The sequence below is a fragment of the Apodemus sylvaticus genome, chromosome 15, assembly GCF_947179515.1.
Source record: "Apodemus sylvaticus chromosome 15, mApoSyl1.1, whole genome shotgun sequence".
In the NCBI taxonomy this organism is placed as follows: Eukaryota; Metazoa; Chordata; class Mammalia; order Rodentia; family Muridae; genus Apodemus; species Apodemus sylvaticus.
In genome coordinates, this window is record NC_067486.1 from 16303485 (window position 1) to 16375573 (window position 72089).

The window sequence follows — 72089 nt, forward strand, 5'->3', positions numbered from 1 at the left end:
AACCAGCCTAAGGTGCTGTTTGGTTGCTCAGTCTCTAGGAGTTCCCTGGGGTCTTGGTTAGCTTTCTGATTATGTAATTACCATATTCAAAATTAATTGCCAATGTGGTTTGGTGTACCTGTATCACTCTGGTGTATTTTAAAACTATAAAATCAGATTTTTCTTCCATACCAAATTTTACTCAACACATTACACAAGTTGTTTCTTTGAGTCAAATCATTTGTAAATATATTTTTGTATAACTTTCTCGCTTAATAAATATAATACTTTCTATTTTCAATGCTTTTGTTTTCAGAGTTTAAAATCCATATTGGAATGTGTCACAATATATTGTAATTGTGATTGTTAATTAATATTATTATAACATGAGCACTTTGATTATTATTTATTTCATTCCTGGGATAAATATTTCCATCTGTGTTAATATGTGTTTTATGTCAAACTTGCCTATTTAATTATATTATTTTTGCATAGGAAGAAAGGTGTTTATAGGAAAATATGTTCATTCGTGTTAGCAGATCATAATACCAACAATGAAACAGAAGATACAGAGTTGTACAAAAAGAACATCCCTCAACGAAGTAATGAGAAAGAGAGCGAGCAAAAGAGAGACAGACAGACAGACAGACAGACAGAGGCATACAGACAGGCAGAGAGAGACAGAGACAAAGGGAGACAAGGAGACAGAAAGACCAAACGAACACTACATAGTGCTGAGTCCTGAATAATACATATATTTCAAGCTTCTTCTTGCTCTTAAGGATCAGGGAGCATTGAAATAGCCTGTCCCTTATATCATAAGTGGGAAAGCCTTGGAAGATTATAATGAAAGGTATTTTATGGACACAGAAAGAAAACTATAAACATGCAACACATAGCATGTGTGACTATATGTATAATCCTACACACGATTAAGGCATACAAAAATCCCAGCATGGGAAGCTGAGGGGTTCACGGAGTCTTACAGCTAATTGAGGTGTTATAGACAACTAATGGCTATTGGGGATGAGATCAGTTTCTTTGGGGTAGGAGGCAGGGCTTGAGACCACTGAGAGGCTACTTATGCTGAGCAGATGGTACTACACTTATAAGCAGCTGTAAAGAGACTTAGAGGATTTTCAAAAGAAAGGACATAAATTTTGGAGGGAATCGATGAGGAAAATATAATTATGAATATATTTTATATTTATATAAATATGTAAGTGTATATCATGTGTATTTATATATGAATACATTTATATTTATTTATGAATCCATCCAAAATATTTGAATAGCTGAACACAGGTACAACTTAATACTTTTGTATGTCTTCGCTATGATTTTAAGACACAATGTCATTCAATTAGGGGGCAGTGGCGGCAGCGGCAGCAGCGGCAGCAGCAGCAGCAGCTGGTCCAGCAGAAAGACCATCAGCAGTGGAACCAAGGTGACAGGAACCAGGCAGGCCCTCTGCCTGCTACCACTGACCTTCGCTGGTCAGCCAGGCTGCAAGCAGTGGCAGATTTCCAGTGACTTTCACCCCACAGAAGCTGCATCAGAACTCTGCCTCCCACCAGTTGGTTACGAGAGTCTCTCAGTCATCTTGGATCTCCAGCACCAGAGAAATCAGACAGACTGAGGTATGCAAATATAACGCCAACATCATGGGGGTCTAAGCCCAACGGGCATTGGCTACACACAGGCCCTGGGCTGTTCGGGGGCCATCGGTGTGCCAACACAGCCAGCCAGGAGGTTGTTTGCCCAGCCCAGTACGTGCTCCGCCATTTTGACTACAGGATGCCAGAGAGTTCTAGCAGGCAAAGTCAGCTGAGAGTCATAGCCCTAGGCGAACATAGCAGGGGGTCTAAGACTGACAGGCCTTGCACTGACCCCAGGCCCTGGGTTGCTCGGTGGGCCATCTGTGTGCCAACTTGGCCAGGAGGTTGTTAGCCTAACAGACTCTCCTAGCACTTTCAGGGAGCACACACACACTCTGCCATCCTGGCCACCTGACAGAACCAATTAACAATCATAGCCCGAGGGGAACTTTGCTCGGGGCTTTAGCCTGCCAGGCATTTGCCTAGACTCAGGGCCTCAGCAGCTAGGCTAACCTTGTGTGCACCAACCCAGTTGGGAGATAGGCTGCCCAGCAGAGTGACCAGCACTCGGTAAAGGTCCCGCAGCATACACCATTAGCACTCCCTGAAGGAGCAAACAGGCACTTCCTGGTTCACACCAACAATCTTGGGCAAGGCACACTAGGGCTCCAAGGGCATCCAAGAGGAGGACAGCACATCAACAATCTCTAACAGGGGAAACACAGCCATCCAGATTTGCAGAAATAGCCCTACAGCCTCACAGGAGGCACGAACTCCAGCCAGAGACATGACTAACTAATGCCACATAAAACAAGATGGCAAAGGGCAAACACAGGAACACTACTAACAGAAATCTAGGCAACATGGCAGTGTCTGAACCAAAGTCTCCAACATCAGCAAGTCCTGGTTACACAACCACACAAGAAAAACAAGATTTGGATTTAAAATCACTGTTCATGATGCTGCTAGAAGAACACAAAAAGGACATAAATGAATCTCTTAAAGAAATACAGGGGAACATGAATAAGCTAGAAATCCATATAATGGAAACACAAAAATCACTTAAAGAAATTCAGGAGAATAAGGCTCAAGAGATAGAAGCCAATAAAAAAGAAACACACACACACACACACACACACACACACACACAAAAGTTAAAGAAATGCAGGAGAAAGTGAGTCAAACAGCAGAAGTCATGAAAGGGGAAGCACAAAAATCTCTTAAAGAATTACAGGAAAACACAAACAAGCAAGTGAAGGAGCTAAGCAAAACCATCCAGGATCTAAAATCAGAAGTAGAAACAACCAAGAAATCACAAAGGGAGACAACTTTGGAGATAGAAAACCTTGAGAAGAAATCAGGGGCCACAGATGCAAATATCAACAACAGAATACAAGAGATGGAAGAAAGAATCTCAGATGCCGAAAGATACCATAGAAACCATGGACTCAACAGTCAAAGAAAATGCAAAATGCAAAAAGCTTGTATTCCAGAACATCCAGGAAATCCAGGACACAATTAGAAGACCAAACCTAAGGATTATAGGCATAGATGAGACTGAAGATTTACAGCTGAAAGGGCCAGCAAATATCTTCAACAAAACTATGGAAGAAAACTTTCCCAACTTAAAGAGAGAGATGCCCATGAATATACAAGAAGCGTACAGAACTCCAAACAGACTGGACCAGAACAGAAATACTTCCCGTTACATAATAATCAAAACCTCAAATGTACTAAACAAAGAAAAAATATTAAAGGCAGCGAGAGAAAAAGGCCAAGTAACATATAAATGAAGACCAATCAGACTCACACCAGACTTCTTACCAGAGACCATGAAAGCAAGAAGATCCTGGGCAGATCTCATACAGACTCTAAGACAACACAAATGTCAGCCAAGACTACTATACCCAGCAAAACTCTCAATCATGATAGATGGAGAAACCAAGATATTCCATGACAAAAACAAATTTACACAATATTTTTCTACAAACACAACTCTACAAAGAATAATAAGAGGAAAACTCCAATACAAGGAGGGAAATGACACCCTGGAAAAAGCAAGATAGTTTCCTTCTTTCATCAAACCCAAAAGAAGATAACAACTCAAATATAAAAATAATATCGAAAATGTCAGGAAGTAATAATCACTATTCCTTAATATCTCTTAAGATCAATGGACTCAACTCCCCAATAAAAAGACATAGACTAACAGACTGGATAAGAAAACAGGACCCCACATTTTGCTGCATACAGGAAACACACCTCAATGTCAAAGACAAAACCTACCTTAGAGTAAAAGGATGGAAGACAATTTTATAAGCCAATGGTCTTAGGAAAGGAGCCGGAGTAGTCATTCTAATATCAGATAAAATTGACTTTCAACCTAAAGACATCACAAGAGATACAGAAGGACACTTCTTGCTGGTTAAAGGAAAAATCCATCAAGAAGAACTTTAAATTCTGAACATCTATGCGCCAAATGCAAAAGTACCCTCATTCGAAAAAGAAACTTTACTAAAGCTCAAAGCACACATTGCACCTAACACAATAATTGTGGGTGACTTCAACACTCCACTCTCCTCAATGGACCGATCAGGAAAACAGAAACTAAACAGGGACACAATAAAACTATTGAAACTTTGGACCAATTGGACTTGACTGATATTTATAGAACATTTCACCCTAAAACAAAAGAATATGCGTTTTTCTCAGCACCTCATGATACTTTCTCCAAAATTGACCATATAATTGGTCACAAGACAGATCTCAACAAATATAAAAAGATCGAACTAATCCCATGCCTCCTATCAAATCACTATGGAGTAAGAGTGGTCTTCAATAACAAGAAAAACAACAGAAAGCCCACATACACATGGAGGCTGAACAATACTCTACTCAATGACACCTTGGCCAAAGAAGAAATAAAGAAAGAAATCAGAGACTTTTTAGAATTTAATGAAAATGAAGGCACAACATACCTAAATCTTTGGGACACAACGAAAGCAGTGCTAAGAGGAAAACTCATAGCCCTGAGTGCCTCCAAAAAGAAAATGGAGAGTGCATACACTAGCATCTTAATGACATACCTGAAAGCTCTGGAACAAAAAGAAGCCAATTCACCCAGGAGGAGTAGAAGACAGGAAATCATCAAACTCAGGGCTAGAATCATTCAAGAGGAAACAAAGAGAACCATACGAAGGATCAATGAATCCAGGAGCTGGTTCTTTGAGAAATCAATAAGATAGATAAACCCTTAGCCAGACTGACCAAAGGGCACAGAGAAAGAATCCAAATTAACAAACTTAGAAATGAAAAGGGGGATATAACAACAGAAACTGAGGAAATTCAAAAAACCATCAGATCCTACTACAAAAGCCTATACCCAACACAACTGGAGAATCTGGAAGAAATGGGCAATTTCCTAGACAGATACCAAATACCAAAATTAAATCAGGACCAATTAGAACATCTAAACAGTCCCATAACGCCTAAAGAAATAGAAGGGGTCATAGAAAGCCTTCCAACCAAAAAAAGCACAGGACCAGATGGCTTCAGTGCAGAATTCTATCAGACCTTCAAAGAAGACCTAACACCAATACTCTTCAAACTATTCCACAAAATAGAAACAGGGGGAACACTCCCCAATTCTTTTTACGAAGCCACAATTACACTGATACAAAAACCACACAAAGATCCAACAAAGAAAGAGAACTTCAGACCAATTTCCCTTATGAACAGCGCTGCAAAAATACGCTATAAAATTCTTGCCATCTGAATCCAAGAACACATAAAAATGATCATCCACCATGATCAAGTAGGCTTTATTCCAAGGATGCAGGGTTGTTCAATATATGGAAATCCATCAATGTAAACCACTACATAAACAAACTCAAAGAAAAAAAAAAAACACATGCCAGGCAGGGGAGGAGCATGCCTTTAATCCCAGCACTTGGGAGGCAGAGGCAGAGGCAGGCGGATTTCTGAGTTCAAGGCCATCCTGGTCTACAGAGTGAGTTCCAGGACAGACAGGGCTACACAGAGAAACCCTGTCTCGACAAATCAGAAAGAAAAAAATCACATGGTCATTTAATTGGATGTTGGAAAGCATTTGACAAAATTCAGCATCCTTTCATGCTTAAAGTCTTGGAAAGAACAGGAATTCAAGGCTCATACCTAAACATAGTAAAAGCAATATACAGCAAACTGGTAGCCAGCATCAAACTAAATGGAGAGAAACTTGAAGCAATCCCACGAAAATCAGGGACTAGACAGGGCTGCCCACTTTCTCCTTATCTTTTCAATATTGTACTTGAGGTACTACCTCGGCCAATTAGACAACATAAGGAGGTCAAAGGGATACAAATTGGAAAGGGAGAAGTCAAACTATTATTATTTGCAGATGATATGATAGTCTACCTAAGTGACTCAAAAAACTCCACTAGAGAACTCCTACAGCTGATAAACAACTTCAGCAAAGTGGCAGGTTATAAAATCAACTCCAGCAAATCAGTAGCCTTCCTCTACTCAAAGGATAAGCAGGCTGAGAAAGAAATTAGGGAAATGACACCCTTCACAGTAGCCACAAACAGTATAAAGTACATTGGAGTGACTCTTACCAAACATGTGAAAGATCTGTACGACAAGAACTTCAAGACTCTGAAGAAAGAAATAGAAGAACACCTCAAAAAATGGAAAAACCTCCCATGCTCATGGATCGGCAGGATTAATATAGTTAAAATGGCCATTTTGCCAAAAGGAATCTACAGATTCAAGGCAATCCCCATCAAAATCCCAACTCAATTCTTCATAGAGTTAGAAAGAGCAATTCTCAAATTCATCTGGAATAACAAAAAACCCAGCAGAGCGAAAACTATTCTCAACAACAAAAGAAATTCCAGGGGAATCAGTATCCCTGACCTCAAGCAATACTACCGAGCAATAGTGTTAAAAACTGCATGGTATTGGTACAGTGACAGGCAGGCAGATCAATGGAACAGGATTGAAGATCCAGAAATGAACCCACACACCTATGGCCACTTGATCCTCGACAAAGGGGCTGAAAACATCCAATGGAAAAAAGATGGCTTTTCAACAAATGGTGCTGGTTCAACTGGAGGTCAGCATGCAGAAGAATGTGAATTGATCCATCCTTGTCCCCTTGTACTAAGCTCAACTCCAAATGGATTAAGGACCTCCACATAAAGCCAGACACTCTGAAGCTAATAGAAAAGAAACTGGGGAAGACCCTTGAGGACATCAGTACATGGGGAAAGTTCCTGAACAGAACACCAATAGCTTATGCTCTAAGATCAAGAATTGACAAATGGGACCTCATAAAATTACAAAGTTTCTGTAAGGCAAAGGACACCATCAAAAGGACAAATCGGCAGCCAACAAATTGGGAAAAGATCTTCACCAACCCTACATCAGATAGAGGGCTAATATCCAATATATACAAAGAACTCAAGAAGTCAGACCCCAGAAAACCAAATAACCCTATTAAAAAGTGGGTACAGAGTTAAACAAAGAATTCTCACCTGAAGAACTTTGGATGGCGGAGAAACATCTTAAAAAATGCTCAATTTAATTAGTCATCAGGGCAATACAAATCCAAACAACCCTGTGATTTCACCTTACACCAGTCAGAATTGCTAAGATTAAAAACTCAAGAACCAGCAGGTGTTGGCGAGGATGTGGAGAAAGAGGAGCACTCCTCCACTGCTAGTGGGGTTGCAAATTGGTACAACCACTCTGGAAATCAGTTTGGCGGTTCCTCAGAAAACTGGGCAAGTCACTTCCAAAATATCCTGCTATTCCACTCCTGGGCATATACCCAGAGGATTCCCCAGCATGTAATAAGGATATATGTTCTATTATATTCATATCAGCCCTATTTATAATTGCCAGAAGCTGGAAAGAACCCAGGTATCCCTCAACAGAAAAATTGATGCAAAAATGTGGTATATCTACATAATGGAGTACTATTGAGCCATTAGAAACAATGAATTCATGAAATTCTTAGGCAAATGGATGCAGCTGGAGAACATCATACTAAGTGAGGTAACCCAGTCTCAAAAGATCAATCATGGTATGTACTCACTAATAAGTGGATATTAGCCTGGAAAACTGGAATACCCAAAACATAATCCACACATCAAATGAGGTACAAGAAGAACGGAGGAGTGGCCCCTGGCTCTGGAAAGACTCAGTGTAGCAGTATAGGGCAAAATCAGAAGAGGGAAGTGGGAAGGGGTGGGTGGGAAAACAGGGGGACGGAAGGGGGCTAATGTGACTTTTGGGAGTGGGGGGCCAGAAAAGAGGAAATCATTTGAAATGTAAATAAAAAATATATCAAATAAAAAAATAAGAAAAAGAAACAATGAATTCATGAAATTCTTAGACAAATGGATGGAGCTTGAGAACATCATAAAAAAAAAAAAGACACAGTGTCCTTCTGAGTCATGAATGAAACAGGTGGGGATGTAACCAAGTCTAAAATTCCTCAAACATGTATTGGATTGACAAACTCAATGGAAAACTCTTAAGTCCAATAATGGAAATCTGTAGGCTAGGGGCACAAAACGTTCTGTGGCTGTTCAGTGTAAGAGACTGAGTTGCCCACAGTTCCAGCTCAATGTTCACTGCTAAAAGGTTCCAGGAGGGTCATGGATAGGAATTCACTTTGTCAAACTGACACACATCAGACTCACACAGAAGGAGTTTTACTATGAGTGTTCACACATCTATTAATTTTGTCAGGTGGATGGTGAGTACCATTCTTCACACATGAAGTTGAGATATCATTAAATCCTGTTCGAGTGTAAGTTTAAGACAGAACAGTTAACTTTTAAGTAATGTAGAAATGATCCTTTACATATAATAAATAAAATGCATGTGATATATTTTCATTTTGTTGAAATTCTTTCACAATGTAGCTGTTGAGTAAAGCGCATTTACAAATCTTACTATAATGTGCATATCGACACAGTATAATTTCAGGAAATTTAAATATATCTTGAAAAAATGTAAAGAGAAATACTAAATATAAATATTCATTGAAAACATTTAGAAAAAACATGATTGTGATAAGTTTATAGTCATATTGTCTTATCAAATTGAGCAATCTAATTCAATCTTATTGCAAATGCAATATTTTCCTCTTATGAACAATTGTAAATTTAAAATTGAACTAGACATTTGTAAGTGAAAATGATAACATACGTGCCTTACACCTAATGCTGAGAAAAACAATGAGCGCCAGAACCCAGGAAGTACTGTTTGTTGTATGATGGAGAAGGTTTCACAACTATTTCACCCTACTACAAAGGCTTCATGAGTTGAAGAATAAGACAGTTTTCAAAAGGTTTTTTTTTATTATTGTTACTTTTATTTTTTAGGAATTTGTGAAGTTTTGTCACTTAACTAGTACACTGGCAAAATTATCTAACTTGTGAAGAGTGTGTATATTAGAAAATAAAATGCATTTTGAAACATATACGATTAGAATTTAACAGATTTTAAACCATTTACAGGAATAGATCCGAGAAATGAGCAAGTGTGTTCTGGCTAGCAACTTTTCTTCGTTGCTTCCAATTTCCTCTGTGAATAGTGTTTGACAATTTTCTTTGAAGACCAAATAATGCAGCATAATTTTTTCTAAATACTGTTTAAAGGTGAAAGCTACAGAAAGACCTTATGTTTGTCACTCAAACTAATAAATTCCTGCAAAAGCTCCACCCATGAAGCATTATTTGCTGAGGGAAAAGGACTGAAGCCCCGAGGGCCAGCAGAAAGAATCAAAATTGGCAACTTTTGGAGGTAGGAGGCTGTGGGGGGGAACCCACCAGAATGCATCAGAGACCTGGGAGGTAAGAGACTCTCAGAATGTAAAGGCAGGGACCTTAGATGATATGCCTGGCAGCAGGAAGAGGGAACTTATAGAGCCCACGTCCAATAGAAACACAGTGCATCAAGTGGGGGATGGGGTTATCATCCCACAGTCAAAATTCTGACCCATAATTATTTGTGTCTGAAGAACTACAGGGATGGAAATGGAGAGGAACCTGAGGAAAAGAAGGTCCAGCAGCAGACCCAAAGTGGAATCCAGCTCAAGGAGGAGGTTCCAAGGCCTGACACTATTACTGAGGGTGTGGAACACTCACTAAAAGGGACCTAGCACACTCCAGAAGACCCTACAAGCAGCTGGAAGAATCAGATGCAGATATTTGCACACAACCAAAGGACAGAGCTGCTGACCCCTGTGCTTGAATTAGGGAAAGGCAGAAAGAAGCTGAGGAGGAAGGTGACCCTATAGGAGGACCAGCAGTCTTGATTAATCTAGACCACCAAGATCTGTCAAACACTGGACCACCAAACAGGCAGCACACACCAGCTGATATGAGGCTCCCAACACATATACAGCAGAGAACTATCGAGTCTGTGCTCAATCAGAGTTGATACATTTAACCTTCAAGAGACTGGAGTCTTACCATAAAGACTTTCCAATGATCTCTCTTTATTGGACTCTTTATTGGTTCTGAGAAAGCAAATATTTCCCTATGATGCTCATGCAAAGGGATTGTGAAAAAACAATCTTTTAAATCAATTTCTATCAATGGCAACAAATTTGTTAGTAAAGAAAGCAATGGTATTTCTTCTGTAAAGCGTCTGAAAGGCTGAAAGGTTTCATTAATGGTGCTTGAATTTGTTAACATCCTTTATTTTCCTAATTTTGTTTTTGATGACAAACACAGGGGAATTCCATGGCTTGGTAGATTCTTCAATGTGTTGAGCATTTGGTTGTTCCTGTTCCAGCTGTTTTAGTACCTGTAATTTTTCTTTTATCATAAGCCATTGTTCAACCCATATAGAATTGTCACTTGACCATTTTTAAAGTTAGGACAGTTTGTACCTTTGACAGACCTGTCCTTTCCTGCTTTTGGACAACTTGGAGAGTGTGTGACTGTCCTTGATTATACCCTTTAATATTTTTCGCAGAAGCATTATTTATTATCGTCTATTTCTGAGATTGAAGTAATGTTAACCTCTATTTTTCAGTGCTGCAAATAGTCACCTCCCTATGAATTCATGGCCATTTAGTTACATATGACTTTCATTTTCCTATTTATAGTTTTGGATTTATACACTTGAGTAATCTTGCATGTATTTTTTTTAACCTGAGATAAAGTTCCAGTCCCTAGAAGGTGAATATTTACCTCTTGAAAGGCCAATCTGGATGCCAAGATTGGTGAAATTATTGCCACATCTCCTGTGTCTACTAAACCTTAAATTTAAGTGGTATTTATTTGTATTTTTATCTTTGGTCTCTAGTCATTTATAGCAGTTTTCCAAAATGCTTGTTTTTGGTCTCTCCTGAATTTTTTGTTTTATCTATTGAAGCTGTTCTGTCCTTGATTATATGCAGAGGAGTGCATTAAAAGACATTAAATCTTTTAATTGCTCTGTGGATAAGTTTCTCTGATGCTGACAGGGAATGACTGAATAGAATTTGATAGGGGGGTTGTGGGAGAACCCCTAGGAATTTCTGGGTGGTAAATGGTGACCTTTTCTATGCCTTGTTGATCTGCATTCATTAGTCCAATACCACACCTTCTGCATACTCCAGAAGGCTAGTATAGGAAAGCAGTGCTAATTTAAATCCAAGTCCACTATGGCTAGATAGCCTCTGGCTCAGTAAAATATTGGAGACTGCCATCATTAGTAAGACTTCTTTGCCTGTCACCCTGTCTGAGGAATTCTAAGCCCACATATATGCCTCTCTACCTGAGGAATGTCGTGTCGCCTCAATTAGATTACAGAATCAATTTCCTTTTCCTAATCAAGCTTGTTCAGCCATCACCTGAGATTCCTGAAATGCTTCCACTTGCTAATGAGATATTCCACATACCTCAGCCCCCAGCCAGTGACCTTTGCATATCCAGATGTTCCTACGATCAGTCCCCCAAAGTTATAAGCCTTGAATCACCTTAAGTAAAGTTGATCTGCCTACTGATTGCTGGTCCTATTGTGGTCATTCACTGTATATACTAAGAGGGCTTTGGAGTACACACTTCCACCTCTGATCATAGTCTCTGCTGCATCTGCTCTCATGGATTGAATTCACAAATCCACTAGAATGGGGAGACCTACAAGCTAGTGCCTTTTTGGATTATCTCTAGAAAAAAGATTATTTGTAGTAATGCCTTGCCTATTCTAATGACCTTGCCTACCATAATTAAAACATTTAACATTTTGATTTTTCTTCATACTTTTAGAAATTTCTGCTCCTGTCAGAGTAACATCATAAATGTCAGATCCAATATCAGCCATATTTCTAATCTATTCATTGATTGATTGGTGCTGATCTTGCCTTTAAGGGTCTAATCACCCTTTTGCATTCTGAATTAGCATTTTCAAAAGCCAAAGATTTGATTAATAACTGCCTGAATTCTGAATCTGAAACTATTCTATTTACAGCTGAAATCAATCTTTTTGGCAAAGTAGAAATGAAGGCTTTTTGGGGGCCTTGTATAATTATAGTAAATTATCCAGACTTCTTTCTTGATACATCAACTTTGTTCCAAGCCTTTAAAGCTGCTATCAACATAGTGCCAAGGTGAGATCATGAAACTCAAGGAGGTTTGGTAACTCCTTCACATAGCAACTGACCTTCTCAAATAGTAATACCTCTAGCATGATTAAATTGCTTTATGGTCCCAGCCTCCTCTTTCCACAATGTACATCATTGCAACTGAGGACCAGCTTCCAATATTGCTATTGCCAATTTTTTCCAGCCTTGGGAGACAATTCTGCTCTGAGTTGCCCATGGATTTATTATGTTTCACATACGGTGAATAAATACCATATGATTTTACTTAAATTTCCTCAAACCTAATATCTATAGGACTCCTTTTAATTTTGTCATAAACATGGGAGTGTCTGTCATCTGCTGGTAGTTAATATATAGAAACTGGAGAAAGCAAGACTGGTTTTCTAACAGTGCTAAGATTCACCTCTCCTGTTTCATCATGCAGTTCCATGGGAGTCTCTTGTATAAATCCCTCTGTATCTTAATATTCTTATTTTCATTTATAAGTCTTTCTAAGTAGTGTATCTTATCAATCCACTTTTCATATTTTTCTTTATCCTGTATCCCTAAAGCTTTTCTTTGAGAGGTCACAGAAAGCCACTGTTGTTATTGAAGATATAATATGAAATACTAAAATGATAATAACTATAATCAATATTGAGCCATTTTAAGTCGTTAAATTTTCATTTTCTGCTTTTATTTTCAAGACATCTAAAGTAGCACCATACATGTTCCTAGCACCTAGAACATTGTATTGTGATATTTTCAGTCTTAACTCTCTCTTTGAGAACTTTCAGGCTACGTTACCAATTATGGTGGCTTCTCAGTTTGTCCGCAGCTAGCCCAGTGTTGGAGCACTAAATGTTTTTAACAAAATCACAATTGTTTAGGTTTACCACTGAATATTCAGAAGCAAGATGATGGAATGAAGATTCAGAAGCTAGCTCAAAGAGGAATGGAAATCACCCAAATGATTTTCTTCTGCAGCGACCATCCCAAAAGAAAACTAACTCTTCTCTACAACTTCTCCAAAAGCTTTCCAATAAGAGTCCCTATCTTCAACTTACTGTGCATCTTTCCAGGTATCCTCTAGTCTTCCTCTGACTCTCTGTTCTTTTGCCTGTGTTCACTGCCTGTCAACTGATTGCATGTTCTGCCTATGAGCTAATTTTAGAGGAAATATATAAAGATTACAGTTGCAAGTAGGGTAGGTTTTATTCCAATGGTCATATTGCAGTAAGTCCTTGCTTACCATAGTTGAAACATTTGGCATTTTGATTCTTCTTAATACTTTTAGAAATTTCTGCTCCTGTCAGAGAAACATCATAAATATCAGATGCAATATCAGCCATATTTCTATTAATTGATTGGTTCTGATCTTGCCTTTAACAGTCTAATCACAGTTAAAAGTCTAATCACATTTTTGGTGTTCTGAGTTAGTATTTTCCAAAGCCAAAGATTTGATTCAAATAATCTCTTTCCCCTCAACCACTATTATTGTCCTCAAAGGATCTGAAATGGAGTTTCCCAATTTTTTTAATGCAGGAAAAGTCTGTCTATATAAAATTGTATTTTGGGCATGGGTTATCGTGATTCACTGTCTTAAAGGACCCTGTATCATTCCTTGCTCTAGGCTCCTGTTGCTGCTCTGGAGTCTCTGGGCATGTTCTGGTTGCCCAGCCAAACTCAAAGAATGGAAGCTTCCTCCTTATATAGGATTCCAGGCAATTTTTCCTCTGTGATGTTCTGTCAGATGTCTCCTGTTCTCTACTACATTTCTGTCAGATGTCCTCTGCATTCTACACCAGTAAGTTTTCTTCTCCAATCATGTTGGGCACCTAATATAAATGTATCTTCTATTTGTCAGATAGAATTTTCATTTCTGTTGAATAAGTTTACCCTTTCTACTTATTTCTGAACTCTGCCTGGCTAGTTCAACTCAGCTGTTCTGACACAAACTCTTCTCCAAGCTGACTGATTTAAACTTGCTTCTCTCAGCTTCTCACTAGATTGATCTCCATGTCTGCAAATTAATTCTAGTAATATGATCTAACCTCCTGGCCCTTTCTCATTCTCTATTCCAATGTGTCTATAGCAGCTGGTTCCCTCTCTGAAACCTATCTAGAATACTGTCTCTCTAAAAACTGCCTCTGAACTCTATGAACTGAAAACTGCCACCCACTGAACAGCCAGAAACTCAACTCCCTACATTTCCTCTTGACTGACTCCTGAGTACAGGGATTAAAAGCAAGTACCACCACACCTGGCCCTTAGGTTTTCTGTACCTGAGATTTTTTTTTTTTTAAAAAACCAGGCTGACATTAAACTCAGAGATATGTTTCCCTCCCTTTCCTGGGATTAAAGGTGTGTCTGTATTCTATCCAGAGTATCCAAGATATGGATTAAATTTCTCTGTATCTTTTAATTAATTTTCAGAAGCAATAAATGTAATCAAATGTTGTGCCTACAGAGTTATATATAACTATGAGGGAAAATTCATTTATTTTATTACTGCCTATAGTTATATTGTTACACAATCAAAGTAGAACACATTTTTTATGGCTGAAATGTTTCAGTATTGTTTGCTGGTAAGGTTTTATTGGTTTTTTTGAGTGTACAAAATAGGAAAAAGCCACTTTGTAATTATATCATGAAATCATATATAGCTAGATGAGAAGAAAAATATATATCATATATATATATATATATACATATATATATATATATATATATCATATATAGCTAGATGAGAAGATAAATATATTTTAAAAAGCAATAGATTTATTTTTGTTTCATATATCAATATCATATATCTCTATGTTAAGAAATATACAGTACTATATTTAACTATTCATCATTACATACAAGTAATAAAATTATATAATTCTAACAGGAAAATCTTTACATAAATTAATATTTTACACATATAAACACATACATTATTTGCAATAAAATCTTTAAGATGGGTAATAACTTCATGATACTGACACCAAAACCTTTAAACTGGAAACTCAAAAAAGATATCAATTTTGAAAAAAAGTTCTGAAGCTTTTTGCCTTGTTGCTTTGATACACTTACAATGATATCCACTCCATGACACCCATGAAGCCTTCCAGGTTAATTTATACTTTTCTTTCATTATTTAATTTTTATAAAGCCATACATCATTTATTTTGATATTGAAGAGTTGGATGTTTTTCTATTCTCAATATATGTAAGAAAAATATTAAATAAAATATTAATTTGCTCAACTAAAAAAACTACTTTTTTATTTTTGAGACAGTCAAAACCACATTACAAATATTTTGACAGTTTACATTATCAATATTATTTGAAGTTCAATGATGACAGCTATGCAAGTAATACCTGATTATTCACATTTCTATGTTTAATTAAATTTAAAGATATCATGAATAACTACTCTCTTCCCATCCACCCAGGCTACTGCTTTCATGTCTTTTATATGTAGTAGACATTGTCATGTATACTGATATTTAGACAAGTCACAGAAAAATCTTTCATGCTGGTCTAGTAAGAGGCTCAAATTATTAAGATTTACTTTTATATAGGCTTAATAGAATTGGGGCTAATTATGCATTGGCAGAGTAAATTGATATATATCATTGCCCATCTTACTTTTGATTGATAGTCATAATTATCATGATTGATGTACTTGTCATGTAGTGCTAGTATAGAATAGAATCTTGTGATAATTTTGGATAAATGGAAGAGATGAACAATAGAAATTGAGTGTGATTTGCCTTATAGCATTGCATTGACTAAAATTTAACTTTTCTTTATCTTAAGTGATTTAAATAAATTATAAAAAAATCATGAGAGGGTTTTCAGAATCAAAGTATGAAAGAGTTTATCATTTGAGCCTATTTCTGTAAGTTTCTAAACGACCTATTCTTCCATCCTCAAAGAGTAAGTATCAATGTGTTGAAAAAACCCTGATATCATTCATTAGTGTGGATTATCTCTCTATATTTTCTAAGGCCTAAAAGGACTACACAATTAAGAAGAAATAAAAAATATGAATCAATAATTCCATAAATACAGATGCGGGAAAACACTACTGTATCACTGATCTTATAGTAAATGACTAATGGTATAGGAAAGTATTAGCTGGGAAGGTAGAGAACAGGAAGATGGTAAAGGAGGTGTCTGGAAAGTTTTCACAGTGGACTAAACAAACTTCTCTGACATGTCTTTAGTGTTACATTGAGCTAATTACTTTCTCAGACATTCATGCACATTAAAGATATTTGAGGATTCAGTGTTCCATTAATGTCTTAGTGTCTTAGTTAAGGATTTACTATTGTGAAGAGAGCACCTTTTGCAAAAGACAGCAATTAAATAGAGTTGACTTATGTTTCAGAGCACAAGTCCACTGTCAGTGTGGGAAGTATGGTGGCACATAGGCAGACATGATGTGGGAACTAGCTAAGAGTTCTGCATCTGGATCACGAACTGAGAAGATGACATTTGCCTGGGCACGAGTTTCTGAAACCACAAACCCAGTGACTGCTAGTGACACATGACTTTCAGCAAAGTCAAAGCTATTCCAGCAAGACCATATATCCTAATCCTAAATGCTGCTGTTGCCTAGTAGCCCATGGGGGCATTTAATTCAAACAACCATATCACACTATTCTGTTTTAATTTTATGTTCAGAAATCACTGTTTTCCTGTCTTTTGGTTTCATTAAAATATGCTGCATTTAATGTCTAAGCCCAAATGGTGAAGGAAAAAAATCAGGAAAGTAAACAGAGAACTCATCTTCAGTTTGGTCCACATTTCTCCTACTCCATACTAACCTAAAAGTCTAGATATCACTTGGTGCTGCCTCACCAAACATGAGAGTAAATTTCTGGCATGTACTTACTAGATTTGTATTGCTCCCATGTTGGCCTAAAAGAAGAAACATAACATGATCAACACTTGCTTTCCATACAGATTGACATGCTATTTCTCATCTCTATGGTAAACAATGTACAGAAGCTAATGTAATAGCAAAATAACAATAACTTAATTCAACATTTCTAGAAATCATGACACTCTCCTAGAGACTCAAGTTTTTACTTGTGTCACCACTCCAACACTAAGAGTTTCAAGATTAGCAGCGTTTCTATGATATCAGTGTTACCCATGCAATACTTAAGGATATTTGTGAAATATTGCTCCTTTACCCTCATGTGAAAGTATACATGGGATATTGAGACATCATTCATTTCATACATTGTTTGTGATTTTGTACTTTGTTTTATCCCTTGACTTTCAGTTTTCAATTTGAACTCTATATACTTCATATTTTCATCATATCTAACATAAACTAATCCCCCTCCAACCCCTACAACATAAGCCTTCCCAACTTTGTCATTTTTTAAAACTAATGATTCCAATTATATTGTCTATGTGTGCTTGGGCATATGATCATCTACTGGGATAGGGTTACCTTATCAGGGTCTACACCTCTGAAGAACACTGTGCATGTACATATTCTTGAAAGATTCTATAATACTAGCTTTTCATATGAATTTTTGGGGGTCTTTAGTGCTAATTTTCCCTCTCTATTCCCCCTTTTCTACTTTGTCCTCCCAAACCTTTCCAGAAGATAATTGTGTTTTAATCAAAATATTTAAATTAAAAAAATATCTAGGATATTAGAACCTCCCAAATCTTCAGGAAATCTGAAAACAAATGCTTTCCAGTTTATTTTTTTAATTTTTAAATATATGTTAGTATGAAGGTATAAATAAAATGTGTTTAAGTTAATTCCATTTGAAACTAGGGTAATTTTATTTAAAAAACACATTTAAATACTGATAGAGTTCTAAAAAATTCTACATTAACACCTGAAGAAAAAAAATACCACAAAGAAAAGCTATATTTTTCTCTCACATTTAACCTAGTTATTAAAATGTCATGTGAGTGAAGAGAAGGAAATGTTCACAGAGACAGCGAACAAATGTGAGAGGGGTGAAGGTTAATTCAGCTAGTGAAAGCACTGTGTTATATTAAGAACATATTCTTCCTACATTTCTTTCATCAAAACATGCTATGGTGTCTAGCAAATTAGGAGTTAGAAAGTGTAAGAGCAGAGAATCTACATCTCTCAGCATTGCTTAAATCAGAATGACAATTATCAAGTATGGCAATAAAGAAGGCATTGCTAGCCAAAGGAGAGATGATATCCAGTTGAATACTTAGCAATGAATTAAAGATGCCTTCTTAAGATTGTTCTGCTAAGATTAATGTACTACTTAATGGCCATAGTTCAACATAGGAAAGTATTACATGTTTTATGTTACTGAAGCAAACAAATGTTTTATTGAGCAATATTGGTTATAATTAAGTCAAGAAAAATTTAGTGTTGCTTTTTAGAGAACACTTTCAAATTCATATATCACAACAGCTACCAAAACTTCCTAGTTATAGTTTTCTTAGTACTACTACTCTGACTTTTACAACCCCATATCAAAATTTCTAATTACGTTTGTGCTCAAAATATACCCTTCTGCTTGGCTCTTTCTCATTGAATCAATTTGCACATATGCTATCAAGGACACAAATTTATATTATACACCTGCTCCATTTAATATTTCTTATTTCTTTAATTGTATAATTTCTCAACAGTCATTTCTATTTTCTGCAATGGTCCTGATGTGTTACCCTTTCTCCCTGATCTCTTTTTCCCTTGTGATGTAGTCAGTGACTGAAATTGTCAGTTACATCATCTTGTGTCATATGGTTTCCAGTTCATACTTCATAACCTATTGTATTAATTCAAATTAAGAATCAATTTGTATAAAAGTGTTTTCTTTTGGGTTGTAGTTTCTCTTCTGAATATTTTTCCCATCACTGCTTCCAGGTTATTGTATATCTGAATAAATTAACACTGATTAAAAGTTCTTTTGAAAAATTTCCAATGACAGCAGACATTTTCAATACGTCTCCTCAAATTTTTGTTGACATGTAAAACAGAATTTTGGTTTTTAGCAATAAATTCATCTTGAAATTTATTTTTAGGACACTGTACTTTTTACCTTAGTGTTTTATTGTTTGACATTAATATATTTACATAATTAATTTTAGTTAATATTCTCTCCCCAACTCTTTCCTTCATCCCCTCATCTCAGCTCCAGCTCTTCTCAGCAAATCTATCTGCTACTTTTCAGTTTCTTACCTGAGCATGTGTTAGAGTTTAAATACTGGAGCAAGGGCAAGTTGTCAGTGGCTACACTGTTGAAGAACAGGACACTTTATTCCATAACAAACTTTAATTGCTTGCTCCCTGATAAAGTGTCTCAGGTGTAAAACAAGATTCCAATGAGATCACTGAGACTCTGCCCAGCAGTGTAATTCAACACAGAACAGGATGTCTGTAGAGACAGCATGTCTCCCAGAGGAATCTGTCTCACTTTGAGCATCAGCATCTGGAAGGAATGACTACAGGAAAGAAATGTATTGGTTACTATGGCTGTAACAATTCGAAGCCCCTCACCAGGATCCTATAAAGAGTTACAGCCTGAATTTTTCCTCTTGGAAGACCCCCCAATTTTAAAAGGATGCCCCCTCACTGTGTATGATAGAATAAACAGCCATATCTGTTGATAGATTTTAACTATCACATAAACCTCCTTCTTTCTGTATCACACACACACACACACACACACACACACATATACATATATATATACATATATATATATATAAACATTTAAATTATTACAGGCAAATAAGTCTTAAAGTGGATTCACCTGTTGATTTAAAAAACTATCTCCATATCTCTTTCTGGAAATATAGATTTGTTTATGGAATAATGTGCCATGTACCAACTACTATTCTAATTATCCTATGAGAAACAGGAATTTAATTTTTCAATAAATACTAATTGTGAATTAAATTAGGTAAAAAGGTGCACTCAAAATTTTCAGAAAATTGTTTTTATAATGTTAATAAGTAATATAGTATTTTGTTTCAAATAGTTTTATATCATCAGGTTAAATACTAATTATCGACTTTAATACAGAAGTTATAATTGTGAAGACTTCAATCAAATTTACAGTCTTCAAAAGTGCCCATTGAAGGATTTTGAAAATTTCTTTTTCTGTAGAGAATAAACTATCACTGAGAAAATTTTTTGTCAATATTCATGTATTCTCTATATTAAAATATTTTCATATGTAATGAGATGCATTATTAGACTTAATAATATTTTCTCATTAACTCATATTTCTACACTTTTTAGTTTTTCACTTAAAAATTTGAAATTTCTAGTAACCACAATTGTATATTTTTAAACAGAGTGGCTTTATCTGTGTTTTTCTGTTCATTATTTTACATTCTTTTAGAAAGAATAGTTTTTTAATCAACATCTTCCCAGATAATTAGAGAAATAGAATTATTGAAAATATTCATTTCCTCTTTGATATTGATACTCCTTTTGTCTTTTATTAGATGCCCAATGAATGAGAAATTTGATATTTTTACAGGCTGTGAAACATGGAGGTTTTTTATAAAATTTTTTATTTTATATTTTCAGTTATTATAACAATAAACACTACTGGCACAGAAGTGAAATTATTTTTAGAGGGAACTAAATCAATAGGTAATGCAAGTCTGCCTCAAGGAAAGGGAAAAATTGGTGCTGTTGATTTCTTTCATCTTTATTCAGAATTTGATTATCTGAAGATTATTCCGTTTTTGAAGTTATTGGCATTGTTTTGTTTTATTTACTTAGAATATATTCATCTTAATGTAAATGTATCTATCTTTACTTAACAAAGATCTTTCTAAAAATGTCAAATCCTTCTCTTAGGTGTTTGTCTAGAATCCATCCAAGTTCTAACTAGGTGGGCGATTGCTGGGAGTACTTTCTTAGAGGAGGAGTGGATGAGAGTCACTGGGCCATGCCAGGAAACCAGGTAAATAAAGCTTGTCAAAAACCCTGGCAGTGGCAGCGGCTGCGGCGGCGGCAGCAGCTGCAGCAGTGGCTGCTCCAGCTGAAGGGCCATCAGCAGTGGAACCAAGGCGTCACAGGGACCAGTTAGGCCCTGCGCCCACGACCACTGACCTTCGCTGACCAGCCGGGCAGCAAGCAGCTGCAGTTGTGCTGCGCCTTTCCTGCATGGAGGCCACTTCAGAACTCGGCCTCCCACCAGTCAGGAGAGGTGCATCTATCTTGGTTCCGGACTCCGGGGAACGGACAGACTGAGGTACACAAACATAATCCGAGGCCAACACCGCGGTGGTCTGAGCCCAACGGGCGTTGGCCTGCACCCAGGCCCTGGGCGGGTCGGGGGGCCATCGGGGTGCCAACCCAGCCAGGAGGTTTTTTGCCCAGGCCTGCGAGCGCGCCGCCGCCATTTTGTCTGCAGGACGACAGAGAGCTCAGGCGGGCAGACCTGTAACAGGCATAGCCTAAGGCTAACAAAGCGGGGGTCCAGGCCCCAAAAGGCACAGGACTGACCCCAAGAACTGGGCGGCTTGGTGGGCCATCTGTGAGTCAACCCGCCCAGGTGATTGTTAGCAAAGCAGACTCTCCCAGCGCTTTCAGGGAGCACGGGCGCGCACGCCTGCCCGCCATCCTAGTCACCTGGCAGACCCAATTAACAGTCATAGCCCTAGGGGAACTTTGCTCGGACCTTGGCCTCCCAGGCTTTTGCCTGGACCCAGGGACTGGGCGGCCAGGCTAACCTTGTGTGCGACAGCCCGGTTGGTGGAGCGGCTGCCCAGCGGAGTGAGCGGAACACAGGGGAGGTCACAGTAGCATACACCGTCGGCACTCCCTGGGGGTGCACACAGGCTCCATCTGGTCCACAGACACAATCTGGGGCAAGGCCTCAGGCAGAAGCCCTTAGCTCTACTCTCTCCGCTTCCGGATCCAGATCAGTCTGGGCGGCAGCATTACATCTCCAAGTCCTGCAAGTGGCTAGCTGGGCTTCCGGGCGGCCAGCTGGGAGAAGTCAGTGTGCTCCAGTGAATCCAGCGGGCCCCAGCGGGAGCCTTTGGGTGCCTGCTTTGGGATCGGAACAGCCTGGGCAGCAGCACACTGTCTACAAGCAGTGCAGGAGGTAAGCTGTGCACCAGAGGCCAACTGGGAAGGGGCAGCTTGCACTGGTGAGTCCAGCACTGACAAGATAAACTAACACCAGTGAGAACTAGATGTCAAAAGGCAAACGCAGGAACGTCACTAACAGAAATCAAGGCAATATGGCAACATCTGAACCCAATTCTCCTCTACCAACATGTCCTGGATACCCCATCACACCAGTAAAACAAGATTTGGATTTAAAATCACTGGTCATGATGCTGGTACAGGAACACATGAAGGATATACATAAAGAAATTCAGGAGAAAATGGATCAAAAGTTAGAAGCCCTTGCAAGGGAAACACAAAAATCATTGAAAGAAATCCAGGAGAATACAAAAGCCAACAAGGAGGAAATGCAAAAAACACTTAAAGAAATACAGGAGAACTTTGGTCAACAGGCTGTGGTCATGAAAGACGAAATACAAAAATCTCTTAAAGAAATACAGGAGAACTTTGGTCAACAGGCTGAGGTCATGAAAGACGAAACACAAAAATCTCTTAAAGAATTACAGGAAAACACAAACATGCAAGTGAAGGAGCTAAGCAAAACCATCCAGGATCTAAAATCAGAAGTAGAAACAACTAAGAAAACTCAAAGGGAGACAACTTTGGAGATAGAAAGCCTTGGGAAGAAATCAGGGGACAGAGATGCAAATATCAACAACAGAATACAAGAGATAGAAGAAAGAATCTCAGATGCTGAAGATTCCATAGAAACCATGGACTCAACAGTTAAAGAAAATGCAAAATGCAAAAAGCTTGTAACCCAAAATATCCAGGAAATCCAGGACACAATGAGAAGACCAAACCTAAGGATTATAGGCATAGATGAGAGTGAAGATTTACAACTTAAAGGGCCAGCAAACATCTTCAATAAAATTATGGAAGAAAACTTCCCTAACCTAAAGAGAGAGATGCCCATGAATATACAAGAAGCCTACAGAACTCCAAACAGACTGGACCAGAACAGAAATACTTCCCGTCACATAATAAACAAAACACCAAATGTTCTAAACAAAGAAAGAATACTAAAGGCAGTAAGAGAAAAAGGCCAAGTAACATATAAAGGGAGACCTATCAGAATCACAGCAGACTTTTCACCTGAGACTATGAAGGCTAGAAGGTCCTGGGCAGATCTCATGCAGACTCTAAGAGAACACAAATGCCAACCAAAACTACTATATCCAGCAAAACTCTCAATCACCATAGATGGAGAAACTAAGATATTCCATGACAAAACCAAGTTTACCCAATATCTATCCACAAACCCGGCCCTAAAAAGGATAATAGGAGGACAACACCAATACAAGGAGGGAAACTTCACCCTGGAAAAAACAAGATAGTAACCCTTCATCAAACCCAAAAGAAGTTAAGCATTCAAATTTAAAAAATAACGTCAAAAATGATAGGAAGTAACAATCACTATTCCTTAATATCTCTTAACATCAATGGACTTAATGCCCCAATAAAAAGACACAGACTAACTGAATGGATACGTAAACAGGACCCTACATTTTGCTGCTTACAGGAAACACACCTCAGGGTCAAAGACAAACACTACCTTAGAGTAAAAGGCTGGAAGACAATTTTACAAGCAAATGGTCTCAGGAAACAAGCTGGAGTAGCCATTTTAATATCAGATAAAATTGACTTTCAACCCAAAGTCATCAAAAGAGACCCTGAGGGACACTTCTTGCTGGTCAAAGGAAAAATACAAAAAGAAGAACTGTCAATCCTGAACATCTATGCCCCAAATGCAAAGGCACCCTCTTTCGTAAAAGAAACTTTATTAAAACTAAAAGCACACATTGCACCTAACACAATAATTGTGGGTGACTTCAACACTGCACTTTCCTCAATGGACCGATCAGGAAAACAGAAACTAAACAGGGACACAATGAAACTAATTGAAGCTTTGGACCAATTAGAATTAACAGATATATATAGAACATTCTATCCTAAAACAAAAGAATATACCTTTTTCTCAGCACCTCATGGTACCTTCTCCAAAATCGACCATATAATTGGTCACAAGACAGACCTCAACAAATATAAGAAGATCGAACTAATCCCATGCCTCCTATCTGATCACTATGGAGTAAAAGTGGTCTTCAATAGCAACAGAAACAACAGAAAGCCCACATACACGTGGAAACTGAACAATACTCTACTCAATGATACCTTGGTCAAGGAAGAAATAAAGAAAGAAATTAAAGACTTTTTAGAACACAATGAAAATGAAAACACAACATACCCAAATCTATGGGACACAATGAAAGCAGTGCTAAGAGGAAAACTCATAGCCCTGAGTGCCTCCAAAAAGAAAATGGAGAGAGCATACATTACCAGCTTAATGACACACCTGAAAGCCCTAGAACAAAAAGAAGCTATTTCGCCCAGGAGGAGTAGAAGGCAGGAAATCATCAAACTCAGGGCCGAAATCAATCAAGTAGAAACAAAGAGAACCATACAAAAAATCAACAATACCAGGAGCTGGTTCTTTGAGAAAATCAACAAGATAGATAAACCCTTAGCCAGACTGACCAAAGGGCACAGAGAAAGTATCCAAATTAACAAACTTAGAAATGAAAAGGGAGATATAACAACGGAAACTGAGGAAATCCAAAAAATCCTCAGATCCTACTACAAGAGCCTATACTCAACACAACTGGAGAATCTGGAGGAAATGGACAATTTCCTTGACAGATACCAAATACCAAAATTAACTCAGGACCAACTAGACCATCTAAACAGTCCCATAATGCCTAAAGAAATAGAAGGAGTCATAGAAAGTCTTCCAACCAAAAAAAGCACAGGACCAGATGGCTTCAGTGCAGAATTCTACCAGACCTTCAAAGAAGAGTTAACACCAATACTCTTCAAACTATTCCACAAAATAGAAACAGAAGGAACACTACCCAATTCCTTCTACGAAGCCACAATTACGCTGATACCAAAGCCACACAAAGATCCAACAAAGAAAGAGAACTTCAGACCAATTTCCCTTATGAACATCGATGCAAAAATACTCAATAAAATTCTTGCCAACCGAATCCAAGAACACATCAAAACAATCATCCACCATGATCAAGTAGGCTTTATCCCTGGAATGCAGGGTTGGTTCAATATACGTAAATCCATCAATACAATCCACTACATAAACAGACTCAAAGAACAAAACCACATGGTCATTTCATTGGATGCTGAAAAAGCATTTGACAAAATTCAGCATCCCTTCATGCTTAAAGTCTTGGAGAGAACAGGAATTCAAGGCCCATACCTAAACATAGTAAAAGCAATATACAGCAAACCGGTAGCCAGCATCAAACTAAATGGAGAGAAACTTGAAGCAATCCCACTGAAATCAGGGACCAGACAAGGCTGCCCCCTTTCTCCTTATCTTTTCAATATTGTACTTGAGGTACTAGCTCGGGCAATTCGACAACATAAGGAGGTCAAAGGGATACAAATTGGAAAGGAAGAAGTCAAACTATCATTATTTGCAGACGACATGATCATCTACCTAAGTGACCCAAAGAACTCCACTAGAGAGCTCCTACAGCTGATAAACAACTTCAGCAAAGTGGCAGGTTATAAAGTCAACTCAAGCAAATCAGTGGCCTTCCTATACTCAAAGGATAAGCAGGCTGAGAAAGAAATTAGGGAAATGACCCCCTTCACAATAGCCACAAACAGTATAAAGTATCTTGGGGTGACTCTTACCAAACATGTGAAAGATCTGTATGACAAGAACTTCAGGACTCTGAAGAAGGAAATGGAAGAAGACCTCAAAAAATGGGAAAACCTCCCATGCTCATGGATCGGTAGAATCAATATAGTTAAAATGGCCATTTTGCCTAAAGCACTATACAGATTCAATGCAATACCCATCAAAATCCCAACTCAATTCTTCACAGAGTTAGAAAGAGCAATTATCAAATTCATCTGGAACAACAAAAAACCCAGGATAGCTAAAACTATTCTCAGCAACAAAAGGAAATCTGGGGGAATCAGTATCCCTGACCTCAAGCAATACTACAGAGCAATAGTGTTAAAAACTGCATGGTATTGGTACAGTGACAGGCAGGAGGATCAATGGAACAGGATTGAAGATCCAGAAATGAACCCACACACCTATGGCCACTTGATCCTCGACAAAGAGGCTGAAAACATCCAATGGAAAAAAGATAGCCTTTTCAACAAATGGTGCTGGTTCAACTGGAGGTCAGCATGCAGAAGAATGCGAATTGATCCATCCTTGTCTCCTTGTACTAAGCTCAAATCCAAATGGATCAAGGACCTCCACATAAAGCCAGACACTCTGGAGCTAATAGAAAAAAAACTGGGGAAGACCCTTGAGGACATCGGTACAGGGAGAAAGTTTCTGAACAGAACACCAATAGCGTATGCTCTAAGAGCAAGAATTGACAAATGGGACCTCATAAAATTACAAAGTTTCTGTAAGGCAAAGGACACCGTCAAGAGGACAAATCGGCAACCAACAAATTGGGAAAAGATCTTCACCAATCCTACATCAGATAGAGGGCTAATATCCAATATATATAAAGAACTCAAGAAGTTAGACTCCAGAAAACCAAACAACCCTATTAAAAAATGGGGTACAGAGTTAAACAAAGAATTCTCACCTGAAGAACTTCGGATGGCGGAGAAGCATCTTAAAAAATGCTCAACTTCATTAGTCATTAGGGAAATGCAAATCAAAACAACCCTAAGATTTCATCTTACACCAGTCAGAATGGCTAAGATTAAAAATTCAGGAGACAGCAGGTGTTGGAGAGGGTGTGGAGAAAGAGGAACACTCCTCCACTGCTGGTGGGGTTGCAAATTGGTACAACCACTCTGGAAATCAGTCTGGCGGTTCCTCCGAAAACTGGGCACCTTACTTCCAGAAGATCCTGCTATACCACTCCTGGGCATATACCCAGAAGACTCCCCACCATGTAATAAGGATACATGTTCTACTATGTTCATAGCAGCCCTATTTGTAATTGCCAGATGCTGGAAAGAACCCAGGTATCCCTCAACAGAAGAGTGGATGCAAAAAATGTGGTATATCTACACAATGGAGTACTATTCGGCCATTAGAAACAATGAATTCATGAAATTCTTAGGCAAATGGATGGAGCTAGAGAATATCATACTAAGTGAGGTAACTCAGACTCAAAAGGTGAATCATGGTATGCACTCACTAATAAGTGGATATTAACCTAGAAAACTGGAATACCCAAAACATAATCCACACATCAAATGAGATACAAGAAGAAAGGAGGAGTGGCCCCTGGTTCTGGAAAGACTCAGTGAAACAGTATTCAGCAAAACCAGAACCGGGAAGTGGGAAGGGGTGGGTGGGAGGACAGGGGAAGAGAAGGGGGTTTGCGGGACTTTCGGGGAGTGGGGGGGCTAGAAAAGGGGAAATCATTTGAAATGTAAATAAATTATATCGAATAAAAAAATGTTTTGGAAAGAAAAAAAAAAAAGACCCTGGCATTAGGGTACACACCTGAGATGACAGGTGCCACCCTACTCCCTGCCAGATTTCTGGCCTGGAACACCTGTAGCTCAAAACAGAGTTCTCCATGCAAACGAGATACCTAGAGGTACAGAAGGTTTGACCAATAAAATAAGCTTCCCTTCTCAGACATTCCACCCTGCAAAAAGTATTTATCTCTGGTGCACCCTCAGAAGTTGGAATGCATATATTTTCCACAGTGAACAACCAATAAATACTTTGGAACCAAGGACTGTCTCTTCAATACAAACATCTTCCACAGAAGGCCTTTCTGCACTAACAGACTACCACTGTGACCTTTACGGCTGGGCTAAGCAAGACTTCCCCATTTCCCTGGTCAGAGTACAATGGTGACCTCAGTCCAAGGGACACTGAAAATCCAGTCTTGTTACAGTCCATGGATCCCTGTTCTGGCTCCTCTGTACAGCATTCCAACTGCAACCATCCATGATGCAGGAAACTCTGGCTTCCCATGTCTTAGACTGCATCTTACCATGCCCTGAGTGGTATCTTGCAGCTTCCCTAAAATCCAGCATCAAAGATCCAAGACCTAAAAGTAGTAGAAACAATTAAATACACACACACACACACACACACACACACACACACAAATCGAGGCAAACCTGGAAATCGAAAACCTAGGAAAGAGATCAGGTATTACAGGTATATGTATGACCAACAACAGACTGTAAAAGATAGAAGAGAGAATCTCAGGTGTAGAAGTTATGGTAGAAGAGATTGACACAACTGTCAAGGAAAATTCCAAACATAAAAAAAAAATTCTATCCCAAAGCATCCAGGAAATTCAGGATACAATGAAAAAACAAATCTAAGAATAATTAGAATTTAGGAGAATGAATGTTCCCAGCTCAAAGGACCTGAAAATATCTTAAACAAAATTGTAGAAGAAAACCTTGCCAACCTAAAGACAGAGATGGACATAAAGGTAAAAGAAGCCTATAGAACACCAAATAAATGAGACCAGAAAAGAAAATCCTTTTGTCACATAATAATCAAAATACTAAACACACAGAACAAAGAATATTAAAATTTGCAAGGAAAAGGGCCAAGAAACATACAAAGGTAGAGTAATCAGAATTACACCATTCTTCTCAACAGAGACTATGAAAGCCTGAAGAGCCTTGTCAGAGGTCATGCAGACTCTAAGAGAACACAAATGCCAGCCCGGTCTACTATACGTATCAGAACTCTCAATCAACATAGATGAAGAAACCAAAATATTCCAAAAAAACCAAAAAAACAAAAACAAAATCCAAACAATATCTATTTACCATCCCAACCCTACAGAGGATTCTGGAAGGAAAACTCCAACACAATGGAGGGACCTGCACCAAAGAAAGGACAAGATATTAAGCAAGCCCAAAAGGAGAGAATCACAAGCACATAAAGTACTGACAAAAACAAACATATGAAGAACCAGCACTCATCTCTCTTTAATATCTTTCAATATTAATGGACTCAACTCACATGTAAAAAGACACAAGCTACAAACTGGATATGCAAACAAGATCCATCATTTTGCTGCATGTAAGAAATGCACCTCAACAACAAAGACAGACACTTTCTCAGAGTAAAAGGATGAAAAAAAGGTCTTCAAGAAAATGGTTCCAAGCAGGAGTTGCCATCTTAAAATCTAATAAAATCGACTTTCAATTAAAAGTTATCAAGAGTAATGAGGAAGGACACTTCATATTCATCAAGGGTGAAATACACCAAGAGAAAGTCTCAATTCTGAACATATATGTCCCAAAGGCTAGAACACCCACATTCATAAAAGAAACTTTACCAAAACTCAAAACACAAAATGAACCCCAAACAATAATAGTGGGAGACTTCAATACCAAACTTTCACCAATGGACAGGTTATTGAAACAGAAACTAAACAGAGAAACAGTGAAACTAAGAGAGGTTATGAACCAAATGGACTTATCAGATATTTACAGAACATTTCCCCCTTAAAGAATACACCGTCTTTTCAGCACCTCAAAGTAACTTCTCCAAAATCGACTATATAATTGGTCACAAAATGACTCTCAACCAATACAAGAATATTGAAATAGTCCCAAGTATCCTATCAGATCACCATGGCCTAAGGCTCGTCTTCAATAACAGCAAAAACTACAGAAAACCCACATATACTTGGAAATTGAACAACTCCTTACTCAATGATAACCTGGTCAGGGAAGAAATAAAGAAATTAAAGACTTCCTGGAAGTTAGTAAAAATGTTGACACATCATATCCATACTTATGTGACACAATGAAAGCAGTGCTAAGAGGAAAGTTCACAGCACTAAGTGCCCTGGTAAAGAACCTAGAGGGACCTTACACTAACAACTTAACAGGATACCTGAGAGTTCTAGAACAAAAAGAAGCAAACTCACCCAAGAGGAGTAGAAGGCAGGAAATATTCAAACTCAGGGCAGAAATCAACCAAATAGAAACAAAGAATACAATACAAAAAATCAAGAAAACCAGAAGCTGGTTCTTTGGGAGAAATCAACAAGGTAGATAAACCACTAGCCAAATGAACGAAAGGGCCCAGAGGCAGTATCCAAATTAACAAAATCAGAAATGGAAAGGAAAGCATACCAACAGAAACAGGAAATTTTAAAATCATCAGATTCTACTATTAAAGGCTGTATTCAACAAAACTGGAAAATCTAGATAAAAAGGATGGATTTCTAAATAGATACCACATACCAAAATTAAATCAAGAACAGGAAAACTATCTAAACAGGTCCATATTGCACAAGGTAAATAGAAATCACTAAAATCCTCCCAACCAACAAAGGCCAGATGGATTCAGTACAGAATTCTACCTTCAAAGAAGACCTAATACCAATTTTTCTCAAACCATTCAATAAAATAGAAAGAGAAGGAATACTACCTAATTCTATGAATCCAAATCACTCTGATACCTAAACCACACATGGTCCCAACAAAAATAAAGAACTTCAGACCAATCTCCTTTATGAATATCAATTCAAAAATACTAGATAAAATTCTTGCAAACTGAATCCAAGAACACATCAAAACCATCATTCACAACAATCAAGTAGGTTTCATCCTTTATAATTATTTAACTTTAAAAAAATTTTTTTTGGTATTTAAATGACAAATGATTTTTGCCTTTTTTAAATTCAAATGACATGAACCTATGTAACATGTTGTGACTGCAGGACTCATTTTTGTACTTTTCTTTTGGTAAAAGGAACAATGTTTTTGACATTCATTGTTTATCATGTAAAACAATGTTTTTACATGATAATGTAATTTGAGACATTAATGTTCTTGAAAAGTGTTAATCTAGTCTGAAATCTTGCTTTTATCCATCCTTTCAATTTGATATTCAGTAATTAACTGAAATTCAAGTCCTAGCACTTAGGAAGAAATGAAATGAGGTTTGTATTTTTGCTGATAGAAAATAATGTGTTGTGAAGTGGACTTAAGTTTCAGTTAATCTGGTATTGGGGACAGATTACTATCAACCCTACAATGCTCCCTCAATTTCAGATCCCACTTGACTTCTCCATAAAACTGAATGCATTCCAATTCTGTCTCTGTGTAGAATGGAAGTTAACTAAAGTAGATTAGATTTTCTTCCTTCAGATTTTGTTTTTCAGTTTTAACTGTTTCATATGTATTCATGCAATCAGTCTTCATTAATTATATTGTTTGTGAAAATGTGACTATCTGACCCTCTTAATCACATGTTGTTATTTTAATAATAGCATATTCATTATCTATGTGAACCTAAATTAAAACAAAGTTAGAATTTTTTATTAAAAAAAGTTATTTTAGAAGTCTGTACAAAAAGAACTGTAGTTTTCATATTTAAGAACTGCAAAGTCCCTACAATATTGTGCATTGAAAACATTTTGCCCATTTTTTATTTAATATCCTTGTTTTTCAGTTTCAAACACTTTGCCCAATCATCCTGTTTTATCATTTACTTTGAAATATGTTCTCATGCCTTTTTTCATCACAAAAGCAAACTGACTATCTTGAAAGGAGAAAGTTGTCCATGAAAAAGTCCTGAATAGATATTTCTTCAATGAGAGTGAGTAATACCTTCTGTCAACACCATCGTCAAGACACTTGCTTAAAGCCAGCTTAACTTGAAGGGTAGAGTGATGTTTTCCTCCTGTTTGTTTCCATTTTCTTTTAGGAATAACTTACATTGTGTTTCCTGAATAGTAACTATAGTGTCCCTACAACTAGAAAATTAAGAAAATGTCTTCCAGTGTGTAGAGAAATTGAAATTAAGTACATTGAAAGAATTTAAAACAACAACAAAGTAGGATGATTTATTCAATTTAATGTGAATGTAATATCCAAGGTACTTTACCTGTTGCTACACTCAGCTTCACCAGACTCTGCGTTTGTCTTCTGTCAGTTTGGTGAATATGTTCCTCTTCTGAGCACTGATTCATGAACTAAATTCTTACAGTGATGGAGATTTCCATTCAGTAATCCATAGTTCAATCAGTTTTTACTGTATCAGAACAAGAGCCTGCTTAGAATCTGGTCATTGTCCTTTACAATGTTATAAAAGTATTCTTTTTATCCCTTTTCTGGTCTGACAGAGAATAAAACACAAAGCTAATCTTTATCTGAGAGTTCCACTCTCAGGTTGTTATCTGATCCTGATTTCCTCCTGAGAACCTTTTCCCCAATGTCAGGGCAATGAGTTATTGAGGGCAATAAATTGATTTGGGGTAGAAATAGTCTTCAGTTCATAACAGAACCTAATAATATGTGATATGTATATATAAAATAAAGTGTTTTGTGTATATTTATATAATTCAAGAAAAACAATGAAAATATTATTTAAAAATATTTATTTTCTTAAAACATTAAAATTCTATGAAAGCACAAAGTGACTTTATCAAGCAGCACTGATATTGCTCAGTCTCACCTCGAATATATATATATGAGAATGGCAGGAAAGTTTGGGAACAGTAAAGTCTATGCTAAATAGAAATCTGCAAATGAACTGATTCTATATAAGCTAGAGTAGAACTAAGGACTTCAAGTAGTTTTCAAGGACCTCAATAAAATTTTAAAAATTTATATTTCCTACTGAAAGAGTAAACACTTCACTTCTTATAACCAAGAACATTTGATGATTGTTTTTAAAATGGATGATCAATATAATCATGTGATTATTGTATAGATCTTTTAATGTATCTTAAGAGCTTTGTTCTAGTTTTATGAGCAGGGTATATGGGATTTTTGTCCCATATAATGATGGTATAATACTTCGTGTATTTGTAAAACAAAATTCTCAGGTCACAGTTGTTCAGTTGTTAAAAGTTTGGAAGTTATTTTCGGTTTTACAGAATTTCTTTGCAAAAAAAATTGCTTTCAACCTTCAATGGAACATTGAATCTGTGGTTTTAAGCCAATTTAGAGTTGTGCTAATTGTGAAAATCTTGTAGTTTCACTGAAATATATTGTATCTTAAAATTATATTTTATCATAAAAATGGACTGGACTCTTTCAGAGAGTTGAGACAGAGTACTGCCATGTGGCTCAATAACAGATATTTGGGTCTAAAATTGTGACTCTTCTACTGTAGTCTCCTAGTCATTAGTTTTACCAAGATATTATTTTATTCTGTTTAAATCTCATATCTTATATGGAATTATAGGTATTATTTATACAAAGGTATTACCTTTCCAAATATTTGTTAGTAATAAGAATATATGGCTATAAATATTAAAGAAATTATGTAGATTACCACAAAGTATAATAATTCCTTCCCACTTGTACATATCTTTAAGCTTCAGGCTTTATCTACAAATTCAAAGTGTTTAACATTTGTATCAAAACTATAATTTGTATCACTTATAATGAAAATATATTTCTTTTGGTTAGAGAAAAATAGATTTTTTTTATTCAAGTAGGCTTAGAGTATTAAACTTAGGAAGAATATGAACAAATAATTTTACAGCACACATGCAGATGTATTAGTATTATAACAAGACTCCAGACATTAACAGGTCCTGACATAAAAGAAAAAAACAAGACTTTGATGGAATTATCATTTAGGTTGTAAAACTCAGCACCTAAACAGCACCAAAACTGAACAAAAATATATTCATCAACGTCTATAGTTATGGACTACGAACTTGCTTATTGTCTTCTGTAGTTCTGATTCTGGGCAGTTGAAAATCTTTCTCCCCTATTATTCCAATACTTCACTAGGATAGTCTACATATATTATACATTTCCATTGCACTAGATTGCCAAACCACTCCTCGGATGTCTCTAATTCCTACATTTTTTACCCTCCCATTCCCCACCTGACCTGTCCATTTCTTTCCTACTTCCCCCAGTGAATCCATAAAATACATTCTAATTCCCCCTCTCAGAGAGAACCATGCGCTCTCCCTGGTCTCTTTCTCTATATATAACCTAGGTGGATTTAATGGATAGCAACTCGGTTACCATCTAATTAACAGTTACTTTCTAGATATAAGCAAAGACGTGTATATGTATCTTTTTGTTTCTGAATTATCTCACTCAGGGTGATTATTTTTTAGTTATATCCATTTCTCTTCATATTTCATGTTGTTAGTTTTTAACAGCTGATTAAAATTCCACTGAGTAAATGTTCAACATTTTCTCTATCCATTCTTCTGTTAATAGACAGCTAGGATATTTCCAATTTCTAGCTGTTATGAATAGAGCAAGCATGAGTATGGTTGAGCAAATGTCGTAGTTGTAGGGTGGAGCATCATTTGAGTATATGTCAAATACCAGGGCATTTGGATCTTGAGGTAGATCACTTCCTATAATCCTGAAAAACTGTCAGAATTATTTTCATAATGAACACTCCCCTCTATTCACATTAGTCCTAGCATAAGTTGTTATTTGTGTTATTGATTTAGCCATTCTAAAAGGTGTAACATTAAATCTCAAACTATTTTGATTTGCATTTGCCTGATGACTAAGGATATTGAACATTTCTTTTAGTGCTTCTCAGCTATTTGAATTTTCTCTGTTGAGTATTCTCTTGTTATGTCTGAATCTGGAGGGAAACAGATTTTGGGTGGAACTGAGAAGAATAGAGCGAGAGGAAACTATAACTGGGATATTGGATGAGAAAAGATTCTGTTTTTCAATAAAATGGGGGAAAAGAAGAACAGTTGATATTAGAATCAGGATGCCATAGACATGATAAGATTTACAGAAAGTGTCAAGACACATAAACCAACACAATAATAATTTTAAATGTACAAAACCATGCTCTGTAGCATCATGTTGCACAGGATATAGAGGGAAATACATAATGAACTGCAAAATCAGACTCTGGTGTTGCAAAGGACTGTCACTGGGTTTAAACTTAGTGATAAAAGTAAATATGTACACAAAATTCCCATATATTGCCACATTTCAAATAAACACTAAACTCTTCTTGCTGTGAATTCCCAGGTAAACTGAGTGATGACACTGTCACCATATCCCTGTGTCCATGCTTACACATTATTACCCATACATTATAAACCACCTTGATTTTTTTCTTAATAATTTACTTAGCACTGTTTTAGGATCTAGTCATGAAGCCTAAACATTTAAGTAACTTTAAGTAACCATCCAACTGATAGGATGTGAACTGATATGATGATTAATCTCAAACTAGACATCTCTAGCCTTGGCCAGTCCCTTGCCCTTGAGGGTCTCATATTTAATCACTCATTTCATATTCATAACTGTATGGCTACACCTTCTTTCTACCTCTTTACATGTGAACCAAATCTGAATTGCACAATATCTTGATTACCAAACTCTAATAACGAGATGTAGAAAAGGTCTGTAAGATTCTTGATCTTCAGCTGGGTGGTGGTGGTGCATGCCTATAATCCCAGCACTTGGGAGGCAGAGTCAGGCAGATTTCTGAGTTCAAGGCCAGCCTGGTCTACAGAGTTCATTCCAGGACAGCCAGGGCTATACAGAGAAACCCTGTCTCGAAAAAACTAAATCTAAAAAAAAAAAAAAAAAAAAAAAAAAAAAGATTCTTGATCTACTCCGTCTCGTTAAATTGGTACTACCTCTCAGTGGTTTGCCCAGTTCAGAGTAAGGTATCTTATTGGCCCACATCATCCTAGCCACTTCATCAAAGTCCCCTGACAAGCATTTTCACACAAAGAATTTTATCTTTTGTGTTCCATTCTTTGTGCCTATTTCCATTCCTTTTTAAAAATATATTTATTTTATTAAATATAATCTTCATTACATTTCAAATGGTAAAACCTTTCCCTGTTTCCTTTCTTCCCGAAAACCCCCAACCCTTCCTCCCACTCCCTGCCTCCAAGTATATGCCCTTCTAATCAACCCACTACCACCTCGCCTCCCCCCCCCCATCAATTTCCCTTTGTTGGGGCATCTATTGACCCTTCACCTGTCCAAGTTATCAAGTTACTAGAAAATAAAAGGGAAAAATAAGAGTGGATTAAATAAGCATGAGAGAGGGAGAGAGAGAGAGAGAGAGAGAGAGAGAGAGAGAGAGAGAGAGAGAGAGAGAGAGAGAATCTATTATAGAGAATGCATAATTAAATCAAGAACAATATTATTACATGATAAATAGACTTTAAATACTATCTGAAAACAGACTTACTGATTTTCTTGATTAGACAGAGGGGTTGAGAGAGTTCTACCTGAAGGAGAGTTGCAGTTCTGTTGGTGTCCTGACATTTAATAGAGAACTTCCCCACTGAATTAGTGGAGCAAAACATGACCCTTGTTTGAGAACAGGGTTGTGGTGATACAAAGAAACTAAGAACACTATGTGGTTATCTTTATTAAAGATCATGTCTTAGAACATGGTAACTTCTGATTTTTTTGTTCCTTTGGCTCTAAAATGTAAGAAAAGTATTTTTAATATATTTAAGAATATTGAAGAAAAAATTGTATGTTCAGATATTTTCCAAATTGTCTTGCTTTTCATAATTTCGTATCATACAATAAGTCTTGATTTTATAGATATAGATATAACATTTATTTATGTTCATGGACTATATTGTGTTAATTCTGTACATTTAAACAAATGTGTTGTAATTGAATCAAGACAATAGCATTTCAACTTTTTGAAATATTGATAATTTTTCTACATTAGGGATTTTGTATTTTCTAGTTATTTAAAATGCACCCTGTAATATTTTAAGTGATTGTTACAGCACTAAGAAAGAATCAAAAATAAATCCTCAAACTGTATTTCTGTGCTGTTAATTGAACCATTTGTCTTTTTCCCTGAATCCTTCCCAGTGTCTAGTTGAGCACTAAGGCATCCCGTATTTCTACAGAATTAACTCATTACTTTCCACTAAAAGTGACCTATGTATTTCTGTTTGTGTTCCTAGCTTAAGTCTTTCAATCTAATAACTTCCAGTTCCATCCATGCTACAGAAAATGGCAATTAAATGATTACGCTAGCTATTTCATTCTTAAATAACATCTGATTATGCATATTCTGTGAGGCCAGATATTTTGGGTTTAGACTCCATTTTAGAGAACCTGACCTATGGTTGAACTCAAGTCAAATAACAGGTCAGTGCCTAGCACCAGTTTCCAGGCTACCTTCAAATAACAGGTCAGTGTCTAGCACCAGTTCCCAAGTTATCCCCAAACAAATCTAAATCTAGCACCAATTTCCAGGTTATTTCCCCATACACCTTCACTTTACAAGCCTGTCCCTGACTCTTCACTTCCTAACAACCACAGATCAAGTAGGAAAACAGATGTTAAGTTTATGGTTTGGCTCCCAGCAATAACCAATTTTAAAGACCATAATGGCTCCCCAAGACAGATGTATATCAGGCTCGATACCCCCTTCTTGCCTGTATACATGCTTGCCTTAAACTGTGTTTAGGGTTCCCCTCTCATTCTCCTGCTTCAGAGATGGTGGTATGGCCCAAGCTAATGCTTAAATAAAGATTACCTAATGGTATTGCATTAGAATCTGCTGTTTGGCAGTCTTTTGAAGCTCACTAACGATTCCTAGAACAACAATATTACATTTATTTACTTAATGGAATATATGATCAAATAATATCCTATAAACTTTAAAAAGTACTGCAACAAACATAAGAGTATAAATACCTTCTGGTATAATGATTTCATCTTCTGGTAGAAGTGCTGGATCATGTTACAGTTCTATTATACTTGTTGAAAAATCATGATCCTGCTTTATTGTTTTTATAATTTCTACAGTAATAAATATTCAGTATATATGCTAGATGCATAAAAATAATATTACTACAGATATGATAATGAAATATTTTACATTATTATTAAAATCAGAAAAAATATAAAATATTGTGTGAATTACCAACTTTTTAGATATTATCTAAGTTAAGTCCTTTGTAATGTTTAAAACAACCAAGATCATTAATGTTAAGTCTTTAAAATACATGAAGAAAATGTACTTAGATACTATGACATATGCTTGTGTCTTGAAAAGACTAAAAACAGAAAAAATAATACTTGAAAACAATGAATGTGAATAATAAATGTAATGTGATCTTACAGTAGTATAAACACATTGATTACCACAATGTATCAGAGCAATACCATGTGTCCTAAAATGTGTGGAAACATCAGTTTATTCTTTGCTGTCAGGTTTTTTGATGAATGTGAATGGGGTTCCCATAACTTGTTTATTAAACATATTGGAAGACAATTGACACATTTAAATTAACCAAGCAATAGCCTTCCTATTATGTATTTATTAGCCAGTACTACAAAGCTTTAAATTATTTATTCAGTTCATACATTTGCTGACAACAGCTTCTTTCTATTAGAGCACAAGAAAATAAAGACAGATAGCATTCTAAAGCTTTACTTTTAATAACAATAGCACTTTGTGTTGGTGCAGGGCTTATAAAACACCAATTCCTTTTACATCAATCTCATATATAATTAAAAAAAGAGCATTTAGATAGTCAGCAGTGTTTAAAATTATTAATCCTTTTTTAGGAGGTAGGCATTTGCATTGTATTTATTAACTGTAGTGCTCTTCACAAAATGTTTGTTGTTTTCTGGTTCTCCTCTTCTCTCAGTGAACAAGAATTATTTTCTCCAATAAGAGAACTATTTTTGTATAACAGTTTCTAGGAAAAGGCAGTCCTCAAAGACCCCACAGTAACACACACACACACACACACACACACACACACCACACATGCACATAAGCATATATGCACACATGCACACACATACACACAGCATACAAACACACACATGCACACATACACACTCATACTCCCCATGTACACACACACACACACACACACGCACACGCACACGCACACGCACACACACACACACACACACACACATTCATTTCATTTGAAGGCCTCTCACTGGAGTTATGTTTCCTACTCAGAGGTGCTATAGGGATTAAAAAGTCAGTACTAGAACTCCTTTCCCTCAGACTCTTCTTTTACCCCTGAAGTAATTTTTTTGTTGGCTTTAAAGAAAGTTTTATATACCACATACTTCTTAAGAAGGTACTGTATGTAAATGCAGTGAGATGTAAAAAGCTTTTCAAATATGAAGCTAAAAATTGAACTAACATGTCTAAAACCCAAACTTTTAAACTTTTAAAAACATTTATATTAGTTTGTTCTTAATCCTTAAAAAAAAAGTTCACATTTCAAGTTATAAACTCACTTCAGTAGTGTACGGGAAATGGTTGACAAACGAGAGGCACAGATACTGACCACAGACTGCGGGTTCACTGGTGTCTAACTTGCTGCCACCAACAGCTGTCATTAAGGTAGGGGCCATGTTGTTATTACATATTTTTTTCTTTTATTAATATTATTTTTCAAAATATTTTTCCAGGCACTTGTCAAATACAGTAAGAATAGGGGTGCCAATGTTCATCTGAAGACATCCCTGTCAGTCTGTGACTGGAAGGAAAGAACTTTTTCCTCACAAAACAAGGGATGAAGGCCTCATACCTTTAAAGAGGTCACTCATCCCAACAGGCCCAGGTGGCTACCACCTCCTGGGTGAATCCTCAGAGCCCTACACAGCTGCTTTATGCCACTCAACAAGAATGGAGGAATGCTAAAAGGCCTTAGCAGGCATTGAATAATTTTATAGAATAGATAAATAAATATTTCTTATATATAAAAATCCATCCCATCAAGATAAGGACGGAAAGGTCATTTGAGTATCTTTTAATTTAAAATCAGAAAGCATTTGCTAAGGACCTTGATCCTAATATTAATCCACAAATAAGAGTTAAGCCTATTAGCAAAACCCTGATGGGAAGAAAGATTTGATGAACTCTGTTATGGCATAAAATACAACTGTGTGTCTGTTACATTAATGCACACCTCACATCCTGGACTGAGCCTTTTTAAAAGTAGAAAGTTGATATAATTCATAAAAGAGATGGCAATATTATCATTGTACTGTATTTTACATTCATTCTGCCAAAGAACAGCCTTAAAGTAGGCACAAGACCCTGCATCTGTCTTTTGCCTGCATTTACTCCCCCCCCCCAAAAAAAACCTGGGTCAGAATTTTTTGACTGTGAGATGGCAAACCTATTGCTCCATATGCTCTACGCAATGTTCTGTCTTTCTACTGGAGGTGGACTAAGAGTTTCCTATCCCAAATGTTGTGCATATATGTAGATATAGTTATAGATTATAGATAGATATAGATATAGATATAGATATAGATAGAGATAGAGATAGAGATAGAGATAGAGATAGAGATAGAGATAGAGATAGAGATAGAGATAGAGATAGAAATAGAAATAGAGATAGATAGATATAGATATTAGGTAACCACAGGTTTGTAGCTTTATGTGAATGTCTTCAACTTAATTCCATTGATCACAATGTTTACTTTTTTATTTTCTTTTTCTTTTTTTGTAGTATTATTCTTTTTTTAATATTTTTATTTTCTATATTCTTTGTTTACATTCCAAATGATTTCCCCTTTCCGGGATCCCCCCTCCCCATATGTCCCATAAACCTTCTTCTCTCTATCCATTCTCCAATCACCTCCCTCCTTTTTCTCTGTCCTTATATTCCCCTCCAATGCTAGATCAATCCTTTCCAGGATCAGGACCCTCTCCATACTTCTTCATGGGAGTCATTTGTTATACGATTTGTGCCTTGGGTATTCAGGGTTTCTGGGCTAATTAATATCCACTTATCAGAGATTGCATTCCATGTGTATTCTTTTATGATTGGGTTACCTTACTTAGGATGATATTTTCCAGATCAAACCATTTGTCTAAAAATTTTGTGAATTCACTGTCTCTAATTGCTGAGTAGTATTCCATTGTGTAAATATACCACATTTTCTGTATCCATTCCTCCTTTGAGGGGCATCTGGGTTCTTTCCAGCTTCTGGCTATTATAAATAAGGCTGCTATGAACATAATGGAGCATGTGTCTTTATTGCATGCCAGGGAATCCTTTGGGTATATGCCCAGGAGAGGTATAGCAGGGTCCTCCAGAAGTGTCATGTCCAGTTTTCTGAGGAACCTCCAGACTGAACAAATTCCAAAGTGGTTGTACCATCTTACAGCCCCACCAGCAGTGGAGGAGTGTTCCTCTTTCTCCACATCCTCGCCAACACCTGCTATCTCCTAAGTTTTTGATCTTAGCCATTCTGTCTGGTGTAAGATGAAATCTCAGAGTTGTTTTGATTTGCATTTCCCTAATGACTAATGATGTTGAGCACTTCTTTTTTTTTAATTTTTTTATTCGATATAATTTATTTACATTTCAAATGATTTCCCCTTTTCTAGCACCCCCACTCCCTGAAAGTCCCGTAAGCCCCCTTCTCCTCCCCTGTCCTCCCACCAACCCCTTCCCACTTCCCCGTTCTGGTTTTGCCGAATACTGTTTCACTGAGTCTTTCCAGAACCAGGGCCCACTCCTCCTTTCTTCTTGTACCTCATTTGATGTGTGGATTATGTTTTGGGTATTACAGTTTTCTAGGTTAATATCCACTTTGTATATCTTGGATATTAGCCCTCTCTTGAATGTAGGATTGGTAAAGATCTTTTCCCAATTTGTTGGTTGCCATTTTGTCCTATTGACAGTGTCCTTTGCCATACAGAAACTTTATAATTTTATGAGATCCCATTTATCAAATCTTGATCTTAGAGCATAAGCTATTGATGTTCTCATAGAAAGCCTTCCAACCAAAAACAGCACAGGACCAGATGGCTTCAGTGCAGAATTCTATCAGACCTTCAAAGAAGAGTTAACACCAATACTCTTCAAACTATTCCACAAAATAGAAACAGAAGGAACACTACCCAATTCCTTCTACGAAGCCACAATTACGCTGATACCAAAGCCAAAGATCCAACAAAGAAAGAGAACTTCAGACCAATTTCCCTTATGAACATCGATGCAAAAATACTCAATAAAATTCTTGCCAACCGAATCCAAAAACACATCAAAATGATCATCCACCATGATCAAGTAGGCTTTATCCCAGGAATGCAGGGTTGGTTCAATATACGGAAATCCATCAATGCAATCCACTACATAAACAAACTCAAAGAACAAAACCACTTTTTTTATTTTTTATATTCCTTGTTTACATTCCAAATGCTTTCCCTTTTCCCTGTTCCCCCCTCCCCATATGTCCCATAAGCCCTCTTCTCTCTGCCCATTCTCCAATCACACCCCTCCCTTTTCTCTGTCCTGGTACTGGCCTACAATGCTGGATCAAGCCTTTCCAGGATCAGGGCCCTCTCCTTCCTTCTTCATGGGAATCATTTGATATGCTAATTGTGTCTTGAGTACTCAGAGCTTCTGGGCTAGCTAATATTCACTTATCAGTGATTGCATTCCGTGTGTATTCTTTTGTGTTTGGGTTACCAGACTTAACCCAGTTCCAACCATTTGCCTAAAAATTTCATGAATTCATTGTTTTTAATTGCTGAATAGTATTCTATTGTGTAAATATACCACATTTTCTGTATCCATTCCTCCATTGAGGGACATCTAGGTTCTTTCCAGCTTCTGGCTATTATAAATAAGGCTGCTATGAACATAGTAGAGCATGTGTCCTTATTGCATGCTGGGGAATCCTCTGGGAGGATGCCCAGGAGTGGTATAGCCAGGTCCTCAGGAAGTGTCATGCCAAGTTTTCTGAGTAACCGCCAGACTGATTTCCAGAGTGGCTGTACCATTATAAATTCCCACCAGCAGTAGAGGAGTGTTCATCTTTTTCTGCAACCTCGCCAACAACTGCTGTTTCCTGAGTTGTTAACCTTAGCCATTCTCACTGGTGTGAGGTAAAATCTCAGGGTAGTTTTGATTTGAATTTCCCTAATGACTAATGATGTTGAACATTTCTCAAGGTGCTTCTCGGCCATGCAATTTTCTTCAGATGAAAATACTTTTTTAGCTTTGTACCCCATTTTTTAATAGCATTTTTGGTTCCCTGGGTTCTAACTTCTTGAGTTCTTCGTATATATTAGAAATTAGCCCTCTGTCAGATGTAGGGTTGGTGAAGATCCTTTCCCAGTTTCTTGGTTGCCATTTTGTCCTTTTGATAGTGTCCGTTGCCTTACAGAAGCTTTGAAATTTTATGAGGTCCCATTTGTCAATTCTTGATCTTAGAGTATAAGCTATTAGTGTTCTATTCAGGAACTTTCCCCCTGTGCCCATGTCCTCAAGGGTCTTCCCCAATTTTTTTCTATTCACTTCAGAGTGTCTGGTTTTATGTGGAAGTCCTTGATCCACTTGGAGTTGAGCTTAGTACAAGGAGATAAGAATGGATTAATTCGCATCCTTCTGCATGTTGATCTCCAATTGAAACAGCATCATCTGTTGAAAAGGCTAATTTTTTTTTTTTTTGCACTGGATGTTTTCTGCTCCTTTGTCAAAGATCAAGTGACCACAAGTGTGTGGGTTCACTTCTGGGTCTTCAACCCTATTCCAGTGATCCACATGCCTGTCACTGTAACAATACCATGCAGTATTACAGCACTATTGCTCTGTAGGATTGCTTGAGTCTGGGATAATGATTCCCCCAGGAGTTCTTTTGCTGTTGAGAAAGTTTTAGGTATCCTGGGTTTTTTGTTATTCCAGGTGAATGTGAAAATTGCTTTTTCTTTTTTTTTAATATTTTTATTTTTCTATATTCTTTGTTTACATTCCAAATGATTTCCCTTTTCCCAGATCCGCCTCCCCATATGTCCCATAAACATTCTTCTCTCCATCCCTTCTCTAATCACCTCCCTCCTTTTTCTCTGTCCTTATATTCCCTTCCCATGCTAGATCAATCCTTTCCAGGATCAAGACCCTCTCCATACTTCTTCATGGGAGTCATTTGTTATGCAATTTGTGCTTTGGGTATTCAGAGCTTCTGGGCTAATTAATATCTACTTATCAGAGATTGCATTCCATGTCTGTTCTTTTGTGATTGGGTTACCTCACTTAGGATGATATTTTCCAGATCAAACCGTTTGCCTAAAAAGTTTGTGAATTCATTGTTTCTAATTGCTGAGTAGTATTCCATTGTGTAAATATACCACATTTTCTGTATCCATTCCTCCTTTGAGGGGCATCTGGGTTCTTTTCAGCTTCTGGCTATTTTAAATAAGGCTGCTATGAACATAATGGAGCATGCGTCTTTATTGCATGCCAGGGAATCCTTTGTGCATATGCCCAGGAGAGGTATAGCAGGGTCCTCTGAAAGTCTCATGTCCAGTTTTCTGAGGAACCTCCAGACTGAATTCCACAGTGGTTGTACCATCTTACAGCCCCACCAGCAGTGGAGGAGTGTTCCTCTTTCTCCACATCCTCGCCAACACCTGCTGTCTCCTGAGTTTTTGAACTTAGCCATTCTGACTGGTGTAAGGTGAAATCTCAGGGTTGTTTTGATCTGCATTTCTCTAATGACTAATGATGTTGAGCACTTCTTAAGGTGTCTCTCGGCCATCCGAATTTCTTCAGGTGAAAATTCTTTGTTAAGATCTGTACCCCGTTTTTTCATAGGGTTATTTGGTTCCCTGGGGTCTAACTTCTTGAGTTCTTTGTATATATTGGATATTAGCCCTCTATCAGATGTGGGATTGGTGAATATCCTTTCCCAATTTGATGGTTGCCATTTTGTCCTTTTAACAGTGTCCTGTGCCTTACAGAAACTTTGTAATTTTATGAGGTCCCATTGTCAATTCTTGATCTTAAAGCATAAGCTATTGGTGATCTGTTCAGGAACTTTTCCCCTGTGCCATGTCCTCAATGGTCTTCCCCAGTTTCTTTTCTATTAGTTTCAGTGTGTCTGGTTTTACATGGAGGTCCTTGATCCACTTGGAGTGAAGTTTAGTACATGGAGATAAGAATGGATCAGTTCGAATTCTTCTGCATGCTGAACTCCAATAGATCCAGCACCATATGTTGAAAAGGCTATCTTTTTTCCACTGGATATTTTTGTCTCCTTTGTCGAAGATCAAGTGACTATAGGTGTGTGGATTCATTTCTGGATCTTCAATTCTGTTCCATTGTTCCACTTGTCTGTCACTGTGCCAATACCATGCAGTTTTTAACACTACTGCTCTATAGTATTGCTTGAAGTCAGGGATACTGATTCCCCCAGAATTTCTTTTGTTGTTGAGAATAGTTTTGGCTATCCTGGGTTGCTTGTTATTCCAGATGAATTTGAGAATTGCTTTATCTAACTCTGTGAAGAACTGAGTTGGGATTTTGATGGGGATTGCATTGAATCTGTAGATGGCTTTTGGCAAGATGGCCATTTTAACTATATTAATCCTGCCAAGCCAGGATAATGGCAGATTTTTCCATTTTCTGAGGTCTTCTTCGATTTCCTTCTTCAGAGACCTGAAGTTCTTGTCATATAGGTCTTTCACTTGTTTGGTTAGAGTCACACCAAGATACTTTATATTGTTTGTGGCTATTTTGAAGGGTGTCATTTCCCTAACTTCTTTCTCAGCCTGCTTATCCTTTGAGTATAGGAACCAAATCCTTTGATTTGCTTGAGTTGATTTTATAACCAGCCACTTTGCTGAAGTTGTTTATCAGCTGTAGGAGTTCTCTGGTGGAGGTTTTCGGGTCACTTAAGTAGACTATCATGTCATCTGCAAATAGTGATAATTTGACTTCTTCCTTTCCAATTTGTATCCCCTTGACCTCCTTATGTTGTCTAATTGCTCTAGCTAGAACTTCAAGTACTATATTGAAAAGATATGGAGAGAGAGGACAGCCTTGTCTAGTCCCTGATTTTAGTGGGATTGCTTCAAGTTTCTCTCCATTTAGTTTGATGTTGGCTACCGGTTTGCTGTATATTGCTTTAACTATGTTTAGGTATGGGCCTTGAATTCCTGTTCTTTCCAAGACTTTTAGCATGAAAGGATGCTGGATTTTGTCAAATGCTTTTTCTGCATCTAATGAGATGATCATATGGTTTTTTTCTTTGAGTTTGTTTATTTAGGGGATAGCATTGATGGATTTCCTTATATTGATCCATCCCTGCATCCCTGGGATGAAGCCTACTTTATCATGGTGGATGATCATTTTGATGTGTTCTTGGATTCGGGTGTCAAGAATTTTATTAAGTATTTTTGCATCAATATTCATAAGGGAAATTGGCCTGAAGTTCTCTTTCTTTGTTGGATCTTTGTGTGGCTTTGGTATCAGTGTAATTGTGGCTTCATAGAATGAGTTGGATAGAGTTCCTTCTGTTTTTATTTTGTGGAATAGTTTGAAGAGTATTGGTGTTAGGTCTTCTATGAAGGTCTGATAGAACTCTGCACTGAAGCCATCTGGTCCCGTCCTTTTTTTTGATTGGGAGACTTTCTATGACCCTTTTTATTTCTTCAGGTGTTATGGGACTGTTTAGTTGATCTATTTGATCCTGATTTAGTTTTGGTGTCGGATATCTTTCTAGGAAACTGTCCATTTCCTCCAGATTCTCCAGTTCTGTTGAGTATAGGCTTTTGTAGTAGGATCTAATGATTTTTTGAATTTCCTCAGTTTCTGTTGTTATATCTCCCTTTTCATTTCTAAGTTTGTTAATCTGGATACTGTCTCTGTGTCCTTTGGTCAGTCTGGCTAAGGGTTTATCTATCTTGTTGATTTTCTCAAAGAACCAGCTCCTGGTTTTGTTGATTCTTTGTATGGTTCTCTTTGTTTCTACTTGATTTACTTCGGCCCTGAGTTTGATGATTTCCTGCCTTCTACTCCTCCTGGGTGAAATAGCTTCTTTTTGTTCCAGGGCTTTCAGGTGTGTCACTAAGCTGTTAGTGTATGCTCTCTCCATTTTCTTTTTGGAGGCATTCAGGGCTATGAGTTTGCTTCTTAGCACTGCTTTCATTGTGTCCCAAAGATTTGGGTATGTTGTGTCTTCATTTTCATTGTGTTCTAAAAAGTCTTTAATTTCTTTCTATATTTCTTCCTTGACCAAGGTATCATTGAGTAAAATATTGTTCAGTTTCGACGTGTATGTGGGTTTTCTGTTGTTTCTTTTTTTTTTTTTTTGCTATTGAAGACCACTTTTACTTCATAGTGATCTGATAGGAGGCATGGGATTAGTTCGATCTTCTTATATTTGTTGAGGTCTGTCTTGTGACCAATTATATGGTCGATTTTTGGAGAAGGTACCATGAGGTGCTGAGAAAAAGGTATATTCTGTTGCTTTAGGATAGAATGTTCTCTATATATCTGTTAAATCTAATTAGTCCAAAGCTTCAATTAGTTTGACTGTGTCCCTGTTCAGTTTCTGTTTTCCTGATCTGAGGAAAGTGCAGTGTTGAAGTCACCCACAATTATTGTGTTAGGTGCAATGTGTGCTTTGAGCTTTAATAAAGTTTCTTTTATGAAAAAGGGTGCCCTTGCATTTGGAGCATAGATGTTCAAAATTGAGAGTTCTTCTTGTTGTATTTTTCCTTTGACCAGCAAGAAGTGTCCCTCAGAGTCTCTTTTGATGACTTTGGGTTGAAAGTCAATTTTATCTGATATTAAAATGGCTACTCCAGCTTGTTTCCTGAGACCATTTGCTTGTAAAATTGTCTTCCAGCCTTTTACTCTAAGGTAGTGTTTGTCTTTGACCCTGAGGTGTGTTTCCTGTAAGCAGCAAAATGTAGGGTCCTGTTTACGTATCCAGTTGGTTAGTCTATTTCTTTTTATTGGGGCATTGAGTCCATTGATGTTAAGAGATATTAAGGAATGGTGATTGTTACTTCCTGTCATTTTTGACGTTATTTTTTCATTTGATTGGTTAATTTCTTTTGGGTTTGATGAAAGGTTACTATCTTGCTTTTTCCAGGGTGAAGTTTCCCTCCTTGTATTGGTGTTGTCCTCCTATTATCCTTTGTAGGGCTGGGTTTGTGGATAGATATTGGGTAAACTTGGTTTTGTCATGGAATATCTTGGTTTCTCCATCTATGGTGATTGAGAGTTTTGCTGGATATACTAATTTTGGCTGGCATTTGTGTTCTCTTAGAGTCTGCATGATTCTGCCCAGGATCTTCTAGCTTTCATAGTCTCAAGTGAAAAGTCTGCTTTGGTTCTGATAGGTCTTCCTTTCATGTTACTTGGCCTTTTTCTCTTACTGCCTTTAATATTTTTTCTTTGTTTAGTACATTTGATACTTTATTATGTGACGGGAAGTATTTCTGTTCTGGTCCAGTCTGTTTGGAGTTCTGTAGGCTTCTTGTATATTCATGGGCATCTCTCTCTTTAGGTTAGGGAAGTTTTCTTCCATGATTTTATTGAAGATATTTGCTGGCCCTTTAAGTTGTAAATCTTCACTCTCATCTATGCCTATAATCCTTAAGTTTGGTCCTCTCATTGTGTCCTGGATTTCCTGGATATTTTGGGTTACAAGCTTTTTGCATTTTGCATTTTCCTTAACTGTTGAGTCCATGGTTTCTATGTTATCTTCGGCATCAGAGATTCTTTCTTCTATCTCTTGTATTCTGTTGTTGATATTTGCATCTATGTCTCCTGATTTCTTCCCAAGGCTCTCTATCTCCAAAGTTGTCTCCCTTTGAGTTTTCTTGGTTGTTTGTACTTCTGATTTTAGATCCTGGATGGTTTTGCTTAGCTCCTTCACTTGCTTGTTTGTGCTTTCCTGTAATTCTTTAAGAGATTTTTGTGTTTCCTCTTTCATGACCTCAGCCTGTTGACCAAAGTTCTCCTGTATTTCTTTAAGTGTTTTTTGCGTTTCCGCATTATTGGCTTTTGTATTCTCCTGGATTTCTTTCAAAGATTTTTGTTTCCCTTGCAAGGGCTTCTAACTTTTGATCCATTTTCTCCTGAATTTCTTTAAGTATGTCCTTCATGTGTTCCTGTACCAGCATCATGACCAGTGATTTTAAATCCAAATCTTGTTTTACTGGTATGATGTGGTATCCAGGACATGCTGGTAAAGGAGAATTTGGTTCAGATGTTGCTATATTGCCTTGATTTCTGTTAGTGAGGTTCTTGCGTTTGCCTTTTGCCATCTAGTTCTCACTGGTGTTAGTTGGTCTTGTCAATGCTGGACTCACCAGTGCAAGTTGCCCCTTCCCAGGTGGCCTCTGGTGTACAACTTACCTCCTGCACTGCCTGAAGACAGGGTGCTGTTGCCCAGGCTGTTCAGATCCTGAAGCAGACACCTGAAGGCTCCTGCTGGGGCCTGCTGGATTCACCAGAGCACACTGACTTCTCCCCACTGGCCATCAGAAGCCCCTCTTGCCTCTTGCAGGACCTAGAGATGTGGTGTTGCAGCCCAGGCTGATCTGGATTCGGAAGCGGAGAGATCTGAGGGCTCCTGCCAGAGGCCTCAGGACTGGAACCTAAGCTCCGTGCCACTGGAGCAAGCTGTGTGCTCCCAGACTGCCTCTGGGTGCACACCAGGTCTCCTGCACTTCCTGGAGACCCAGTGCTGTGGCCCAGGCTGTTCAGATCCCAAAGCAGACACCTGGAGGCTCCTGCCGCTGGGGCCTGCTGGTTTCACCAGAGTACACTGACTTCTCCCCGCTGGCCGCCAGGAAGCCCCTCTTGCCTCTTGCCTCTTGCAGGACCTGGAGATGTGTTGCCGCCCAGGCTGATCTGGATCCGGAAGAGGAGAATTGCTTTTTCTAATTCTATAAAGAATTGAGTTGGGATTTTGATGGGGATTGCATTGAATCTATAGATTGCTTTTGGCAAGATAGCCATTTTAACTATATTAATCCTGCCAATCCACAAGCATGGAAGATTTTTCCATTTTCTGAGGACTTCTTCGATTTCCTTCTTCAGAGACCCGAAGTTCTTCTCATACAGATCTTTCACTTGTTTGTTTAGAGTTACACTAAGATACTTTTTTTGTTTGTGGATATTGTGAAGGGTGTCATTTCCCTAATTTCTTTCTCAGCCTGCTTATCCTTTGAGTATAGGAAGGTAACTGATTTGCTTGAGTTAATTTTATAACCAGCTTCTTTGCTGAAGTTGTTTATCAGCTGTAGGAGTTCTCTGGTGGAGTTTTTTGGGTCACTTAAGTAGACTATCATATCATCTGTCAACAGTGATAGTGTGACTTCTTCCTTTCCAATTTGTATCCCTTTAACCTCCTTATGTGGTCTAATTGCTCTAGCTAGACCTTCAAGTACTATAATGAAATGATATGGAGAGAGAGTGAAGGCTCTTGACTAGTCCCTGATTTTAGTCGGATTGCTTCAAGTTTCTCTCCATTTAGTTTGATGTTGGCTACCAGATTGTTGTATATTGCTTTTACTATGTTTAGGTATGGGCGTTGCATTTCGGTTCTTTCCAAGACTTTTAGCAGGAAAGGATGCTAAATTTTGTCAAATGCTTTTTCAGCATGTAATGAAATGATCATGTGTTTTTTTCTTTGAGTTTTTTTTATGGAGTGTATTGCATTGATGGATTTCCCTATATTGATCCATCCCTGCATCCCTGGGATGAAGCCTACTTGATCATGGTGGATGATCATTTTGATGTTTTCTTGGATTCAGTTGTCAAGAATTTCATTTAGTATTTTTGCATCAATATTCATGAGGAAAATTTGCCAGAAGTTCTCTTTCTTTGTTGGATCTTTGTGTGGTTTTGGTATATGTGTAATTGTGGCTTCATAGAATGAGCTGGGAAGTAAGTGTTCCTTCTGTTTCTATTTTGTGGAATACTTGGAAGAGTATTGGTGTTAGGTCTTCTTTGAATGTCTAATAGAATTCTGCACTAAAGCCATCTGGTCCAGTGCTTTTTTTTTTTTTTTTTTTTTTTTTTTTTTTTTTTTTTGTTTTGGAGACTTTCTATGACTCCTTTTACTTCTTTAGGGGTTTTGGGACTGTTTAGATAATCTATTTGATCCTGATTTAGTTTTGGTATTTGGTATCTGTCTAGGAAATTGTCCATTTCCTCCAGATTCTCCAGTTGTGTCGAGTATAGGCTTTTGTAGTAGGATGTGATGATTTTTTGAATTTCCTCAGTTTCTTTTGTTATATCTCCCTTTTCAATTCTAATTTTGTTAATTTGGGTACTGTCTCTGTGCCCTTTGGATAGTCTAGCTAAGGGTTTTATCTATCTTGTTAATTTTCTCAAGGAGCCAGCTCCTGGTTTTGTTGATTCTTTGTATGGTTCTCTTTTTTTTTTTTTTTTTTCCCCGATTTCATTGGTTTCAGCCCTGAATTTGATGATTTCCTGTCTTCTACTCCTCCTGAATGAATTAGCTTATTTTTGTTCCAGGGCTTTCAGATGTGTCATTTAGCTGTTAGTGTATGCTCTCTCCATTTTCTTTTTGGATGCACTCAGGGCTATGAGTTTTACTCTTAGCACTGCTTTCATTATGATCCATAGATTTGGGTATGTTGTGTCTTCATTTTCATTAAATTCTAAAAGGTTTTGATTTCTTTCTTTATTTCTTCCTTGACCAAGTTATCATTGAGTAGAGTAATATTCAGTTTCCATGTGTATGTGGGCTTTCTGGTTTGTTTGTTTTTTTTTTTTTTTTTTTTTTTTTTTTTTTGCTATTAAAGACCACCTTTACTCCATAGTGATCTGATAGGAGGCATGAGATTATTTCGATGAGTTTGATCTTCTTATATTTGTTGAGGTCTGTCTTGTGACCAATTATATAGTCAATTTTGGAGAAGGTACCATGAGGTGCTGTGAAAAAAGGTATATTCTTTTGCTTTAGGATGAAATGTTCTATATATATCTGCTAAATATAATTGGTCCAAATCTTCAATTAGTTTCACTGTGTCTCTGTTTAGTTTCTGTTTTCCTGATAGTCCATTGAGGAGAGTGTTGTGTCAAAGTCACCCACAGTTATTGTGTTAGGTGCAATGTGCTCTTTGACCTTCAGTAACATTTCTTTTATGAATGAGGGTGCCCTAGCATTTGGAGCATAGATGTTCAGGATTGAAAGTTCTTCTTGATGTATTTTTCCTTTGACCAGCAATAATTATCCTTCCGTGTCTCTTTTGATGAGTTTAGGTTGAAAGTCAATTTTATCTGATATTAGAGTGGCTACTCAGGCTTGTTTCCTGAGACCATTTGCTTGTAAACTTGTCTTCCAGCCTTTTACTCTAAGGTAGTGTTTGCCTTTGACAATGAGGTGTATTTCCTGTATGCAGCAAAATGTAGGGTCCTGTTTACATATCTAGTCTGTTAGTCTATGTCTTTTTATTTGGGAATTGAGTCCATAGATGTTAAGAGATAAAAGGAATAGTGACTATTACTTCCTGTCATTTTTGATGCTATTTTTTAGATTTGATTGATTATCTTCTTTTGGGTTTGATGAAAGAAAGTTACTCTTTTGCTTTTTCCAGGGTGTAGTTTCCCTCATTGTATTGGTGTTTTCCATCTATTATCTTTGTGCTGCTTGGACATCATAAAATTACAAAGTTTCTGTAAAGCAAAGGACACCATCAAAAGGGCAAATCGGCAACCAACAAATTGGGAAAAGATCTTCACCAACCTTACATCAGATAGAGGGCTAATATCCAATATATATAAAGAACTCAAGAAGTTAGACTCCAGAAAACCAAATAACCCTATTAAAAATGGAGTACAGAGTTAAACAAAGAATTTTCACCTGAAGAACTTTGGATGGCAGAGAAGCATCTTAAAAAATGCTCAACTTCATTAGTCATTAGGGAAATGCAAATCAAAACAACCCTGAGATTTCACCTTACACCAGTCAGAATGGCTAAGATTAAAAATTCAGGAGACAGCAGATGTTGGCGAGGATGTGGAGAAAGAGGAACACTCCTCCACTGCTGGTGGGGTTGAAAATTAGTACAACCACCCTGGAAATCAGTCTGACGGTTCCTCCGAAAACTGGGCACCTCACTTCCAGAAGATCCTGCTATACCACTCCTGGGCATATATCCAGAAGATTCCCCAGCATGTAATAAGGATACATGTTCCACTATGTTCATAGCAGCCCTATTTATAATAGCCAGAAGCTGGAAAGGACCCAGGTATCCCTCAACAGAAGAGTGGATGCAAAAAATGTGGTATATATACACAGTGGAGTACTATTCAGCCATTAGAAACAATGGATTCATGAAATTCTTAGGCAAATGGATGGAGCTGGAGAACATCATACTAAGTGAGGTAACGCAGACTCAAAAGATGAATTATGGTATGCACTCATTAATAACTGGATATTAACTTAGAAAACTGGAATGCCAAAAACATAATCCACACATCAAATGAGGTACAAGAAGAATGGAGGAGTGGCCCCTTGTTCTGGAAAGACTCAGTGAAGCAGTACAGGGCAAAACCAGACCAGGGAAGTGGGACGGGTTGGGTGGGAAAACAGGGGGAGGGAAGGGGACTGATGGGACTTTCAGGGAGTAGGGGTCTAGAAAAGGGGAAATCATTTGAAATGTAAATAAAAATATATCGAATAAAAAAATTGGAAAAAAAAGAAATTTGAGAAACACCAAAAAAAAAAAAAAAAAAGATGTTATGTGAATTTGGTTTTGTCATGGAATATCTTGGTTTCTCCATCTATGGTGATTGAGAGTTTTGCTGGGTATAGTAGTTTTGGCTGACTTTTGTGTTCTCTGCATGAGATCTGCCAAGCATCTTCTAGCTTTCATGGACTCTGGTGAGAAGTCTGGTGTAATTCTGATAGGCCTTCCTTTATATGTTACTTAGCATTTTTCTCTTATTGCCTTCAATATTCTTCCTTTGTTTAGTTCATTTGGGGTTTTGATTATGTGACAGGAGGTATTTCTCTTCTGGTTCAGTCTTTTTGGAGTTCTGTAGGTTTCATGTATAGTCATGGGCATTTCGCTCTTTAGGTTAGGGAAGTTCTCTTCCATAACTTTGTTGAAGATTTTGCTGGCCATTTAAATTCACTCTCATCTATGCCTATAATCCTTAGGTTTGGTCTTCTCATTGTGTCCTGGATTTCCTGAATGTTTTGGGTTACAAACCTTTTGCATTTTACATTTTCTTTGACTGTTGTGTCCATGGTTTCTATGGTATCTTCGGTATCTGAGATTCTTTCTTCTATCTCTTGTATTCTGTTGTTGATATTTGCATCTATGGCCCCTGATTTCTTCCCAAGGTTTTTTATCTCCATAGTTGTCTCACTTTGCAATTTCTTAGTTATTTCTACTTCTGTTTTTATATCCTGGATGTTTTTGCTCAGTTCCTTCACTTGCTTGTTTGTGTTTTCCTGTAGTTCTTTAAAAGATTTTTGTGTTTCCTCTTTCATGACTTCTGCCTGTTGACCCAACTTCTGTATTTTTTTTAAGTGATTTTTACATTTTCTCCTTATTGGCTTCTATCTTTTGACCCATATTCTCCTGAATTTCTTTAAATGATTTTTGTGTTTCCCTGGTAAGGACTTCTAACTTTTGATCCATTTTCTCCTGAATTTCTTTAAGAGATTTATTTATGTCCTTCATGTGTTCCTCTAACAGCATCATGACCAGATTTAAATCCAAATCTTGTTTTTCTGGTGTTTTGGGGGTATCCAGGACTTGCTGTTGTTGGAGAACTGGGTTCAGATGTTGCCATATTGCCTTGATTTCTGTTGGTAACATGCCTTTTGCCATCTGGTTATCTCTGGTGTTAGTTGGTCCTGTTTTCACTGGCTGGTGCTTGAACGTCCTGTGAGCCCATAAGGCTATTTCTGCACCCCTGGATGACTGTCTTTCCCCTGGCACAGATTGATGATGTGCTGCCCTCTTCTTCAGTATTTTGGAGCTCTGGTGTGTCCTGCCCCAAACAATATTATACTTGGGCTGTCTGTGTGAACCGAACCTGGTGCTGCCTATCTACTCTGTCGGGGAGTGAAGATAGCAACGTGGATCCCGCAGGCACCCTGTAGGGCACAGGACCCATGCCTGGCTGGCACACAGATGAACCACCGATCTGCCCAGGCCCTGGGCACAAGTGGAAGCCCGCAGCTAGGCGGTCTGCATCCCCAGAGATCTTAGACTCGGGATATCTCAGTACCTGGGGTCACCTGTCCCATCTGACTGGGTGCAAAGATGGTGGCTGCGGACCACTCTGAAGGGCACAGGACCCACTCCTGGCTGGCACACAGATGAACCACCGATCTGCCAGGTCCCGGGCGCAGGTGGCAGCCTGCAGCTTGACTGCCTTCGGTACCTGCGGTCACCTGTCCCATCCAACTGGGAGTGAAGATGGTGGCTGCCAATGTTCTGCATTTAATCTAAGTCCCTCCCTTCGAGTCTAAGATCCCCTCACCTCCCACAACTCTGTTATATTGTAAAGGGTTCCCCTTCTATCTCCTACTCCTTGAGGTTGCATATTTCCATTCATTCTGTTGGTCCTCAGGGCTTCTCTCCTGTTCAGCCCTCCATACCTGATCATGTTCCCCCTTTCCCCCTCCCTCTCCACCTAGGTCCTTCTGCCTCATCTGATTATTTTCTTCTCCCTCCCAAGTGGAATTGAAGCATCCTTGCTTGGGACTTTCTGGTTGCTAACCTTCTTGTGTTCTGTGGATTGTATCCTAGGTATTCTGTCTAGTCACTGGCCCAACTTGAGAATCCATCTCAAGGGGAGGTTCCAAGGTCTGACTCTATTTCTTAAGCTATTGTGTGCTACAGACACAATAGCATGGCTATCTTCTGAGAGGCCCAATAAACAACTGACTGAGATAGAAGCAGATACTTACATCCAGCCATTGGACTGAAGTTGGGGACTCCTGTGGTTGAATTAGGAAAATACTGTAGAAGCCAAAGAAGAGGACTACCCCATAGGAAGATCAGCAGTTTCACCAAATCTGGACTCCTGAGATCTCTCAGACACCAACTAGGGAGCATACAAGAGATGGTCTGAGGCCCTGGACACATATATAGCAGAAGACAATCTAGTAAGAACCACTATTCAAAATATTTTAAGATGACTACCTAGTCTGGTCTCAGTAGGAGAAGTCTCTCCTAACTATGGAGAGACTTGATGTCCCAGGGAGTAGGAAGGCATGGCTGGTTAGGAGTAGATATTCTCTTGCAGACAGGTGGGAGGAGGAATGGGATAAGGAACTGAGGGAGGGGGACTAGTAGGAGAGCAACATATGGACTGTAAAAAAAAAAAGTAAAAAAAAAAAATAATTTCCCATCCTGATTCCAATTCCTTCATATTTTCTGAGTCTTCTTCACAATAAACATCTTAGTTTAACTTTTTTTTATTTTTGAGATTTTGGTTTTCTTCATTCAAATAACTAGTGTTATGAATAGCATCTCCATAAAGCTTCCTGTATTCCCATTTAATAGGCTTCAGCCATCACAAAACTTTTTACAAAGCTGAGCATTGGCAGCATGTCAGATTGTTCCATTTGTGCAAAAATAGATGTGTCATCAGTTAGGAATAAACAGACTTGTGGTAAGTGAGAAATAAGTTAGATAATTAGTTAGAATCTGAATAGAAATGTTTAGACAGATATGTCTAAGCCTGGGTAAAAAGCGAGGGTGGATGCATGTGCGTGTCAAGTTTTGAGGTGTTTAGTATTGTGTTTTCTGTCTGCTAGGTGCATGCATTCCAGAGAAGTTGATGTCTACACACACAAAGAGAAACAGCAATTCAACAATTTGTCATTAGCAAGGCTTTGCCATTGGCTGCCAATAACTAGCACTAAATGCATGACATCTGTGACGTAGTTATGATGTCACGAACAAGGGCTATCTAATAGGAGAACTCCCAGGCAGAGATGCTTAAATAGCTAATTCTGCTATGGATATGAAATCTCCAGGGAGACGCGACTGAGCATAAGTTTGATTATTTCAAAAGGGTTTATGGTTAATTAAAACAAGTCTACTTGCATTTGGTATTCCCTATGAGGAAACAGAGCTCAGTGCTTACCCACATGGCCACATGGGTCTGCCTTTCCTCAGTGAACAAGTTTGTCCAGTCAGGATTTATTTAATGTTTGAAGGACTGACTGTCCTGGTGACATTGCAAAATCATTCCTTAGATCAAAAGAAGTATTTTAGCTAAAAGGAGATATGGCAGTAGAGAGATCCACAGATCAATAAATCATATTATTTAGTGAGCTACCCAGGATGAAGAAGCAATAAAAGGAGACAATGCATTGTCAAGAGTAATTAACCCTGATCAGGAAGGGCAGACAAGGCTGCTGTTACACTATTGACCCAACAGTCCAGAGTTTTAAAGTTGTACTGTATTCACCCCTCTGCTTTGCTATAAATTAGTGTTATTACTGTATATTCTATTCTATTCTATTTTAATCTTTTTCTTTGCTAATTGTAATTTCCTACTGATAAAATTACATTTTCTTAGTTATAGACATTTTATGATTCACCTCTTTTTTTTCCTATTTTTCTTTTAATTTATGGCAACCTGAACCTATTATTTTGCCTAAAATAAGTTGGATTTTTCACTACCCTTTCTTATTTCTAATAGTTTATTTAAATTGTCAGTCCTTATGATAAATCCTACTGTTAAGCTGATAATAATCCTGGGTAGTTCATTGATTCTATCATCCGATTATAAGTAATTTCTATAATTGAAATGTCTTCATTTGATTCATAATTTCATTCATAAATGATTTATTTCATTTGTTATTCCCAGTTTACTTTTAAGCATAGCATGCATCCTGCTAAATCAACTTAAAATATTTGAGTAGTGCTTCTTACCTTTCTTCAAACATTCAAATCCAAGCTATTGTTGCGAGCATAGAAATATGCTTTATTATTTTTAGTCTTCTATTTTTTTTACTTTTTCTCTTCCATAAGGAAATGTTATTTCAAATTCACCCATTTTCCTCTCATTTTCCAGCACCACTCATGTAATGCTGTCACCTCCTGAAAGCTCCCCTTCAAATGTTGTGTATTTGTTTTCTCTGTGATCCATTGAATAAGCAGAAATTTCTTTCCTGTGTGTACATGGGTACTAATTTATTGGATGAGGTTATGTCATTGAAAGGATTAACAGCCTCTGCATGTCAAACGTGGGACTCATGGGCTTCTTAATCTATGAAGAAGTTTGAACAATTATGATCATATGTAGATGATCAATTTTTTCAAGTATATAATTAGTTTGAGAGTGGGAAGTTATATCATGCCCAGAAGAGGTTATTTTCGTGCCTATCTCCCCATTTTGGAATCTTACATTCTGCACTCTCCTTTTCTTGATGTACATTTTATCTCCTACATGATAATAGAACTATCCCATTTAGAAAAGAGCACTCTACCACTATTTATTCCTGGCACTTTGGCTACTTATTCCCTTGTTAATATCTTTCTACCACAGTAAAAAAAAAAAAAAAAAAAAAAAAACTACCTAAAAGTGTTGGTCATGACATCATTCGATAAGAATAAGCAAAAGTATTTGAAAGGCAACATGATTAACAAGCTAATAATAATAGGCCTTGATCTAGGGCATATCACCTCCCAACTATGAGTGTTAGGCAAATAGATGATACAAAATTAAATTAAAGTACCTTTACACCACTTTCAATCAACTTAGTAATATTTTTTTTTGCCTATCAATATATCTATATAAAATTTTCCATAATAACCTTCAATTTTAACATTTTTCTATATTTCCTACAATTTTATCAGAAATATTTTTCACATAAATCTTCAATTCTAATATAAAATATTTGTACTTCCTTTTTCAATTAATTTAGCAATGTTTTTGTCTACCACTTCACTCTTCAATTTTCCATGAAAATTGTCAATTTTAACATGTTTTTCTATATAACTCTTCTATTTTATCAGAGATATTTTCCATGTAAATCTTCAATTTTATCATAAAATGTTTTTACTTCCTTTTTAAATAAAAGAACATGCTTTTCAAAAAATAAATATGCAATTATATTATTTTAATATGTTGATACAGGTAAGCACAAGCTACATATCTCCATTCAATGAGATGTGTATCTCTTATCTTCAGCAATAGGGCATTACGATAATTACGACAAAAAAAGCACAAGCTGTGGCTATATTCTGAGTTATTTGGTTACTTTTGACAACATTCAATTCTCCCCATAGATCAATGTCTCAATTAATGATACTTAGAGAAGCTTTTGCCTGGAGTAGAGGACAATGAAAACTAATTATTTATGTAGGCAAATTGAGATAATGTGAATGGCATTCAGTCTTCTTCATCAGGATTCATACCATTATTCCATTAGAAGTTGAGGTGGGAAGGAAATGATTACTATACCTAAAATAGGCTAAAGCAATAATAATTGGATTTGTGGTTCTGGGACCACCTGCTGCTGGAAAGTGAAGATTTTCTTGTTGACTCCCTCCCACTCATTTTCACTCAGGAAGAAAATACCATAAAATTCATCACAGAAACAGTCCTTAAATATTTAAAGATAATTGAATATAATTCATCAAATGATCAGATGTTAGTAGATATGGTAGTAGATTATCTATACTCTCTTTTTTTCTTTTCTTACATATTTTTTAATTTACATTTCAAATGTTATCCCTTTTCCTCATTTCTAGTCCAAACACCCCCTATCCCATCTCCCTACCCCCTGCTCATTACTCCTGCTTCCATGTCCTTGCATTCCCCTACACTGGGACACTGAGCCTTCTCAGGACTAGAGACCTCTCCTCTCATTGATGCCTGACCAAGCCATCTTCTGCTACCCATGCAGTTAAAGCCATGGGTAACTCCATGTGTATTCTTTGGTTGGTGGTTAAGTCCCTGGAAACTCTATACTCATTTTCAAGATACAATGTGTCCCTCTACTTAAAGGAAATCAACCAGATATTAAATAAATCAGTATCTTCCAATGATGAAGATCCAAAATTTGCCAGGGCATGATCTAAATGAGGCAACAAATGATAGCCAATATGATCTTCGAAAATGAATACCAGTTTTGTTGCTTATTTGTTGTCTGAACGATTATCACAGCTCATGTTCTATCATTGTATATCCACCTTCCACATTCTCTGAAGCAGCGTGAGTCACCATGAATATCTTAATCCTTAAAATTACTCTTTTCTTTTTTTATTAGATATATTCTTTATTTACATTTCAAATAATTTCCCCTTTCCTGATTCCCTTCTCCCTGAAAGTCACATAAGCCCTTTTCCCTACCCCTGTTTCCCAAACAACCCCCCTCTCACTTCCCTGTCCTGGTATTCTCCTACACTGTTGCACTGAGCCTTTACACAGGACCAGGGGCCTCTCCTTCCTTCTTCATGGGCATCATTTGATATGTGAATTATTTCTTAGATATTCCAATCTTCTAGGATAATATCCACCTATCGGTGAGTGCATGCCATGTGGGTTCTTTTGTGATTGAATTATCTCACTTAGGATGATATTTTCCAGATCCACCCATTTGCCTAAGAATTTCATGAATTTGTTGTTTTTAATAACTGAGTAGTATTCCATAGTGTAAATTGTGTTTCTGTTTCGTGAGTAAATACATGAGGTATCCCTTAAAATAAATACAAATGGCACACTATGAAATCTCTACAGATAGTTTTTATTTAAAAAAATCATTAAAACAGGGGAATAAAAGGTTATACTGCTAAAAGTATATGTCACATCCTGAACTGGTGTTGCTTTTATTGATTGTTTTATTTAGTAAGATATTTAAATTGAACAATGTTTATTTCCAGGCTCTTTTTCATGTCTGAAAAGTATAAATGATAGTAAAGAGCAGCAAAGCTAGTAAAGAAAGGAAATATGAGTTAGTTGGAAAGTTTGTATATGAAGCAGTTATTTTAACAAAAGTAGAACATGTTAGATAAATAGCGCCGGGCGGTGGTGGCGCACGCCTGTAATCTCAGCACTCTGGGAGGCAGAGGCAGGCAGATTTCTGAGTTTGTGGCCAGCCTGGTCTACAGAGTGAGTTCCAGGACAGCCAGGGCTATACAAAGAAACCCTGTCTTGAAAAAAAAAAACAAATCCAAAAAACAAAAAACAAAAACGAAAGATAAATAGCGTAATTATTATAGGATAATTGGTGTAATTGTGCTTGGTTTTATTTGCTCTGACCAAGGAGTGGCATTATTAATAGAGGGTGTGGCCCTGTTGGAATAGGTGTGGCCTTTTTGGAGTAGGTGTGTCACTATGGCTTTAAAACCCTCATCCTAGCTGCCTGGAACTGAGTATTTTGCTAGCAGCCTTCAGATGAAGACAGAACTCTAAGTTCCTCCTGAACCATGCCTGCCTGAATGCTGCCATGTTCCCATTTTGATGATAATGAACTGAACCTCTGAACCTGTAAGCCAGGCCCAGTTAAATGTTGTCCTTATTGCTTTGGTCATGGTGTCTGTTCACAGCAGTAAAATCCCAACTAAGACAGAAGTTGCTCCTAGGTACTGGGATATTGCTGTGATAGGCCTGACCATGCTTCTGTTGGGAAGAATGTAGATTTGGGGACTTTGGATTTAGAAAACAGTGGAAGGCTTTAAATAGGGCTTAATGAGTCATCTTAGTAGGAATATGGAAGACTTTGTTGCTGAGAATGGTGTGATATGTGTGGCCCCGGACCAAGAAGTTTCAGTGAAGAATTTCAATATGTAACCTAGAGACTGTTTTTGTGGTATTTTGGTATAGAATGTGGCTACTTTTTGACCTTGTCTGAAGAGTCTGCCCAAGGCAAGGGGCATCAACAAAGTAAGTCTCAGAAACACCCATCATAGACTTTGTTCTCTGCTTAAGTCTCATGAAGAACATTTTAAACAAGCATAGAAAGTTGAGAAAGGAAAAATGTAAAATATATGATTCGAGTATTAAAGGGACACCAGGAAGTGAAATGGAGCTGAATCCTGTGTTTGAGGAGATAACACATTAAGGGAGTGGGACTTTGGGGTAAGACCCTACCCAGCTAAGTTTATGTCCAGGCATGGTGATGCACACCTTGACTCCCAGAGTCCGGCAGATCTCTGAGTTAAAGGTCAATACACAGAGAAAGGTCCAGGAGAGCCAAGCTTAGGCAGAGAGGGAGTTAGAAAGCAGAGAGCTAGGGACCTTGTTCCGGTTCCAGTAAGCAGCAGAATTTGGTAGCTTTGGCCATGTGTCAAAAGGTACATGAGACTACTGGGACAATTGATGCTGGTTAGCTGGACCTGAAACTAAAAAATTAGTGGTGAATAATAATAATAATAAAAATAATAATAATAATAATGAAAGTTTACAGAAAAAGCAAATGGCATGGGGGACAAAACAAGAAAAGAAAAACATTAAAAGGCATAAGCATAACAGTGGGTGGGGGTGAAGAGACCACCATCATCAAGGTGAAATCTGGGAAGTATTTTCTGAGAGTACAAAGAAGATGTCTTCCAAAGATTGTACGTTATGCTGCAGATGAACTTGGTATTATGTAAGTGTTACCCAGGTAGTACTGGTTTTGAAGGCATGAAACGGTTTTGAAAAGCACCTGAGGTTTGGTACTGTGAGAGGCCATTGAAGACCATTGCTGTAGGCTCAGCCTCAGTTGTAGTTGATGCCCCAGTACAGAAGGAGTCTTGCAAAGGGCTTGAGACTTGGCATTTTGAATAAAGTCTATGAGAGGTTTTGGTGAAGCTTAATTCCGCAGTGGTGGAAGTTCCCAGTATATTGGAGACATCAGTGATGAGATGATCACTAAGAACTGCATTAGCCATGGAGTGGAGTCAACTAGACCCTAGAGTGCTACAGAGAACACTGTTGGAGATGCCATCCCTTTGGAGGAACCCAGAAGGTCCCAGATATTGAAACAAGAAGATATAACGTGGAAGTTGCCTTGCAGGCCCCAAGATGTTCAGAATAGCAGAGTGGAACCAGCCAGGAGAAAGACATTTGTTATAGTCCACAGAAATGGAAAAGGAGTTGGAGATCTGAAGACCACTTTGATTGACATCAGACAGGGAGAAACTCCAAATTTTGTGGTTCGCCCAGCTGGATTTTTGTCTTGGTTTGGAGATTACACTTAAGTGATTTGGACTGTGCCACTAAATGAATGAACTTGTCAGAGAACATATGTAAGTTGGGCAAGAGAGACAGCGTTTCATTCTTCCATATCCATGATATAAGCTGCCACCAGAGTGTGTGGGCCACATAAAAGGAAGAACTTCCTAGCACAAAACAGCCCAAAGAACATTGATCTTATCACTTCTAATGATTTATTTCAGAGAAATAAATAAATCCCTCTCACATGTAACCAACATTTAGGTTTTAGTTCATACCAGATATACTCAAAACTGACAAACAAGAATAAACATCACAAATCCACCCACATAATAATATTTTCTTTATTATTAATTATAATCATAATTTCCAACTGCAAATAACAACCACATCATAACTCTGCCTTACGTGATATAACTATCCAATGTACAAATTCAAATGACCTATATATAATCAAGGCATAATCATGCCCATAATCATATAACCTAGTACTATTATATATTCATTGTAATCTTTAGAAGAGGCAGAAATGTCCAGAGTAGGACATTCTTTTTTAATCTTAAAACTTAAATATGGTAACAACTGATATTTTCTTTATGGATGCTATATTATATAATAAAAACATCAAAGAAAGAAAACAGATTTCTCCACAAACAAACTTTTAATGAAAGAACACAGAGACTCATCTCAATTATAATCCTCCTTTCTGAAACTAGTCACATAGCCTTAGCTGTTATTTAGAAATCATTCTCTGCTACTCATTCTGTATTTTTCCACCCTTGTCAAGTGCCTCAGCAAATCTTGGCAATTTTTCTGGAGGAGTGACCCATTCTGTCATTGCCGAAGAATGTGTGCCCTTCAACATCCTTCCTGGATAAGGCTTTTGTAGTTTCTCATTGACTTTAATCAGAGGATATGGTAGGATCATGAGACACCCTAAAGGATCTGAATCCAGGACATAATCAATCTTACCTCTGTTGTCGAGAAGCAATTCAATTTCTTCTTGGTAATCTGGATCAATCACCTCTCCTAACATTGTTACTCTTTTTCTAGCCTGTTGATTTAAGGTCATTAGAAGCTTAAAGTGACCAGGGAGACTTCTCAGCTTCCCTTGTTTGTTTGTTGTGGCTCCTGGTAGGAGCGCTTCCCCTTCTGGATCCAAAACTTCTACATAATAATAAAGTTTCTGGAACGGGAAACAAAGCTTTTGTAGCTCAGGGTTGGGAAGGGAATGAGGCTGACTGTCCACAGAATCAGCCAATCTATTTGATTACCAAACTCTGCTAAAGGCACCTATTATCATGAGATACAAGCATCTACACTACCTTTGCTTGTTTGGGGAGACCTATCCACTTACTTTTCTAGTTGTATTTCCCACCAGTTTTCCAATCATGCTGTTTCCAAGTCCCTGAACTTCCAGCCAAGCCATTGGCTACAGCCCATGAATCAATGAACAGTCAACACATAAAGCCATCTGCTTCCAAACAAAATGTATGACAATGTGTACTACCCAAAGTTCTGCTCAGTGTGAACATTTTGCTTTTTGGGGGTCCTTCAGGTTTGTCCCAGAAAGAAGTTGTAATACAGTAGCTGTTCACTTTTTGGAGATGAATGAATAATTACAGCCAGCTCTTGGCCTCTCTTCCTCACTCAATGGGTCTCTCATACATATAAGCAACTATTGAGTTTTAGCTACTTCCAAATGTAGTTGACAGCCAGAAAGTGCCATCACATTTGTCTTTATTTAAACCCAATCACTTTCAACATTGTGAGTTAATTTTGTGATAATAATTAAAAATTTTCTCTTATGTATTTTATCCTGAGTGCAGTTCTCTTTTCTTTGCCTTGCCTCTGGTCTCTTCCCTTCCCTCCCTTCAAAAAAGAGCAGGCCTCAGTGGATATTAACAAAACTGTGTAAGAAGCTGGAATAAGGCCAGGCATATAAAATCACATCAAGGCTGAACAAGGCAACCCAATAGGAGGAAAAGTATTTCACAGTTAGGCAAGAGAATCAGGAACAGCTCCAGCTCTATCTATTAGGATTCTTAAAGAAACACCAAGTTATTCAGCCATAACTTATATACAGGGACCCAGGTCAGACCCATACAGTCTCCATAGTCTCTAAAAGTTCACATCTCTCCCAGTCAGTTGATTCCGTGTGCCATGTTCTCTTGGTGTGTCCCTCACCACTCTGGTTCCTCAGATCCTTCTCTTCCCTCTGCCTCAGGACCTGAGCTGTGCCTAATGTTTGTCTATGAGACTCTTCATCTGATCTCATCAGTTACTCAGTGATGTCTTTCTAGACACTTTGATGACAATTCTGCTGGTGTCTGGTCTGATAACACTATGGAGAGAGGACAAATTGAAGGTTGACAGTTTGTGGCTGAATTCGTGGTCCAATTGAGGCGTTGCCTGATTAACATAGATGGCTGGTACAGTCTCTCTGTCCCCCATTTCTATCATTCTTTGCTCCAGTTGCGTTCATAGATTCCATAGAGTTCCCATAGTACTGTTTCCAACTTGCCTTCAAAATCCTCCTTATGCCAATTGTTTCTCTTGGTATTTTTTCCATCCTTCCCTGAATCTGATCCCACTTGTTCTCGGGCCTATTATCCCTTAGTAGACCCCAAAATTTTGCTTTCTCTCCCCTTCCCTGGGAGATTCTTGAGTACACCCATCAGACCTTCTTATTACTTAAGCTCTCTGAGTCTGCACATCATAGCATGATTGTGGGTTCTTCCCCATTATTTATTTATTTTTATTCAGTTTACATCGCAATCACAGTTCTTATCAGCTGCCAGTCCCACACTCCCACCCCTTTTCTCCCATTTCCTTCTTCCTTTTTTCTCAGAGAAGTGTGACACCTGTCCTACATTCCTGGATATGAATCCACCCTGGCACATCAAGTAGCCTCTGGACTAAGTCCATCCTTTCCCACTGAGGCTAGACAAGGCTGCTCAACCAGGGGAAAACAATCCAAAGGCAGACAGCAGTCTGAGTCATAAACAGCCACTGATCAAATCGTTGGTGAACCCACATGAAGACTAAGCTATACATCTGCCACATATTGGTAGGAGACTTAGCTCTATACCATGTCTGCTCTTTGGTTGCTGGTCCAGTCTCTCTGAGCCCCCATAGGCCTAGGCTTTGGGCTCTGTAGGTCTTCTTATGTCCTTGACCTCCTGTTCCCTCAGTTCTTCAACAGATTCTTCCACAAGACTCCCTGAACCCTGCCTAACGGTTTGGTGTGGGTCTCTACATCTGTTTCCATCTACTCCTAGATGAACCCTCTTTGATGACAGTAGTGCTAGGCTCCTGTCTACAAGTATAGCAGATTATCATTGATAAATAATGTTAAAGGTTGGCTCTCTCCCATGTGGTGGGTTTGAAGTTGGACCAGTCATTGGTTGGCCATTCTTTCAATCTTTGCTCCATCTTTGTCCCTGCATATCTTGTAAATTTTGGGTCATAGGTTGTGTGGGGAATTTGGTGTCCCCCTTCCACCACTGGAAGACTTGCCTATCTACAAGAGATGACCACTTCAGGCTCGATATCCCTTGCTGATAGGAATCTCAGCTACAGTCACTCCCCTAGAATTCTAGATGCCTCCTAATTTCTAGGTCTCTGGCATAACCCAGAGATGTGCCCTACTGATTTCCCTTTTTTCTCCTGCCTTCTATGCCCACCCCATCTTTCCCATACCTGATCCCCACTTAAGTTCCCCTCCATGTTCCCTCTGCCATCTAATTCTCTCTTTCCATCCACGTCGGTTATCCCCTTCTGAGGAAGATTTAAGTGTCCTCCCTTGGACCTGACTTGTTGCTTAGCTTTTTTAGCTCTGTAGATTATTCCATGGTTATCCTGTAACTTATGGCTTTGTTTTTAGCTTTATAGCTAATATCCATTTATAAGTAAGTACATGCCATGTCTTTCTTTCTGGGTCTGGGTTACATCAGGGAGAATTGTTGTACTTCCATCCACTTGTTTGAAGATCTCATGTTGTATATTGTTTTCAACAGCCAAGTAATAATCCACTGTGGAATAGCCACATGGCAGTTTCTCAGAAAACTAGAAATTGATCCTCAAGACCCAGCTATGCTACTCCCTGACATATACCCAAGGATACGCCATTCTATCACAAGGATACTTGATTAACTATGTTAACAGTTTTATTTATAATAGCCAGACACTGGGGGGAAAACAACTAGATTTTTTTCATCAATGTTTCAATCAAAGAATGTATAAATAAAACACCTTTAACTTTAGTTACTATTATAAAATACTTTTGATATTATACACACACACACACACACACACACACAAATCATAGTGGCTAAGCATTTAGGCTACAATAAGTCTTCTTTGTATAATATTTATGACTTTCTATGGGGAAAACATGACATTAAACTATTAATAGGTCCATTCAATACCTTTATAGGGTTTATTCTCTTTCAGTACAGAGATTTTATGCCTTTTTGTTTAGTTTTATTCTATTTATGTAATGTCATTTCATAGCTATTATGGTTTCTCAATGATTCTCCTGTGAACTTTTCTTTACTAGGAAGAACAAAGTACCATATTTTACATCTTACACAACATCAGAACACATTTGAAATCACTCAATATTTATTAATTTCTCTGGATATATTATTAAGAATCATATTTTTCTTCTTATCCTTCCTTATATTTCTGAATAAATAAAACACCTAGAAAATATTAAGCTTGTTAATTGGAAAAACTGCAGTGCCGAGATAGGTAATTGTTTAAAAATTAAATGTACATTGTTTAATGAGCTCTGCTTTGTGCTTTCTAGACATCCTGAGTGAGACTATAATTTAAGTCACTAGGATAATCATGATAATTCTTCACTTCCCTTGATCATGAAAATCAATTCTGGATGCTTTCTATAAATGAGAATACACAATTGTATTGTTAAGTGAATACAAGTTAAGATATTTAAATTTTTAATGGATTTATTTGGAGTATGATCTTAATACCACCTAATCCATCCATTTAGATAACTTCTATGACCAATCATTTTTGTTAGTGTCAACTGACATGTCAATAATATCATCTTTAAACTGGTGATGCTTCCATCTTCTATAACAGCTACTTAATTTCATGGTCTAGTAAACCTGCTGATTTGTATTCTCTACTCCATAATCCTACTGGCACTTCTCAAAAATGCCTAAACTTAATGTTGTCTTCTAAAAGTTTCCTATAATAACTTTAGGTTATTATAGGAAAGAGAATAGAGTTACTTTCACAAATCTAAACTAGCTTTATTATTTATTACTATATAACTAAATATCTTTATAAGATTAAAACATGCCCTATATCATGTAAACATACAGAAGCAGTAACTTTGAAGTTTTAGTTTGCTGTTTGATTTCTTCATTATGTCCACTTACAGCTTTCTGTAATGATCTCCAATTTTGGGGAAAATAAATGAAGATTAGTTGATTCATGATTGTAGCTGTGCTTATCTGTGAGTATAACAATAAAAATTACAATGTAGTACAACATCATGCTATTGTAGTCAAGTGGTAACAAGAGACTCATTCCTAAGTTCCATGACCTCAGTAGCCTCAGAATATTGGCCACTTTTCTAATATCAGGCATCATTTCCTTGTTGTTAAGTGAGCTTTAAGTCCAACAAGTCCTGGTTATGAGCACTGTGTGAGTGCCAGTATTACAGTTTTACAGAAGAAGGCTTTTAGGCCTCTTTGTTCTAGGTCTGCCTAATATAAGATAGTAACAGCCTAAGATGCTAAGGTATTGAACATTTGCTATACAAAAACTAGTTCAGACAGACATTTTCCAATTTATGTATCCCTACTAGTTTTAAGAAAAATATCAGGGATATAGTTTCATGGAAACAAAGAGGAAAGCAATCAGGGTACCCCAATAAAGAGTGGGGATAAAAATCAAGAAATACTGAAATTTTCATTTATAAAATAAACAAGAGATTTGTAGACAAGAATCATATGGTAAAGTGATTGCTTTAAAAAAAATATGGATTATGATTGGATTCCTAGTACCCATCTTAAAAACCAAGGACCATGGCAGATACATCTACAACACCAGTCCTATTGGGATAGGTGCAGACAAATGAGATCTCTGAATCTCATTGGAACTTCAGTCTAGAAGAATCACTTCAGTAAGTAATTTCACTTAAACATAATAATTATAAAGTGGAACGACACTGAGGAATTCGTCCAACTTTGACCAATGGTCTCTAAACACATTAAACAGGTGTACAGGAGCACCCAAATGGACATATGTACACACATTGATACATGCATACATACATTCATTCATACATACATACATATAATAACAACATGCAAATGCAGAGAAAAATACATTTTTAGGTTTCTGGAAGTATGAAAACATTCTAATTTCATCAATAGACAAAAACCGTAAAAAGGCAGATCAGCCCTCTTTAGTGAGTTTATAAGTGAAAGAGACAGTTTAGGCTTATTGAATATTATGTGTTCACAGTATAATTCTCTGCAAAAGCAGCTTAAAACTGTTAGTCCAGAAAGGGTAAACTACACACCCTAGTTTTGTTCATTAGTATATTGGTAAGAAAGTTGTAAACTGAGAAATCTTAAAGTCAAGTTTTTGAGTAAATGGAACATAAACTTGCATGTTCCTATATTTAAACTCCCAACAAATCCCACTCCTTAGGCTAAGGGAGTCTTACCAAGGATGAATTAGTACTTCATAGACAATGGTTGGTACAGCAAGAAGTTTGAACCATAGTGAAGCAAAAATGAGAGTTAAAAACATTTAGGTGCATTAAAATATATAGACTATGGGAACTACCCTCAGTTAAATCACCATGCTTCATGTACTGGCCCCACACTACAATCACTTACAATATATCATAATGCAAAACAAATTTACTTCAACTCCAACGATCCTGTAGAAATTTAAAACCTTAAACCTGTATAATAACTTAAAGTTTCTTCTGAGATCATGGCAATATCTTCATTGTAACCCTCTGTAATATCAAAATAAAGCAGCACATCTTATATTTTCAATGTGCCAAGGCACAAAATATATGTTTTTATTCCAAAAGAGAGCAAAGACGCATAGTGAAGAAATATTGGATTAAAGCAAGACCAAGACTATGCAGGGTAAATGTCAAATTCTGTATCTTCAAGTTTGATGTCAAAGCATTCTTCAGATTTCCCTCTTTACAACTTTATTGACTGTAACTCACTTCTCTTTCTTGAGCTGATCCTATGCCAAGTATAGATATATTCTTGACAGATATCCCACAGATATGGCATATTTGATATCTTATGGTCTCCAGCATTTTATCTTTGACTTTTATAGCTTTCCATGATGTACTTTCTGAGCCTCCATACAGGAACTCCACTACTTCATATCTGGCCTCAGTGGATTTCCTTGACAGAAAAAAATGTTATATAACCCCTATTCATTGATAAAACCATGACCAAGTAGTTGAGGACACAAATAGTCCCCTTCCTTGATTATATTTGTAAAAGCTTCCCATTAATGTTTAGGAATATGCATTCCTATGTGTTTTTCCTTTCAGAAGACAAGACCCTGGCAATGTAGGATTACATTGCCAGGGTCTACGCACGCACACACACACACACACACACACACACACACACACAGAGAGAGAGAGAGAGAGAGAGAGAGAGAGAGAGAGAGAAACGGGGGGATATAAATGGGATGTAGGGTTACATTGCCAGGGCCTTGTCCTGATTCCCTGGGGATATTCCATTTTCAACTAAATAGGTCTTTTTTCTTTAAAGTATTTTTTTTACTTGAACACTGGAATTGGCTTTTATTCTCCATTTCTTGATGCACATTTTCTCTACAAATAGTATATTTTTTCTCCTTGCCCTATTTCTCCTTTTCATTGGAGTGATCATTTATAACCATTTGACACAATCAATATGAACTAGGCTTTCTTGAAATGTCTTATGCCAAGGCATTAATTCAAAACTATTCAATATAGTCTCACCCAGATTCTTTAGACAAGGCCAAATCGCAAGAATGATCTATAGGAAACTTGCTAATGTTCTTCTGCTCTGGAAGTGCGTGAACTGGGCAAGCTACCTTTTTTTTTTTTTTTGTTACAAGTAAGTCCCATCAAGATCAGTGTAAATAATTACAATTCTTTTCTAATTAAAATTCCCAAAGTCTTCAATATTCCTCAAAATACCAGCATGGATTACCACAGGAATATCTAATTCCTGAGACAAATATGTTCTGTTCTTCTGCTGTGAAGAGACACCATGAAGAAGACAAATTATCGAAGAAAAAAATTAATTGAGTGTTTGCTTACAATTTCAGAATGTGAGTCTATAATCTTCATTGCGAAGAATGTGGAAACTGGCAGGTAGGTATTGTGGTGAAGTAACTGAGAGTTCTCCATCCTGATCTTTAATACTTCAGAGACAGAAAGAAAGAAAGAGAGAGAGAGAGAGAGAGAGAGAGAGAGAGAGAGAGAGAGAGAGAGAGAGAGAGATGGGGGGACGTAACTGGACTTGACATGGGCTTCTGAGAACTTAAAGACCATTCCAGTCAAACAATTTCTCCAATAAGACCCTAAAAACTCCTACCAGGTCATGCCTCCTAATCCTCAAACAAGTCTATACCCTTTTGACTAAGGATTCAAATATATTAGACTGCAGGGGCAATTCTCATTCAAATCACCATAATAGCTAAGTATGTTTTATTGTAATACAATGAATTCAGATTGTGCTCTGAACATTACAATTGAGCAGTTATACTGTTATATCCAATATCACTGTAATTAGTATCAATACCACCCAGGTGGCTGATTTCTAAAATATGAAAAGAGAAAAAATAACCTTTACACATGAATGTTTTCTACCCATTATCTCATTTTATCTATTATACAATGCCGTAGTACAATACATAAGCTGTGGAAATACTGTCCAGATCTAGTT